At 50.0% G+C, this 59,839-nt stretch overlaps 2 protein-coding genes across 4 annotated transcripts; both read left to right on the forward strand.

Annotated features, from left to right (window-relative positions):
- Positions 1-9,338: 9,338 nt before the first annotated feature.
- U2af1 (U2 small nuclear RNA auxiliary factor 1) lies at positions 9,339-20,282 on the forward strand. Of its 3 annotated transcripts, none has more exons than XM_032888509.1 (8): positions 9,339-9,458; positions 12,332-12,419; positions 14,867-14,933; positions 18,498-18,547; positions 18,628-18,726; positions 19,085-19,218; positions 19,304-19,396; positions 20,004-20,282. In XM_032888509.1, the coding sequence occupies exons 1-8, from the start codon at positions 9,415-9,417 to the stop codon at positions 20,146-20,148; spliced, it is 720 nt and encodes a 239-aa protein (XP_032744400.1). In that variant the 5' UTR covers positions 9,339-9,414; the 3' UTR covers positions 20,149-20,282. The 3 variants fall into 3 exon arrangements, with proteins under 3 accessions (XP_032744400.1, XP_032744399.1, XP_032744401.1); XM_032888508.1 differs by lacking the exon at positions 14,867-14,933 and adding an exon at positions 15,716-15,782; XM_032888510.1 differs by lacking the exons at positions 9,339-9,458; positions 12,332-12,419 and adding an exon at positions 15,716-15,782 and having other exon boundaries at positions 14,869-14,933.
- A 10,746-nt stretch (positions 20,283-31,028) lies between these two features.
- On the forward strand, positions 31,029-57,012 carry Cbs (cystathionine beta-synthase). Its single transcript, XM_032888759.1, has 17 exons — positions 31,029-31,165; positions 35,151-35,477; positions 40,265-40,371; positions 42,351-42,485; positions 42,798-42,877; positions 43,196-43,330; positions 43,851-43,920; positions 45,875-45,966; positions 46,954-47,079; positions 47,514-47,598; positions 49,714-49,819; positions 52,009-52,083; positions 52,207-52,341; positions 53,600-53,708; positions 54,165-54,249; positions 54,893-54,934; positions 56,154-57,012. Exons 2-17 carry the CDS (start codon positions 35,209-35,211, stop codon positions 56,255-56,257), a joined length of 1,755 nt encoding a protein of 584 aa, XP_032744650.1. The 5' UTR covers positions 31,029-31,165; positions 35,151-35,208; the 3' UTR covers positions 56,258-57,012.
- The last annotated feature ends 2,827 nt before the right edge of the window (positions 57,013-59,839 follow it).

Genomic DNA, 59,839 nt, shown 5'->3' on the forward strand with positions numbered 1-59,839 from the left:
GGGGGTCTTTCAGTTTCTGACCTGGATCTTGGCATGGAGATCTTGAGGCATGGTGGCTATGAAAAGCTTAGACCCAGGAAAGGGAGTGAATGCCTTTAATCCCAGGAGACTGAGGCAAGGAGATCTCTGAGTTCAAGGTCAGCCTGGAACAAAACAAGTCCCAGATCCACGGGTGGTGGTGCACACCTTTAGTCTGGGCCACACCTTCTGCTGGAGACCTGCATAAGGACATTGGAAAAAGGAAGATTCACTCTTCCTCCCCTGGCTTGCACTTGTCAGCACATGTGGTGGAATCCACTTCTACAAAAGACCAACTGAAACACCCAGCCTTGTGGGACTGAGCAACTACTAGATCCTTGGACTTCCCATCCACAGCTGACCATTGTTGGGGAGTTGGACTACAGACTGTTAATCAATTCAATAAATTCCCTCACTATATAGAGACTATCCATGCATTCTGTGACTCTAGAGAACCCTGATTAATACAACACCCAAGCACCTGGCTCCCGAGTCTTTATTGACAACACTGAACCTGTGAGATCTTGTGAAAAGCAACACTAGACCCATGACACCTTTATCAGGACCCTGCCCCCAACATCACCATAAATAGCAGTATTCATCTGGTCACCCTCTTGGTTCACACCTTGAAAATGCCCCTCCTCTCCACTAGGTGGCACTGGGGACCAGGTTTCCCACATGAGATCTGCCTGGGCAGGCTGCGGCAGCTGGACTGACTGCTTTGGTGAGCAGTGGGCAGAACCCAGCAGAAACCCACCAGCCATGGTTTCTTTATACCCAGGCAACCCAAACAAAAGTCTTTCCCCTGATTGCCCATGGCCTCTGCCTCCAGCCCAGCCCAGCCCAGTCCAAACTCCCCGGAGTGTCTTTCCTGAGTGTCCACTAGCCTCCCACCAGGTTCCTCCTGGTTCTAAATTCTTCTGCTCCCCCAAGGAATCACCCCACCCATCTCCTCCTGCACCCTCCTCCTGCATCTTCCTCCCAGCATCCCAAGCTCCACTTCTCAAGCACCAGTATTGAGACATGGCTGACACACCATCAATTTCAGCCTCTAAGAGCAACCAGTGCCTCGTGTTTAAAGTAGCACAGAGTCGCGCGCTCCCCTCCCCACTACCAAGTTCCCGGATACTCTCAGGATTGATTCCTTTGCTTGTTTGGCTTGGTGGTGGTGGTGGTGGTTTCCGTTTGTTTCTGTTTGTTTGTTTGTTTGTTTGTTTGTTTTGTTGGGACGGGATTTTATTACGACCCCCAGGCTAATCTGAAACTAAGTAGCCCAAGACAATCCTGAACTTGTGGTAACCATCTTTCCTCGGACTCCTGAGTTCTAGTACTACAGATGTGAGCCACCACACCCAGCAAGTTCCAGGATGTATTTATCACCCCCCCCCAAAAGGAATCCCAGACGGTTGCAGAATATTCGATCACCCTGTGAACCCCCGAGATTTTGTTATTTACTGGGAAAACCTAGTTGTGGTGTGGCTCAGTCGTCACACACACCTTTAATCCAAGATCCTTCTGCCTGAATAGTGTAGAGGATTGAAGAAAGTCAACAGTAGGTCAAGAGGCGGAGCAAGCAGCCAGTTGACCGGAAGCGAACACGGGGGAAAGAAAAAAAAAACAGAGCAAGAGGAAGTCCGGAGGACATAGAGAGAAGTACACAGGAAGTCGAAGGGAGGGGCATTCAGTTTGAAACTTTTTTTGAGATGATGTAAAGAACCCCCTTTTGGGGACATAGGCTGTAAAGAAAGGTCAGCTGTGTGCTTTCTGTGCCTCTCTGAGCTAGCAGACTTTCACCCAAACATCTGGCTCCCCAGTCGTTTTTTTTTTTCCCTTCGGAGCTGAGGACCGAACCCAGGGCCTTGTGCTTGCTAGGCAAGCGCTCTACCACTGATCTAAATCCCCAACCCTTCCAAGTCGTTATTAGCAAACCTGTGAGATCTTGTGAAAAATGGCACCAGAACCTTGAGTGGTCATCCCCTGCTGTCCTCCCTAGCCCTGGGCAGCTTTAAATCTCTTGGCACAGCACACACACACACACACACACACACACACACACACACACACACACACACACACACAAACACATTTAAAACCTAAACCTAAAGAAAGCAATCAAAAAAAAAAAAAAAAAAAAAAGGTGGGGGGGGGAGGCTGGAGAGATGGCTCAGAGGTTAAGAGCACTGACTGCTGTTCGAGAGGCCCTGAGTTCAAATCCCAGCAACCACATGGTGGCTCATGACCATCTGTCATGGGATCTGATGCCCTCTTCTGGTGTGTCTAAAGATAGCAGCAGTGTAGCTATGTATAATAAATAAATAATTTTTTAAAAAAAGAAAGAACGCAATCTAGTTTAAAAACTGGCTGTGTAGGGCCTGAAGAAATGACTCAGCAGTTAAGAGCACTGGTTGCTCTTCCAGAGGTCCTGAGTTCAATTCCCAGCAATCACAAGATGGCTCACAACCATCTATAGTGGGATCTGATGTCCTCTTCTGGTGTGTCTAAAGATAGCAACAGTGTACTCAGATACATAAAATAAACAATCTTTTTTTAAAAATTGGCTGTGCGGTTGGGGATTTAGCTCAGTGGTAGAGCGCTTGCCTAGGAAGCGCAAGGCCCTGGGTTCGGTCCCCAGCTCAAAAAAAAAAAAAAAAATTGGCTGTGCAACTAATTAGAATCACAAATAGTTAAGAAATTGTTTTTAAGATTGTTTTTAGGCCTGCAGTGATGGCTCCAAGGTTGGAAGATCTTGCTGTGGACCCAAATTCTATTCCAGCACCCCTATGGTGGGTCACAAATACCCTGCAAATCTAGTTCCAAAGGACCTGTTGTTCTCCTCTGGCTTCCTTGGGCATGCGATCGGTTCCCAGGCATACATGCATACCAAACATCCATACATAAAACATTAAAATGAATTTAAAAAACAGTTTAGGGGTTGGGGATTTAGCTCAGTGGTAGAGCGCTTGCCTAGCAAGCGCAAGGCCCTGGGTTCGGTCCCCAGCTCCGAAAAAAAAAAAAAAAAAACAGTTTAAAAGAAAACAAACTCCGTGGAACACTAAACAAAGCTCAAACTAGTAAATATGGCAGAGGATTTGAAAGAAAAGAGAACAGGCAAAGGTGGGAGGGTAATATCCAGACGAGGGGTAGTATCCAGAATGCACGTACACGTATACTCAATTGCTAGTGGTTGATATCTACTACTGAAGGAAGAAATGTCTCCATGCTGGCAGTCTGCTCAGCCAATGTTAATTGTGCTGGAATTCCTGATTCTCGGCTGGCAAGAGGCTTCACTAGAACTCTGAAATAAGAGACATCTTTCCATTCTCGTAGCTGCGTAATTTTCCCTACCTTCTATCCTGCCTCAGGAAGGCTAGTTCTAGGCCAGTCTGGTTGATTTACCAACCCCCAAAATAAATAGTAAAGGCATAGATCAGATCTCAATTCTCAGTTAAACTCTTCAGTGGCGCCCCCTTCAGGATGGACTTAGAATGGCTTACCAATGTTCCTCCCCCGGCCCTTGCTCAACGGTACAGATGCCCCCTCCCACCCCGCTACATCTTTTTTCCCAACATCAACTCGAATTATCAGTGGGACTCGGAATCTCTCTCAATGGCTGTCTTTCCTTCACTGAGCATGGTTGGCCCATGAATCAAGCCCTGGTTTCCTGCCCTGGAATCTTTCGTGCCTGAAGCCCTAGGGTTTCTGGGAAAGGATCCTAAGTATACACGGAGAAACGAAAGGAGAGAGAAGCAGGAAAACCCTAGGACCTGACCAGTTCTTTATTTTTTTTTTAAGATTTATTTATTATATATGAGTACACTGCAGCTGTCTTCAGACACACCAGAAGAGGGTATCAGATCCCATTACAGATGGTTGTGAGCCACCATGTGGTTGCTGGGAATTGAACTCAGGACCTCTGGAAGAGCAGTCGGGTGCTCTTAACCGCTGAGCCATTTCTCCAGCCCCCCCCCATGTCCTTTCTTAAGGGGCTTGCTTTTCTTTCTTAAGTGGTTGACTTCTGAAAAATCCCTGCAGTTTATTATCCTGCCTTATGGGGGTGCTGTTAGTGTAATGGGTGGGCTGATGTTGCCTTGGGTCTTTTCTATGATTCTATTTTCTTTGTAATGCATATGAGTACTTTGCCTGCATGTGTGTCTGTGTACCATGTATTTGTGCAGTTCACAAGGACACCAGAAAAGGGCACTGGATTCCCCGGAACTGGAGTTACAGATGCTTGTGAGCTGCCATGTGGGGCCCAAGAATCGAACTCTGGTCTTCTAGAAAAGCAACCAGTGTTTTGGTTTTTGGTTTGTTTTTTTGTTTTGTTTTGTTTTGTTTTGTTTTGTTTTTAGATTTATTTATTTTATGTGTGTATGAGTGCACACCACAAGAGGGCATTAGATCCCTTTACAAATACAGCCAGTGCTCTGACTGACCAGGCCATGGTTCCAGCACCAGCTTTTCACCTATGCTAAACCATCAGAGCACATCATGTCTCCTTTTTCATCGGCAAGCTGGGTTTTAAAGGTGCGTACCATGACCACCCGACTTCAAATGCCAAAAGTTTAAAAGGGGGGCTGGGGAGCAGGACATGCTGATGCACACCTTTTTTTTTTTTTTTTTTTTTTTTTTTTTTTTTTAAAGATTTATTTATTTACTATATATAAGTACACTGTAGCTGTCTTCAGATACACCAGAAGAGGGCATCAGATCTCTTTACAGATGGTTGTGAGCCACCATGTGGTTGCTGGGAATTGAACTCATGACCTCTGGAAGAGCAGTCGGGTGCTCTTAACCGCTGAGCCATCTCTCCAGCCCCGCTGATGCACACCTTTAATCCCATGTTTGGGAGGCAGAGACTGGTGTCAGGGGGTGTACATGCCCTTCTCCTTAGAACAGGAGAAAGACCATACTTTGTGGAAGCCATCCCAGTCAGCAAAGATAGTACAGGATGCCAAGTCATCTGGGGGAGTGAGGTCCCACTGGGGTGACATTTCTTTTTTTTTTTTTGGAGCTGCCCTGCCACTGAACTCTCTCTAGCCTTAAGAGGATACATTTTGACACAAATAGTTACAAAGTCTCATTTGCAAGAGTCTTGGAACTAGAAAGAAATTAGGGGCAGTCTTTCAGAAAATATTGAAACAAACTATCCAGTATCAAACGAAAACTAAGAACAAATAGTATCTAGTTCATGAGGCCTAGGCTTGGATTCCAAATCAAATACATTCACATTTTTATAATTAAATTACTTATTCTCTGTGAGATAAATAGCAGAGGGCTAGTGTTATACCTGTCTTCCAGTTGACGATCCTATCACTTCTCCCTAAATAGTAACAAAGTAACTTGTTAAAGAGCAAAATAATTATACACTGTAACATTTCTTATGTTGATTTGAGGGAGGAGGAGTTGGACTTAAGTGGGCTACTTAGAAGCTAAATGCCAGTCTGTATTGATATCTTATGAGCCAGCAATCATGTGTTAATGGCCCTAAGGTTAAAGGTGGGCATCAGAGGGATTAAGTGGAAATCTCAAATTCTGAGCAGCATCAAGAAGGTATTGTTCTGCCCAAGACAGCAAATCGCCAGATTTATGACTGGGTTGGTCTTTTTTCCCCTGTTATTTGTTTGGTTGTTTTTTGGTTGTTTTGTTTGTTTTGATTTTGAGAAAGGGTCTCTATTAGTCCTGCCTGTCATGTAGCTTGCTATGTAGACCAGGCTGGCCTCAAATTAAAAGAGATTTTGGCTCTGATTTTTTTTTTTTTTTTCCGGAGCTGGGGACCGAACCCAGGGTCTTGCGCTTGCTAGGCAAGCTCTCTACCACTGAGCTAAATCCCCAACCCTTGGCTCTGATTCTTGAGGACCGGGCTTAAAGGTGTTTGCTACCAGGCAAAAGCTAGGCTGTAGCGTTTTGGTTTGATTTGATTTAGTTGTGGTGGTGATGATATCGGTGGTTTTGGTTTATTCTGGTTTGTTTACTTTTAGTTTGGTTTGGTTTGGTTTTTCGGGACAGGATTTTTCTGTGTAGCCCTGGCTGTCCTAGAACTCATCTGCAGGCTCTAACTCACAAGAGATCTGCCTTCCTCTGCCTCCCAAGTGGTGGGACTAAAGGTTTTCGCCACCGCTGCTTGGCTCTGACTTGGGTTGTTTCTAACACACTGATCCCAGGTTAGGTATGGTGGTACATGCCTATAGTACCAGCACTAGGAAGGCAGAGGCAAGTGGATCTCTGTCAGTTTGGGGCTATCCTGGTCTACATAGTGAACTCTAGGCCAGCCAAGGCTGTATAGTGAGACCCTGTCTCAAAAAATAAGACAAAGTCAGGCAGTAGTAGCCCTTCCCTTTAATCCCAGCACTCGGAAGACATAGGCAGGTGGATCTCTGAGTTCGAGGCCAGCCTCATCTACAGAGGGAGTAGACTAGGAGTACAAAGAAACCTTGTGTTGAAAAACTATTAAAATAAAAACAAAACCAGAGGGCTGGGGAGATGGCTCAGCGGTTAAGAGCACTGACTGCTCTTCCAGAGGTCCTGAGTTCAATTCCCAGCAACCACATGGTGGTTCACAACCATACGTAATTGGGATCTGATGCCCTCCTCTCATCAGATGACAGTGACACATATATTAAATAAATATTTTAGAAAAAACAAAAAACAAAACCAGAGACCATGAAAGTACGTGCTGATGGGATTAGCCAATTGTCTAAACACTTACAGTTGTGAAAGTGGTAACTATTGGTATTGACCTTGCAAAGACAGTGCCAATATCTGTCAGTGATGGGCCATCCCAATACTTCTCCAGTCATTTATCTTCCCTCTTCTTAAAGTATATAAAACTCCTTTCATAAAGGGAAGGAAAGTAAATGTCAAGAACATGACTATTCAAAAGACATTCAGGATGCATTGAGTGGTTGTGCAGAATACCAAAGGCTGGGTTTTCTTCCAGGCAAGCTTATCTGTTAGGCATTTATGGGATGTATACCAGAAAGTCAAGCAGGAAACATTTCCTGGTTTCCTTTGCATAAGAGGCAAAATGCCCATGCTCACACCTGTAGCCTTTCCAACCTGCCAAGCTTCGCGATGCCACCTGTTCCTCTGTTAGCCCACCCTGCCTCACTAGAAATGGAGCCGGCACTGCACGCTGTCTCCTCAGCCCCTGGTGCTTGTTCAAACTCTAGTTTTCATGCAGCAGATTCACAGAAAACCTGTCAGTGTGGTTTTCAGCTGCTTCCGGATCAGAAGTTTCCCTTCTAAGCCGGTTGCTTTACCCCTGGGCACTTTTGCATATTTTTGCATATTCATGCTCACCTTTAAAGATCAACTGCTCCTGCTACTTTGCAGCTTGTCACGGGCCAGCCTACTGCTCTCCCTGGCATATGGTAGCATCCTCATGCCAGCTCCATTGCTGGCAAAGATATTGTTACATATGCACTTATAAATTCCATTTATCTGCAGCTCTCCCCCCTCCAGACAGGGCTTCTCTGTGTAGCCCTGGTTGTCCCAGACTCACTCTGTAGACCAGGCTGGCCTTGAACTCACAGAAATCTGTTTGCCTCTGCTTCAAGTGTTGAGATTAAAGTCTTGTACCACCACTGCCCCACTCGTTTATCTGTATCCTTAAAAACAAAGCTGCTGGGGACTGAGCCTAGAGCCTTATGAATGCTAAACAAGCATTCGTTCCACTGAGTAACTCCACCAGCCCTCTTCCTTCCTTTTTGGAGGAGTTCACTATGTAGATCTCTCTGGTCTGTAATTCTCTATGTACACCAGGTTGGCCCTTAAACTCATATATATTCACTAGTCTCCGTCTCCCAAATATGGGATTAAAGGTGTGAATCAACAGGTCCTGCTCCCCAACCCCCCCTTTTAAACTTTTTGCATTTGAAGCCAGGTGGTGTTGGCTCACACCTTTAAAACTCTGCCTCTTGGGAGCCAGAGGCAGGTGAATCTCTGTGAGTTTCAAGTCAGCCTGGTCTACAAAGTGAGTTCCAGGATAGCCAGGACTACACAGAAAAACAAACAAACAAACAAAAAACCCTGTCTTGAAAACCAAAACCAGCCAGACAAACAAACAAGAAGTGACAAGATGCTGTATACTTAGGGCCTTGGGAGCCGTGGAGGACCACCAGCAGGAATTGATGTCTGTATTCTTTTAAACTCTGTCAGCTGGACCAGTTACTGAACTTCCTATGTGGGCATCTGTCTTCCCAGCTGTATTAGGTCCTTTCAGTTGAGGGATAGAGCCCAATGATACGACACACGAAGGAGTATGGAGTGGCTACACTTGCCTTCACGGACCTACCCAGAAGCCTCTTCTCCATAACTCAGAGAAGTCCACTTAAAGATTAAGCACCACACCAGCCACACCAGCCAAGGCTGGGGATGTAATTCAGTTGCTTTTGTAATTGAGTGCTTGCTTAACACACAGCATCATATAAACCTGTCTGGTAGCGCACACCGGTAACACTAGCACTCAGGAGGTAGAGGTTCAGAAGGATCGGAAGTCCAAGGTCATAGTAGCCATATAGCCTGATGCGTACATATGACCATCTCATGGAGAAATAAAACAAAACACGCACAATAAAGCAAGTATCATAGCAGCCTGTGATATATATGTGAGCTATATTCGTGTCACAGGGCTTGCTCTTCTGTCTCCAAATAAAAGATAAAAAGATGCGACACGAGTAGATGAATGAGACATGGATAGTTGGGTGGATTAATTAGTGAGGGGTGAATGGGCGTATAGTCGACAGAACGATGAACAAACTAATGGTCTGGTCATCGGTCCTGGTTCCAGTAACCAGGTTAATTCGTAAGAGCCTGTGTGGAGACCCCCAACTTCCCTCAACCCTCTTCCACGGTTCGTCCTCGGGTGGAAGTGGCTCTATAGCCAGAGAGAGCAAACAAAGTCATCAAACCAAGATGACCCAACAGCCTGGGATAACAAGATCAGGCTCTGCCTGGAAATTTGGTGACTTGAAGGTGAGCTGGTGACTGTGAGGATGCTGTGGGCTTAAACCCCTCCAGGAGGCCTAACAAGGCCCCTATCGACAGCCGCACCAGTGGGAGGCCTGGGACAGGAAGGCCAGCAAGGGGAGAGGGCGCGGTTCCAGCGGCAGGAGCGGGAAACAGCGGTGCTGAGCACGCGCGGAGCGGCTGCCCACAGCCTAAGCAGCGAGCAATGCGCGGGACCCGCCCGGGCAGCAGGGAGTACGCAGGCGCCGGGGATGGAGGGCGGAGCCTCCGCGCGCTCTTCGTCCCGCCCCCGCGCTGACAGCGCCTTTCCCAATTGGACAGAACTTCTACGACGGGCGGGGAGAGCGTCGTCGCGTCCGGTGACGTCACGGGGGGAACGTCGGCACAGTCGGCAGCGTCGGCTGCCGTGCCGGAGTCGTCCGCTGGAAAATGGCGGAATACTTGGCCTCCATCTTCGGCACCGAGAAAGACAAGTGAGTAGGGCCGACCTGCCGGGACTTGAGCTAGGAGGGCGACGGGCAGCGGGTGCCGGCTGAGGCAAGCGGCGCAGGCGTACAGGCGTAGCCGGTGGCTCGGGCCTGGCGGCCTCGCGCGGCAAGGCGCCCCCGCCTCGTGGGCCGGGCGGCGGGACCTGGCGGGCGGCTCGAGCTGGGCCTCGGCGCCTAGAGCTCCACGGCGGGCGCTCCACGGTTCTCGGGTTCTACACGGGACCCTGCTCCACGCCGTGCTCCCACCGCTGCCCCGGGCTTCTGTGGCGAGATAACACGTTTCTTGCAACTTTAGGCTTTGAGTGGTCGTGTCGGAAGTGCTATGGCACCATCCTCGCTAGCATTCAGTCGCTGGGGCCGACCTTTGGGAGCGGTTTCGACCGAATAAACCTCGGGCCTGCCTAAGCGTTGGCGGACCCGCTTTTCATTTTAAATTAGTGTTTGCATATCCGTAGCCAACTGTTAGGGTAAGAGGAAAAGAAATAACAATATTCCCGCCTGTATTCGTATGCCGCCGTGGCACATACTCATTTCCAGCGTGTTGGCTGAAGTTTAGGTTATGAGGAATGCCTTCAGACGCTTTGAAGGATAATTCCTACTTTGGAAACCTAAAGATTTAAGTGTCTGGCTTAATCTGCCTGCTGCCAGTAAGTAGTCACCATCTTTATGTTTCCGAGTCTTGTACAGGTTCATGCAGATGACAGTCATGGTGGTAAGCCTTTGCGATAGGTATCATTTTTGGTGCCACATTCTCACTGTTAAAATGTTCTGTTTTCCAGGATGGAGGCTGTCCGATCAGGCACCTTTATACAGTCTACAGTGTTTGAAAAGAGGGGATGTTTCTAAAAGCCTAATGCCGGAATCGGCAGTCACTCGGGAGACATTTTATTGGATGTCAGGTCTAGGCCAGTCTTGGAGAATCAGATGGGTTAAAGTCTGGGTTCTCAGGAAGTCATGGAGGAAGGCTGTGCCTTGTGTTAAGGGTGACTGAACTACATTGAAGGGCCTGGGGGGATGACTCAGTCGTTCAGAGTGTGAACTGCACTTCAAGAGACCAGTAGTTTGACTCCCTGAATCCCCTTCATTGCAATCTGATGTCTCACAGCCACCTGTAATGCCAGCTCCCCCAGGCACCTGCACTTGGGTATACACCCATACCCCTCCCCCCCCCATATATGTAATATAAAATAAGACCTTTAAAGTACTTTAAATCAACACTCAAAGCCAGGTGTGATGGATTATATTTAGTGTCAGCACTCCAGAAAGCAGAGGTAGGTAGGTAGAGCTCTTGAGTTCCAGCCTGGTCTACATAACAAGTTCCAGGACAAAGCAACTATCTCAGAAATACCTGTAAATGTGTTTGGTGCCATGGAATAGTGTCTTCTCCAAGTTCTGACGTTACAGAGAAGATGGGCTGGAACGTGGTGAAACGTGTGTGCCAGCTCTGACACAAGAGGTTTTCCCTGCATTGATGCCCGAAGGCTGGGGCTTCAAAACCAGAGGCATAGTAGTTCTGGCCCTGTGTTGGTATCTGTGTAGTGAAGGGCCTTCTCAGCAAAGTATTCAGAATTTTTCTTTTTAAATCTAGATTGCTTATTTTAGCTGAAACAGGAACGTTGGGGTGCCTATTTGGGGCTTTTTAAGTGGTGAGTCTTTACCAACGGAAAATATAGCTGTGACTTTGTTGCTAGACTCAGCTTTTCTGGCAGAAATCACCCTTTTCCTTGTACTTCTCCTGGCTGCCCCAAATCAGGGTTTCTCTGCATAGCCCTGGCTGTCCTGCAATTCTTTGTAGACCAGGCTGGTGTCAAACTCAGATTTCCCTGCTTCTGCCTCCCGAGTGCTAGGATTAAAGGTGTGTGCCACCACTGTGCCAAAGCAGAGTGTCTGCTGGGGGAGCAGGTTTGAGAGCTATTTCATGTGGAACACTTGAGTATGTTCAGAGAGAAGTTTGTCCGTTCCTAGGTATTTTTTTTAAACAGGTTTTTTGGTTTCTGTTGATCTTCCTAGAGAGATATCACCTAGTGGAGTTAGGTTGTGTAAAGTAAGGAGATTATTAGCAAACATTCTCCTTTCCAGATAAACTCAGACTTAGTGTCTGATATCAACAGAGGATAGATAACTGGTCTTCATGGTCTACCATGAGACCAACCTTCAGTCTTTACTCCAGGGCAAGGACTTAAGCATGCGGCTCTTGCTAAAAGTATCTATGGGGCAGCATTCCTGCCTCTGCATAGGGAAGCTGCAGCAGTTCAAGCCACAGATCTTGCAGACCAGCCAGCACCTGATGAGTCTGGTTGCTTGTGGCTCTGCAGAGCAAGACTTTGTGGCAGGTGAAATGATCATGTGTGGTTTGTGAGGTAGGCTAGCTCTCCACATAGCACATTTGCACTGAGGTGAAGCCAAGAGACCTGCTTGCTTCGGACCAGTTTGGAAATTTCCTCTTGGTTTGGTACATGAGTTAGAGAGAGCCTGGACTTTGTTTTCTGTTTTCCTTACATGATGACAGCACTCAGGCCTGTGAGCAAGCACACATCCTCGTCTTAGGAACAGAGCCTCCATGGCACTGTCCTCATCTATAGGTGGTACCCAGGACCCACAGAATGGGCCAATCTTGAAGGCAAAGAAAATGTTCAAAGGCCAGGGGACTTGGGTTAGAGGGAGGCAGGTTAGAATTAGAGCCCTTCTGTGGGGAGCTAGAGTAGTGATCTCTCTCATACTGGCTGCAAGGGGACACAGCCAGCAGGAGCTGCCTGACTTCTACATCGTGGAAGAGGGTAGCTAGGAAGTAGCTTCGAGTTCATGATGTTTCTGCCACATCTTCCTAGAAATAATCAGTTCTTATTTTCCCTTTACAGAGTCAACTGTTCATTTTATTTCAAAATTGGAGCGTGTCGTCATGGAGACAGATGTTCTCGGTTGCACAATAAACCGACCTTTAGCCAGGTTTGTGTGTTGTTGGGTTTTTTGTTTTTTTTTGTTTTATTTTTTTCACAAATTATCCACAGTTCTTGTGCTTTCAGGAGTGACTAATGTTCCCACAACACTCAGCAAGTCAAATCTTCCCTCTGGTTTTATTTTGCATTTGTTGCAGAGGGTGATGGACCTACCCCAATGGGATGTCTTCTTGTTCTTGACCTTAGAGGAGCTTCTTAAAATATGGTTGGGTGTTGGCTGAAGTTCTCTGCCCTTTTCTTCTCCCTTACGGAGAGACAGTGGATGCAGAGAGATCTCTGCTCACCGGTCAGTAGTGGTGCAGTCACTGGGTGAGGCATGCTGTTATGGGTGTCTTATCAGCAGACCCAGCGTACTCTCATACCCCAGCGAGGTCCATGGTTTGACACCACAAGGCATCATGGGCATAGAAACTTAAGATGGGCATAAATTGATCCTGTCAGGGTTTTTTGGATTCACTGAGAGGTGTTTGTTAGCTTAGGTTTTTAGGTCTGCCCAAGTTAAACTTAGTCCCATGTTATTTCGTTTGCTGGAGCAGTAGGGGTTGTTGGGATAAGGCATTTTGGTCCTAGCACAGACTTGCTAATAAATGAAGAGGTGGGAGATTGGAAAGTCTCACTGAGTCTGTCTAGATTGGGCTGTTGAGTTCATCATTGTCCAGTCCCGGCCTCCTTACAGCAACCCTAAAGCTACAGACGCATCTTTTTAAAGGATGCATCTTTCATGTGTTTTTCCTTCTTGCGTACTATATTTTTTTCTGTAGATTGTTAAGACATTTGCCAGTTATACAAGGAGATACAAGGAATAAAGGAACCTTGTTTTAGAATGTTAAGTCCCCAGGAAACCACAACATTGATGTCTTTAGAGGGGAGAGCGTGATAGGTTTTTCTTCCCACTCATCCTTGACTACCCCATGGTTAGTATAGGAGGTATCAGTCCTCTAATGACCCTAAAGGGCCCTTTTCTTTGTGATTTGTAAGGTTTATCAAAGCATCTGCTTTAAACTGTTATGAGTGTATTGTTTTTCTGACTATTTACAAAATCTCCCAGCTGACCCAGTGGTCTTAGGCTGCTGACTCTGCATTCCTTCAGTGTCTTTGTGCTTGGTCAACAGGCATGTGAGGTGGCGGGTAGACAGGCTGCTCTCCGTGCTCTCTGAGCCAGAGCTGCATAGTTACCTCAAGAGCACTAAGCACTGTGGCCTAGAACAAAGCAGGGAGGTGGGCCCCATATACTGTGCTGAGCTCAACACTACAGCAGTTACCTCAGTTGGATTTGGTTGACTAGTCAGAGAACTACAGCTTCCCCTTTCTACATTGCTTTCCCTATATTGAGTAGCCTTTGTCTGCCCCAGTTTTGGGGAGACCTGCAGGGGACCAGCCATCTGCTTGCTACTATGCTCCCAGTAGGAAGCCGGGTAAACTCAGCTCTGGGAAAGCCCTGAAGGTGCAGGCCCACCCCAGGGTGCTTGAGGGCTGGCTACTTTAACTCAGTGGTCCGGTGTGAGTGGTCTGATGTTCAGCCTTCCTCCCAGGTGGGTTCCAGCAGCAGACCTGCCTCCCAAACACTGTTACACACCCTACGCCCTTTGAGCACAGCTAGAAGCTGAGCTCTGGGCTGCAGAGCACTTAGAACTGCCTGCTTTCCTGCAGGTTGTTGAGAGGCAGTCTGCTGTAGGTCACGCAGTCTGTTGGCTAGCATAATCGTAGTTAATTCAGGGTGGGTTTCTTTGTAAGCTCTAGTGATGTGGACGTGAGATTGATGTACCATATTAGCTTACTAACTTAAACATGGTTTGTTTTTTCAGACAACTTGATTTTAAGAAGAACGGTACAGTGTAAGGTTTCAAGTCTGCCTGATCCAGTTAAAAGCACAAGGGTTAAAAGGATTTTTTTCCTTAAAAAGAAGGATCGCAAAAGAGCAAATGTTTTAACTATTGTATTATGTAAACAGAGACCCACCAAGAAAGTGTAAATAAGACTCAGGTATCCAAGACAACTGGCGTGGCTGCTTTGCTAAGAGACCAGAGACCTTTAGTACTGCATACAGTTGAAGTATGCATTTGGTTAAGACCGATAACTTTGTGTGGGGAATACGATTATGTGACTTTTTTAATATGTGTGCTGGCTTGAAGTACAAGAAAGTGTTAGTGTTTTCTTCTCTTGTATTGAAGCACTTTATTATCGGTAACGGGGACCACTCAAAACAACAGATACAACTCCTTCTTGGTTGCTGGCTGACTTGACCCAAGTCACTGCTCAAACTCTGTTTTCATAATATGATGGTTTTGGTATACTCTGCACAAGACACAAGTGTCTGACTTGTGAGAAAAACAACAAACAAACGTTAACCGTTTGCAAACAAACTGTCTCTTTGCAATTGTCTAATGTATGCACAGCAGCCAGTAGAATTCCCCTTTTTATTTTTTTTCCCCGCAGACCATCTTGATTCAAAACATCTATCGTAATCCCCAAAACAGTGCACAGACGGCTGACGGCTCACACTGTAAGTCCCACAGGTGGAGGAATTTTTAAACGATGGTGTTCAAGAGCCCACTCTTAATTGAGACCTAACGCTGGCTCTGAGCTGCTGACATAGAGCTGTTGCAAACAGGACACGGTGCTGGAACCTCGTGGCGCACAGCCAGAACTTGACAGGGGCCACAGCGCTCAGGAGGCTCTCTCCTAGGGAAAGTCACTGGCCGGCCTCTCCTGTTGACTTACGTTTGTCACGAGAGTGTCCGCCTACACGAAGCGGGTCCTAACCCGGGTAGCCAATTGTTGGCCTTTACTGTGACTTGAACCCTGGCCTTTCTTAAGTTCTTTCTGTAAAGTTAAAATGGTAGGAATTTTAAGGAGTCAACAAGGTAAGTTGCCCAGTACGTGTGGGTTTTATTTCACCATTATAATTTTTCCTCTAGGAAGTGGAGATTTCATGACATGAGATATTGTATTTCTCTGGTACAGCGCTTGGTTCGTCGCAGGTGCGAGCACTTTTCCTCTCAGTCTCGGTCAGCTAAGAGCCAGTGCCGTCCTTGCTCGGCTGGCACTTGGCAGTGGAGAGTCCGCTGTGGGCAGAAGTGCGATATTGACATCTCATGAGATCTCCCAGCACTGCAGTGTTAGCGTAGTTCAAGACAGCCACCAACTAAGGGGACACCTGCTCGAGGGAAATAACCTGCTCTCTTTCAGCACTGACTCAACTGAAGTGATCGATCGTCACAGGCAGCCGGTTAAGTGTGTACATTTAATTTCCATAATATAAAGTTGTTGCGTTTTGTATTTCAGACCATTGCCCTCTTGAACATTTACCGTAACCCTCAAAACTCTTCCCAGTCTGCTGACGGTTTGCGCTGTAAGTTCATACAAGTTCCTTCCCTGGTTCCCTGGGCTTGCGTGTCAGAGCTCAGTGTCCATCCACCCGGTCTGCTGTGCTAGTGTCAAGAACCGCGTCCTAGACATGGCAGGAGCTGTTGTCCCCACTGACCTGCTGGAGCGCTGAACTCCTGCCCCTTAGTCAGGATGACAGTGACTGGCACGGGCACCCTTGAAGTAGTTGGGACTCACTGCTCTTGCTCCCTCCGCAAGGACCGTCACCCTGGGATGCACTGGGACTGAGTTGGAGGTCTGCTCTTCCCTCTGAAGAGCGGCGGCATCTGATGGCTCTCTCGCTTTCTGGACCTCGAGTGGAAATTGCTTAGAAATTTTAAGATGTTGTTGCTCGTTAGCCTCATTTCCATAAGCTGCATGTCAGAGGTCATGCTCTTGTGTGAGGGCCTTGTTCTGAGTGTTTCCCAGGTGAGGGTCTGCAGCCCGCACTGACCCATGCAGGTGTGCTAACCAGAGCACTCGGCAGGAGCCATGCTCGGTGCCTAGCCACCGCTTTCCATAGACAGCATCTTGAGCTTCGGGAGGTAGAGCGTTGTTTGGTAATGAAGGGTGCTCCATGGGGCAACAGTAAGCTGTGCGCATCTCTACTGTGGCTCTACAGTGGAGCACTGGGATGCAGCTGTGTCCAAACCCAGATAGACTCCCCTTCGATGGCCACAGGCTAAGTCCACCACACCCCTCACCAAACCTTCATCTCTTGTTCTGCCCTGGGTAAATAAATGGTCCCAGGACCACCGCCTGCTGGCACTGCCCAGGCTGGGAACCTCTGGTGCACGTGTCTGTGTAGGTGGGGCTTTCCATGTGTTTTTCCTGCTGAGGTGCTGGGTGTTGGTGATGCTAACCCTGACGTGACGATAGAGCGCTCTAAACTGACTGGGACAGCCTTCACCTGGCAGTCAGTCCCTGGCTTAAATACTCGGTTTTGTTTTATTGTTAGAAATAAGGACTGTAGGAGGGGGGAAATGTTTATGTGTGGCTTTATTAAGTAACGTTTGTTCATGTCCCTGCCCTGGGGTACAAGCAAATGGAAAACAGGTGATTGCTAACAGTGGTTGTTCACTTGGGGACTCTGCTTTCCCGACAGGGTTGTGTTTGCTGTCTCTATTTGCAATTCACAGTATGTTTGGGGGTGTATTGTAAACTTAATTTTCAGCTCTTATTAAATCTTCCAGTCCTGGGGTCCCTCCTGGTTGTAGAAAGTAAATGAAACTAACTTTATTTTAGGGACAATTAGTTCCCAGCTTGACATGTGTAGAAAAATGCACTTCACATACACAAAATAAAGTTAAATGGGAGTCTCAGTTTTAAGAATAATATTCCTGTAAGAAAAGTAGTCGTTTCCTACGTTGTAGTACTTAAAATATCCCGAGCTCACTGGTGTTCTGACCAGGGTCTTGGTGTGCTGGCCTCAGCCTTTGGGTTGTTTTGACAGATGGGAACTGGAACAGAGTAGGTGTTCGTCAGTCATGAAACCACCAGCAAGTGTTCGTCAGCTCTGAGCATGGCAGTATTTTCCCTGTTCTCCTTCGACCTGAGGGCAGAAGGCTTTGACTTTAGCTGCTACAGTCCCCTATGGAGCAGCTTCTCTGACTTTGGCTGTTGCCTGTGACCTCTTCCTTCTCCGGTGGGGCCAGACACCCCTGAAGGTTTGGTCAGGTAGCACATACGGACGTGCTCCTGTCAAGAGAGCCTGGTAGCCTGGTGCATTCAATAACATTTGGATTTTCAGGCCAATTTGTTTCCTCAAAAGTCAAAATAGCTAAAACAACTCCAGATAAGTTGGAAAGGGAGCTGCAGTTACTCAAGTCAGAGCATAGGTAGCTCTCACTTTCAGTTACCAAATGAGTTTTGAGCAGACTTCAAGGTACTGCCCCACACCCAACCCAATGCCTATTGTGGGATGCACCAAAGAGGCCCGTGAGCTCTCTGCTCGCCCAGGAATGTGCCTCATAGAAGGGTTCGATTGAATTCAGACCCAGCATGGCACCAAACTCCCCACCCCGTGAGGTCCTTGTCAGCTCCTCACCCAGCTGTTTGGAGCCTGACTATTAACGCACCAGTTGTGTGGTGTCCTGGGCGGAGGTTGAGGAGTGGTCTTTGGGATAGGTTGGGCAGAAGTGCCCGCGAGCAGCGTGACTTCAGTTACTGCATGTGGCTTGTGGAGAGGAAACTTGTGCAGAGGTTGGGAACACCTTCAACAGGGTCTAACTATCTTTATAGCAAGACTTCCAAGCTGCTGGAGTCTGGCGGCTTTGGTTTCCATCCCATCAGGAAGAGTTGGCTAGCGTTCAGTGGCTGGCAGTGTTCAAAGGCACGCGAGCTCCTGATCACTCACCCGTGTTTCAGCTTCCATTTTGACCTAACAGAGGGGAAATCAGTGCACTTCCTGGCCTCCAGTCTTAAGGAATACATTTTTATTTTTAAAAGGTCTTAATCCAAGAGTCACCTTTTCCCGTGAACTTTGCGTGGTCCTTTTGGTACCAACTAAAGCTGGCTGTGGTTTTGATAGCCAGGACTGAGGCTGAGGGCATTTAAGATCTCAGCAACTCCAAGGCACAAGCAAGTCGGTGCTCCTGTAGCATGCAGCTCTGGCCTGGCGTCCTCTAGACAGTCACTGTAGCAGCTGAGCTTGAGAGCAGCCAGGCCACAGGGCTCACCAGCTGGGTGTCTTTGACTGCAGGTGCGGTGAGCGACGTGGAGATGCAGGAGCACTATGACGAGTTCTTTGAGGTGAGTGCCGGGTGCGAGGCAGGGGTGGTCCTGAGAGATGGGGCTCTGTGCAGTGTGCTTCAACTCGTGTTCTCCTTCAGGAAGTCTTCACTGAGATGGAAGAGAAGTACGGGGAGGTCGAGGAGATGAACGTCTGTGACAACCTAGGAGACCACCTGGTGGGGAATGTGTATGTCAAGGTACAGACTGGTGGGGGCTGGGGGCTGCCATCCTGGTGGCTGTGGCTTTAGTGAGGAGTAAGAGCTCTAGGGTTGAAGCTGCTCAGATTGGCATGGCTTAGCCTGATTACTTTGTTTCCTTTTCTTAAGTAACAGTGTGGGCACAGTCTCACATCTGCTCACAGTGGGTTAGACTTGAAAAGGAAGGTAATACTGGGCTGTGCTGGATGCCATTGCGCAGAGCGGGGAGTGTTGGCTAGTTCAGTTTGCCTGCAGCATCCATAAGTGTCTGCTCAGTGAGTGTGGCAGGAGTGGGGTGGAGAATCAACCCTTAGAAACAAAGCAGTGGAGTGTCAAACACTCTGTCTTGCCTCCTCAGTTCCGACGTGAGGAGGATGCGGAGAAAGCAGTGATCGACTTGAACAACCGCTGGTTTAATGGGCAGCCAATCCACGCAGAGCTGTCCCCAGTAACTGACTTCAGGGAAGCTTGCTGCCGCCAGTACGAAATGGGGTAAGGACAAGCCTATGTGACTGGTGTGGTGGGCAGAGCTCAGTCAGCGGGGGCACGGTGTAACATGTCTGGATCTGACCCACAGGGAGTGCACAAGAGGGGGCTTCTGCAACTTCATGCATCTGAAGCCGATCTCAAGAGAGCTGCGACGGGAGCTGTATGGGCGCCGGCGCAAGAAGTGAGTCCTCTGGGTGCAGGATGAAGCGGGGGTCGGGGTGGAGGTGTGAACTAGGAAGCTTCCCCAGGGCTGAAGGAAAGCCAGGCCTGAGACTGCCTCGTCCCTAGTATGTTTGCTCAGATCCTGGTGCATTGTCTCAAATATAAAATGCCTGGAAGACTCCTGCCCCTGCTGTACAGAGGGGCATTCTGATCTGGTTTTGCCTGCTGTAGGCAGTGGCACTAGGGCCATCTTGGCTATACTGCTGACAGATGGGCACTGTGCTTCTGTTTTCCTGGCCTTGTGTCACAGCGAGAGTCAGGATGAATCAAGTGACTACTCATTCTAGATGGTTCTCTCCTACCCTAGAAAAAAAAATGGCCTGATAGGCTCTACCTAGCAAGTGATGAGGTGGGCCAGGTTGGAGAAGGGCTAAGCTTAGCAAGCCAGTGGGTGTCTTCTGGGTGTGCGTCCAGAATTCATTGCTGCCAGCCTGCGTTTGCGATGTGGCTGCCCACAGCATTTGGGGTTCTGAAAGCTATATCATATTCAGCATCCACTGGCCTCTTGTCATCTCTGCAGTCGGGGCTGTCACTCTGTTTCTGATGCCATTTTCTTCTCGGTCCAGGCATAGATCCAGGTCCCGATCCAGGGAGCGGCGTTCCCGATCGAGAGACCGTGGACGCGGTGGTGGAGGTGGAGGTGGAGGCGGTGGAGGACGCGAGCGTGACAGGAGGCGGTCAAGAGACCGGGAGAGATCTGGGCGATTCTGAGCCGAGCCGTTTTTACCATGTGCTAGACAGTGTTGTAGTTGGTTGGCAAGCCAGTTCATAGTGGGATTTTTTTTTAAAAAACAACAAAAAAAAACAAAGATGGGTTTCTGAATAAAATTTGTAGTGATACAGTATTGGTGTGTCTTGTAAAGTCTTTGTCTACAATTTTTTCTAAAAGCGCTAGCCCTGTGTCCTCGAAGTAGGTTTATATCACTTGGTATAAACAAAAATTTAAATCTGGGGCATAAAATCCCAGCAGGTGAGGGAGGGTAAGGAGCTTCTCTAGTACCCTTAGTGACCAGGAGTTTCTCCTCGAGGCTTGTGGGGTCTCTGCCTTTCTCTGCTGGTCAACAGCCAATGAACCATTGTCCTGCTCTACAACCCTTTGAACACCCAGCCTCAGGCCAGGGCCTGAGGACATGCCCGAGGGTGAGATGACCTGTAGGGTCACCTGACCTGTGTGTCTTCTGAGACTGCAAGATTCATGCAGTGAACATGCCTGGTGGGACAGGATGACTGGCGTGTGTTTACATGCCCAGGATATGATCCGAGTGAAAATGTCCCATCACTCACCATTGTCTGAGGTCTTTCTGTGTGGTGTCTCTTGCCCTAAACCAGCAGTGCTGAGAGCTAGGGTGCTGCTGCCTACCTAGGTTCTGAGAGGGGTTGACATACCGCGGCCACACCACACCTCAATGCCAGGCCTGAGTGACACTTAGCTACTTCTGAGAGTTCACATGTGGCATCTGGACAACTTCACCCTGGACAGGAACCCACTCTGGGTGTCCCATGGATAACTCTGGTAAGTATCTGGTCACTGGATGTGTTCAGAGCATTGCTCTTGGGGTAAGAGGACATGGGTCTGTCCTTAGACCACACAACACATCAGGAGTTACTACCCCGACTGTCATGCTTTATGACAGGATCCAGAAAGGTTTAAAAACATGTACTGCTTTTTTCTTTTTAAAAAGTTTATTATATATGAGTACACTGTCGCTGTCTTCAGACACACCAGAAGAGGGCATCTGATCTCATTACAGATGGTTATGAGCCACCATGTGTTTACTGGGATTTGAACTCGGCGCCTCTGGAAGAGCACTCAGTGCGTTCTCAGTGCTTTTTTTTTTTTTTTTTTTTTTTTTTTTTTTTTTTTTTTTTTTGGAGCTGGGGTTCAACCCCCGGGCCTTGCATTTCCTGGGCAAGTGCTCTACCTCTGAGCTAAACCCCCAACCCCCTTTTTTTTTTTTTTTTTTTTATTTATTTTTTTTACATTTCAATTGTTTTTCCTTTTCCCGGTTTCCTGTCCATAAGCCCCCATTCCCTCCCTCTCCCCAGTCAGTGCTCTTAACCACTGAGCCATCTCTCCAGCACTCAGAAGTTCTTAATTTCTGGGTCACAACTCCTTTTGGGTATCAAATGACCCTTTCACAGCATGATTCATAACAGCAAAATTTCAGTTACATGAACTAGCAACAGGGTTGGGGTCACCACAAGGTGAAGAATTGTATGAAACTGTATTAAAAGATCACTGCATTAGGGAGGTTGAGAACCACTCAACCTAGACTAGACTTAGCTCTTCCTCTGAGTCTGCAGGATAAGCCAAAATGGCATCAGCAGTGTCTTCAAACGGTGTTAGGGAAGGGTTTATTTTGCCTCAGAACTCGAGGGGTACTGCCTATGGTGGTATGAGAGACATGGTGGGGCAGGAGTGTGAGGTAGCTGGTCCAGCATGTCCACAATGAAGAGGTAGAGAGAGATGAACGCCACTGTTCAACTCACTTCCTCAATGTCCGTCAGGGTGCAGCCCATATTTAGGGTGTGTTTCCCCACTGTAATTAATGTAATCTTCACGTATGTGCCCAGAGGTCTGTTTCTAAATCTCATTAATGTCATTGTCACAATTCCCGATTGGGACTATTTTCCCATCAAAATGATGAGAGTAAACGTTAACAACCTATTTAGCAAAACAAGCCCTCCTGGCAGAAGTAAAGAACCCGACCCTGGCCCTGACTTCCCTTCCCCTGAGAAAGGGACAGTGTTCGGTCCTGAAGATGATGTAACATCAGAAGGCTGTGACACCACCTGCTGCCGTACCTTATCAAACCTTGAGCCTTCGAGTTACCTTGGTCAGAGATCAAAGGTTCAAGAAAAGCCACGAATGCAGGTAGATAGAAAAGTGTCTTCTCCAACAGGGTCTGTCCCAAGTTCACCTTGTATCCGTGGCATGAACAAAACGTCTGGTAAATGATGGGTGTTTGGGGGGGGAGGATGGGGAGGGGAAGCCCATGTAGAAGGGGAGGGAAAGGGGTTAAGGGGATGTTGGCCCGGAAACCGGGAAGGGGAATAACAATCGAAATGTAAATAAGAAATACTCAAGTTGGGGCTGGAGAGATGGCTCAGTGGTTAGGAGCCCCGACTGCTCTTCTAGAGGTCCTGAGTTCGATTCCCAGCAACCACATGGTGGCTCACAACCATCTGTAAGGAGATCTGATGCCCTCTTCTGGTGTGTCTGAGGACAGCTGCAGTGTACTTATATATAATAAATGAATAAATCTTTTTTTTTTTTTTTTTTTTTTTTTTTTTTCGAGCTGGGGACCAAACCCAGGGCCTTGTGGTTGCTAGGCAAGCGCTCTACCACTGAGCCAAATCCCCAACCCCTAGATTTCTTTTTTTTTTTTTTTTTTTTTTTTTTTTTTTTTTTTTTTTTCAGGGCCTTGAGGGAAAACCCGGGGGGCTTTTATAAAATTCAAGTTAATAAAGATAAAAAAATGATGGGTGGGGGTTGGGGATTTAGCTCAGTGGTAGAGCGCTTGCCTAGGAAGCGCAAGGCCCTGGGTTCGGTCCCCAGCTCCGAAAAAAAAAAAAAAAAAAAAAAAAAAAAGAACCAAAAAAAAAAAAAAAAGATGGTGTTTGACACCTCTTCTGCCTCAACTTTGAGTCAGAATCTACCTCTGATCAAGCCGTTTGTCCCCTTTCTGTCACCTAGCAATGTCTACAGGTTCAAGTAAAAGGTTGTAGGGGTTTTTGTTTTGCATTCTTTGGTTTAGCAAAAGCGGCTCTCAAGTTTCTGCAAAGGAATGTGAACTGTCGAGGTCGTGACCTGGTACGAGGCTCATTCACGGTCTACGGACCCGACAACAACCTTAACAGACCAGCATTGCCCACACGCAAGAGGCCAATTAAAAATAAATAGGGAAAGGTAGAAAAGGGAAATTTATTGAACGTGGCCGGCTTGAGAAGCGAGTCAAAGAAGCTAGATGTACTGCCCCCTCCCCTAACCTCACAACCGCCCCTGCCACCGCCTCAGCTTTTTCAAGGGACTCCAGGATGGACATTTTGTTCTTTTATTACATGTGGAGGGTGCACATGTGGTGACACACATGTGGAGTTCAAGGACAACCTTCAGGATTTGGTTCTGCGTCCACCTGAGGTGTGATGGGGCGGGGCCTCATCTGGTCCCACCCTGATGGGGCGGAGTCTCCTCTAGTCCCATCCTAATGGGGGTTTAGGGTGGGTCGCGGTCTCCTTGTTTCTGTGCACTCAGTCCACGCTAGCTGGCCCATAAGCTGTAAGCCTCTTGCTATGAGTACCAAGTCTCCATAGATCTGTACCGCACAGATACATCTGGCTTTTTTTTTTAATTTTTTATTTATTGTATGTATGTGAGAACACTGTCGCTCTCTTCAGACACACCAGAATAGGGCACCGGATCCCATTACAGATGGTTGTGAGCCACCGTGTGGTTGCTGGGAATTGAACTCCGGATCTCTGGAAGTGCAGCCAATGCTCTTAACCGCTGAGCCATCTCTCCAGCCCCATATCTGGCTTTTTAAAGGCTCTGGGACTTGAGTGCCTTTCCTGGGGCATCCACATCAACAGCCTGAAGTTTAGGTTTGAATGGAGGCCAGAGGTGTGAACCGCAAAGGTGTCTCGTCAAGGTATGCTCCTGCCTGTCTTTATTCTCAGCTCCGAGGTTCTCCTGCAGGGCTTTCTCACAAGTTGTCAGAACTGAGAGAAATCTCTGTGTGTGCGTGACAAGTTGCCTTCTCGTTGGCTTTGTCACAACATTGGACTCCTGAAGGTATTTCAGACCCATGGAGTCCACTGTCTCAATCTGGGGGGCTGGAGGCTGGGGAACAGGGTTTCTCTCTGTAACCCTGGCTGTCCTGGAACTCACTCTTTAGACCAGGCTGGCCTCGAACTCACAGAGATGCACCTGTCTCTGCCTCTTGAGTCCTGGGATTAAAGGTGTCCATCACCGCCACCTGGCTCTTTGTGTCAGTTTTTGTGGCCAAATGGAGTCTCTGAAGGGTATTTTTTCTTATAGTACTGCACAGCTGTGTGGTCTCCAAACTCAGTGACTTGTAAGTCAAATTGATGAAAAGACAGGGATTCTGCTCTGACGTAGTGGAGACAGCCTCACAGGGACACTGCGTGAACAAGGGTTTTCTCCACCACTCACTCCTAACTATGTGTGCCACTGTGGCTTGTGAGTGACGACGGGCTCTCCAGACAGTAAGCAGGCACACAAGTGCTTATGACGGCTGCCCCGCGAGTACAAGAATGGAAAACAGAGATGGCTCAGTGGTTAAGAGCACTGACTGTGCTTCCAGAGGTCCTGAGTTCAAATCCCAGCAACCACATGGTGGCTCACAACCGTCTGTAATGGGATCCGATGCCCTCTTCTGGTGTGTCTGAAGACAGTGGCAGTGAACTCACATACATAACATAAATAAATAAATCCAAAACCAAAAAAAAGGAGAGACACAAAGTATGCATTTCACGAGGGGCAGGTTAAGGGCTCTCTGGCTGTGTCCCGTGATTTCTCATCCAGATCATGAACTGTCCCAAAGGGAAATGAAAATATTTGGAAGCATAAGGTCCTATTTGGTCCAGCCGAGGGCAGGGAGTGACGGTCGGTGATGTTGGGTTTCCTTTGGAGTCGACGGAGTATAAAACTTAAATGACAATGATGTCATGATTCTATGAACACTATTGTGTTTATTTTAAATTTCATTGAGATCACAGGTGGGGGGGTGTCATAAAACTCTGAGTCTGAGGCCAGCCTCAGCTACCCAGTGACGGTCTATAAAAACAAATGATTCCACGGTGCATTTTTTTTTTTTTTTCCGGAGCTGGGGACCGAACCCAGGGCCTTGCGCTTCCTAGGCAAGTGCTCTACCACTGAGCTAAATCCCCAACCCCCCATTATTTTTCAATAATAAAATTCTGCTTGGTAACAAGTGATAAATCCATTTCTTCACTGGTGGAATAAGCCAATTCGATTCCGTTTAGGTTCTATTAAATGCAGGTTTATTGGGAAGCTGCTCTCCGGTGGGTTCCCTGGCCCCAAGGACTGAGGCCAGGGAACTCACCGTGGGGAGAGAGAAGGTGGGAAGGGGGAAGAGAAAGACAAAAAGGGCGCCTGCACACCGAGAGCAGAGAGGAGGAGAGACCAAAATGTCTGGATTGTACAGTGAGGAGCCTCGTGGGGGAAGGGCAGCCCAGCCCGGGGGGAGGGGCGCCTGGAAAGTTCACGGTTAGGGGCTGGGTATGCCAGGCTTGAGGGAGGCTGGGAGACTGAAGGCTAGGTCCGCTTAGTTATGTAAAATATTCACCTCAGTCCTAGTCCTGAAATCGAACAACACGCAAACAACAACAAAAATGGATTCACAGACACACGAATGAGTAAACCACCGCAGTGGCGTATTCCTGTAATCTCAGTTCCTACCTGGTAACGCTGTGTCTAAGCTCCACCCACAGTTACCTGGCAACAGCCAGGTATGCTCCGCCCCACAGTTACCTGGCAACAGCCAGGTTTGCCTGACACTATAAAAGGCGCTGCTTGCCCCCTCCTCACCCTCTTGTTCTCTCTTGCTCCTCTCTTGCTCTTTGCCTTCCTGCCCCCACTCTCTCTCCATTTCCTTTCCCCCTCTTCACGTGCTCATGGCCGGAACCCCTCTACTTCTCTACTCCTCTCTCTCTCTCTCTCTCTCTCTCTGTCTCTCTGTCTCTCTGTCTCTCTGTCTCTCTCTGTCTCTCTCTGTCTCCCTCTGTCTCTCTCTGTCTCTGTCTCTCTCTCTCTCTCTCTCTCTCTCTCTCTCTCTCTCTCTGCCTCTACTACCCTTTAACTCCCCTCCCCATGACCTGAATAAACTCTATTCTATACTATACCATCATGTGACTGGTCCCTCAGGGGGAAGGGATGTCTCAGCACGGGCCCACTGAGGCACCCCTTCCCCCCATACCTCACCACACCTCCATAGAACATATCCCCCTTCTCTTTACCTTTTTATAAACACATCACTACTGAGGTAGCTAGGCTTCCGGAACAGCTAGATCCTGTCTCAAAACACACACTAAAAGAGCCAGGCCTGGTGACACACACCTTTAATGACATCACTCAGGAGATGGAGGTGGGAGGATCTCTGTGAGTTTGAAACCAGCCTGGTCTACATAGGGAGTTCCAGGACAGCCAGGGCTGTGGAGAGAGACTCTGTCTAAACCAAAAAGCCAAAATCAAAGTATACAATCAATGATCCACGAATGAGGGCAACTCTTACAGGTAAGGGCCAATGGTTAATGTAGAAAATGATGTGATTAAAAAAGTCAATTGTTGGGCTGAAGAGATGGCTCAGTGGTTAAGAGCACTAACTGCTCTTCCAGAGGTCCTGAGTTCAATTCCCAGCAACTGCATGGTGGCTCACACCCATCTGTAATGGGATCCGAAACAGCTGAAAACAGCTACAGTGTATTCATGTAAATAAAATAAATCTTTTTTTTTTAAAAAAGTCAATTGTTGGGGTTGGGGATTTAGCTCAGTGGTAGAGCACTTGCCTAGCAAGTGCAAGGCCCTGGGTTCGGTCCCCAGCTCGAAAAAAAAAAAAAAAAAAAAAAGTCAATTGTTAACACTGTCTCAGGGTTCAATGTTGATCTTAGAGTGTGAAAGACCAAAGTATCTCCATGGTTACAAAATCTCCTCACCAGATACTTAGTACAAAGGGTGGCAGAGGGACTTCTCAAGAAGATAGAAGGGCAGATCGCCTCAGCCGTACCCTTAGAGTTGGCCTCAGAATTGGTGATGGAGCCCAGTTGTCAGCATGCTGGCCAAGGGTGCATGATGTCAAGCGGCGGACAAACTCTCCTCCAGGAACTCAGGAGGCGAGACAAGATCTAAAATTCAAGGTTACCCCTGGCTATGCAGGGAGCGTAAGGCTGTTCTGGACTACAGGAAATCTTGTCGCAAACATGACCAAAAAGTTGGCAGCAGCAAGGAGACAAGAGAAGCCCTGATGGAAGCTGTGGGCTCAAAACTCAACATCTCTTTCACCAGCTCCCAGAAAAGTGCGTCATCCCTGTGACTGGGCAAGAGGAAGGAAAAGCACGCAAATTAAAACGAGTGGATATTCTGCAAACTGTCCCGGGCACTTGCAAAATGCTCCTGTTCTTCAAACACAGAGTAACCTTGGAACTGTTCCAGATTTTTAAAAAAGGGTGTGTGGGGCGGGGGGGGGGGAGGCACAAACCCGGGGACTTGGCAGAGGGCAATGTTGGGGATTCTGGCAAACTCTGAGTAGTGGCAGCAACTGGAGCACAGTGTGTGACCCTGTCAGGGTCCTGATTTGGCAGATGCATTGTGGGTATGGAAAGCAGTCCTGTTTTTTTTTTTTTTTTTTAACTTCTTCCCCCCCTGGGGCTGGGGACCAACCCAGGACCTTGCGCTTCCTAGGCAAGCGCTCTACCACTGAGCCAAATCCCCAACCCCAGCAGTCCTGTTTTTAGGAACTATTTGAGTATAAGGGGGAACGGTGACTGAGGGGGCTAGGTTTTGTTTGTGTTGTTTAGTCTATTTGACACAACCTAGAGTTCTCTGAGAAGGAAGAAAGAACTCCAGTCAAACTGGCCTGTAGGCAGGCCTGTGAGAAATTTTCTTAATGACAGATGTGGGAGGGCCCAGGCCACTAAGTGGTCCTGGGTGCTGTAAGGAAGCAGGCTGAGCAAGCCAGGAGTAAAGCAGTAAGCGGCACTCCTCCATGGCCTCTGCGTCCATTCCTGCATCTGGGTTTCCACCTCGACTTCTTCTCCTGACTTCCCCCAAAGACGAGCTATTAACCCGTAAGCCATAAAAACCTATGCTTCTCCAAGTCACTTTGGTCATGGCGTTTATCACAGCAAGGGAGAGCAAATTAGGACAGTGTCTTACCTGTATGCACGCGTGCATGTGTGAGTATGTGCGTGTGTATGTGTGTGTATGTGTGCGTTTGTGTGTGCGTGTGTGTTTGTGTGTGTGTGTGTGTGTGTGTGTGTGTGTGTGTGTGTGTGTGTGTGTGAGAGAGAGAGAGAGAGAGAGAGAGAGAGAGAGAGAGAGAGAGAGAGAGACACCAAAATGTCTGGTTTGTATACAGAGGAGCCTCTGGGAGAAGGACGGCTGAGAAGTTCAGGGCTTGGGACAGGGTATGCCAGGTAGGGACTGAGCAGCCTGGAAGTCAGGTCTGCTTTGGTATGTAAAATATGCACCTCAGTCCCTTGTCCTGAGTGTGAAACCAAACACTATCCATGCCACTTTTCTGACTGTCTGAAATTAGGTCAAAATTGTCAATTTTAAGCAAAACGAGACTTATCAGAAACTTGATTTAAAACTGAAATACTTGCATGGGACAGAACTGCAAACTGGGGTACGTTGAGGGGAGGCAGTATTTCAGGATGCTGGAGAATGGGGGAAGGGCTTCCTCCGTCCTCCTCCTCCTCTTTGCTGGAGGTGGCAGTCGGCCAGGGGCAAGCAGTCCTGGCTGCTTGTGCATCTACACTAACTCCAGTGTCTGCCTGCATCTTCACAGGGCTGTTTCTCCATTCAAACTCTCACCTTCTCTCTTTTTTTTTTTTCCTTCGGAGCTGAGGACCGAACCCAGGGCCTTGTGCATGCTAGCTAAGCGCTCTACCACTGAGCTAAATTCCCAACCCCTCTCACCTTCTCTTAAGGATGTCGCCCATAACCGTGGGTTTAAGTTACATCCCCTGAGACCTGGCCAAACCTTCAACGGCCAAACCCTCCAGAGAAGGGTTCCTGGGAATTCCGGTTAGCGTTCTTTTTTTTTTTTTTTTTTTTTTTTTCGGAGCTAGGGATCGAACCCAGGGCCTTGCGTTTGCTAGGCAAGCGCTCTACCACTGAGCTAAATCCCAACCCCTCTTTTTTTTTTTTTTTAAGACTTTTATTTCATGTTGCTACACTGTAGCTGTTTTGAGACACACCAGAAGAGAACATCAGATCCCATTACAGATGGTTGTGAGCCACCATGTGGTTGCTGGGAATTGAACTCAGAACCTTTGGAAGAGCAGTCAGTGCTCTAACCACTGAGCCATCTCTCCAGCCCGCGTTCTTTTTTTTTTTTCCGGAGCTGGGGACCGAACCCACCGGTTAGCGTTCTTGCCCTGACAAAATAAGATACACTGGAAGGCAAAACAGCTCGGCATAGTAACCGGCTCCCTAACAAGCAGCCTCCCTCTCAAGCTCGTTTCCAGATCCCTAGCCTCAAACTCCACCCCTCCCCCCTCTCTCCAACCCCCTTCCGGGTTGGCACGAGGTTTGTCAGACCCACCAGGCTCTTGCCCCAGGCGCTTACATTTTCCAGCCCAGAAGATTTCCTCCTGGAACAAGAGGTGGCCCTTCTAACAGAATGTCACATTCGGCTGGGCATGGTGGCTCACATCTGCAATCCCAACTCTGAGGAGGCAGGGGGATCTGGAGTCGGAGCTCAGCCTATTTCAACAAGCTAAACACAGGGCTGGAGAGACGGCTCACCAGTTAAGAACGGGTGCTGCTCTTGGAGAGAACTGGAGTTTGGTTCCCAGCACCCCCGTTGGTATTAAAGATGTATGCCACCACCGCCTGGCAATAAAATAAAAAAGCAAAACAAATTACAAAGAGCCAGGCGTGGTGGCGCACAGCTTTAATCTCACCACTCTGGTGGCAAAGGCAGGCAAATCTTTTGAGTTCCAGCCTGGTCTGCAGAGCGAGTTCCAGGACAGTTAGTGCTGCACAGGGAAACCCTGTCTCGAAAAATATAGAGAAAGAAAGAAAGGAAGGAAGAAAGAAAGGAAGGATGGAAGGAGAGAGAGAGAGAGAGAGAGAGAGAGAGAGAGAGAGAGAGAGAGAGAGAGAACACTGAGGTCACCTACTTAACCACAGGATGAGACTTGTCCAAACCAACCCATTTATATAGGTGCCCCCCCCGACTCTCCACCTTCCCCTAGCCTTCCCCCCAGGTCTCTATATAGGCCAGGTTGACCTTGAACTCAAACTTGAGATTCTCCTCCCTGGACCCCATTCCACAGGCTGGGACTGCATGCACCACCACGCCCATTTTAACGTCCTACGGATATCGCTAGTGGGGCGTCCTTGCAGTGGCACCACTGATCCAGGCCCCTCAGGCCGGTTGCTTGGGAGAGCTGTGGGAGAGTTTGTGAGCGTCAGGCTCCTGCCGTTCACAGCAGCGCATGCGTGACTCGACCACGCCAAGCCAGGAAGCCCCACGAGGCACGTCCTCGAGTGGAACGGGTCCTGGGAAACGAGGCTCCCTGACACACTTGGCCAGGCTGTGCCGCAGGGTGCAGACCTCTGGGCACAGACCTGGGGCCCTTCCAGCGCTTCACGACAAACGTGTGTTAGACGGCAGAGCCTTTCAAACTTTTCGAGCACAGCTCCCTGAATTCCCAAAGAGCAAGCAGACACTCCGTTGTGGAGGCGGGGCGTCCAGCGGGCCCCTGGGGGGGAGCCAGAGTGGGTGTGGGAAGGGGGTGTGCGGGGGCGGGGTGGGTGGGCGGCCTTTCTACGGCCGGGGATTGGCGGGTGCCGGCCTTCCGCCCCCGTCTCTGGGCCAATCACCTGAGCCTGTTGTGGGTGGCCGGGTCGGTGCTAAACGGGCTGCCTTCCCACGGGTCCCCATCTGAGCTGTGATCCTGTCCGAGCGCGCGCTCCAGCCCAGCCCAGGCCGAGCCGTTTTCCCGCGTCTGAGTCTAGGTGAGCTCGGGCTGCACTGACTCCCAGGTCGCGCACACAGCGAGATCCTCGCTGGGGTTCGGTAACCCGCGGGCACTCCCCATCCCTGGGTACGGAATTGGCTTCAGCTGCACCTAGACGCGCAGAGCAGTGCCAGCTCGCGAGCCCGGTGTCCCGGCTCGCTAAGGTCCTCGTGACCACCGGGGCGTCCTGACTTGTCCAGCCACTCCGCTGCCACCTGCATCCGTTGCCCACTTCCCGCAAGTATCCACCTCCCCGCAGCCCTATGCTGAGCACCCACGTGGCCCCAGGCCCCACGACCCAGTGTCTCTGAGCATGGAGCCGGGTTCTAGGGTGACGCGATGCCCCGGTACCGGTCATCGATTTCCCCTGTTTTGGATGGAGACCGCTGTTTCGCAAATTGTTCTTTGGGGCACTGGTGCCGGGGTGGGGGTAAATATTGAAGTAGTGTCGTGCGGGGTGGCTGAGGCGCGGGGAAGGCAGGTCCTCCACTTTGTGCGGGACCTGGTGAGGGCGGGGAAGGGCGCGAGACTTAGGGCTGTACAACTTGCAACTTGCGGAGGGTTTCCCACATCACTGCCACACACTGTCCCCAGCCCACCGCCCCTTCCGAAGGTCGAGTGGCTAGGCGGTCTGTGCCGGAACCTGATAGTCCCACGAAAAACCTACTGGAAGAGTGGCCTCTCCGTGCTAGCCGGGAGGGATTCAGGATGCCCTGGGCCACGTTCGCCAAGACAAGTTTGGGTTTGGGTTATTCCAATGACTTTCTGTTCCGTGAGGACACTTAAGGAATGGCACTGGGCGAACTGCGGGTTCTGGAGAGTTCTGCAGCCCAGGTCGCCTAGCAAGAGGATGTTTTAGAGAGGGGTCTTGGAGCTAAGGAGAGAAGCACCTGCCTAGGCCACCGCCTGGGCGCATGCGTTTTAATGTTAGTTGCCCCTCCCCCGCCAAGGGAAGGAATATGATGGGGCAGGGCTAGGTGGGGCTCCTGACTTCACATGGGAGTGCTAGGTCACATCTAGCATACTTAGAACACCCTCAAGGTGTCCATGTTAGGCAAACAAAAGTTGGGGAATATGGAGAGACGGCCCAGTGATTAAGAAAGAGCCCTTCAGGGGCTGGGATTTAGCTCAGTGGTAGAGCGCTTACCTAGGAAGCGCAAGGCCCCAGGTTCGGTCCCCAGCTCCGAAAAAAAAAAAAAAAAAAAAAAAAAAAAAAAAAAAAAAAAGAAAAGAAAGAGCCCTTCAGGGTTGGGGATTTAGCTCAGTGGTAGAGTGCTTGCCTAGCAAGCGCATGGCCCAGGGTTCGGTTCTCAACTCCGAAAAAAAAGAAAGAAGAAGAAGAAGGAGGAGGAGAAGGAGGAAGAGAATGAAGAGGAGGAGGAGGAGGAAGAGGAAGAGAAGGAGAAGAAGGAGGAGGGGGAGGAGGAGAAGAAGGAGAAGGAGAAGGAGAAGGAGAAGGAGAAGGAGAAGGAGAAGGAGAAGGAGAAGAAGAAGAAGAAGAAGAAGAAGAAGAAGAAGAAGAAGAAGAAGAAGAAGAAGAAGAAGAAGAAGAAGAAGAAGAAGAAGAGGAAGAAGAGGAAGAAGAGGAAGAAGCCCTTGCAGTTCTTGCAGAAGGCCCTAATGGCTCACGATCATACGTAACTACATTTCCAGGAGCTCTGACCTCTCTTCCGGCCTCCAAGAGCAGCAGGCACATATGCAGTGCACATACATATATGGGAGCCAAACACCCCCATACATATTAGTAAATCTTAAAAAAAAATTCATTGTTTTTGTTTGAGACAGGATCTCTGCATAGCCCTAGTTGTCTTGGAACTTACTAAGTAGACCAAGCTGGCCTTGAACTCACAAGAGTGTCACCTGCCTCCTGAATGCTGGGATTATGACACCCAGCTTAAAAAAATTTTTTTTTCGGGGGTTGGGGATTTAGCTCAGTGGTAGAGCGCTTGCCTAGCAAGCCCAAGGCCCTGGGTTCGGTCCTCAGCTCCGAAAAAAAAAAAAAAAAAATTTTTTTTTTCCAAAGCAGCTGTGATGCTGCGCTCTTCATGGAATAATGACAAGAAAATGTGTACATGTTATGTGCACACACGTTTTCCCCCTTGCCAGTTGGCTTGGCACTTGACAGCGGTCACTTCTCCTCCCACCAAGCTACACATCCAACCTCTGGATAATTTGAATCTGCAACTTAGTCTGATGTGCAGAGATGGCCGGCAGGAATCTTTCCACTTTGTCCACAAGATTGTGCAACTGCTGTCGCTGTCTATACAAGGCTTTGGCTCGTGCTAAATGTCACCTTGACACAATTTAGAGTCACCTGAGAAGGGGTCTCAACAGAGGAACTGCCTAGGGGGCCAGGTCTGTAGAAAATTGACTTGCTCGTTACTTGATGTAGAAAGAGCCGATCAGTGAGCTGCACTATCCTCCAGGCAGGGACTCCTGAACTGTATAAGGCCAGGGAAGGAGAGATGAGAGCAGGCAGCATGGGTACCTTTGTTTCTCTCCCTTTTTTTTTTTTTTTTTTTTTTTTTTTTTGGAGCTGGGGAACCCAGGGCCTTGCGCTCGCTAGGCAAGCGCTCTACCGCTGAGCTAAATCCCCAACCCCTCTCCCTTCTTGACTGTGGAAACAAACAGTGTGACTACTGCTTTCCCTGACGGTGGTCCTAGAACTGAAATCGAAATAAACCTTTTCTCCCTGCAGTTGCTTTTGGTCAGTGTGTTCTGTTTTGTTTTAATCACAGCTACAGAATGAAAAATAGGACCAGGTATTTTTTTTTCATCATCTTCAAAGACCCTGTGCATTCAACAATCTCTGTTGGCATTTTGTCTAGGCTCTGCCCCACAGTTACCTGGCAACAGCTAGGTGTGCCTGACGGTCTGTAAAAGGGGCTGCTGGCCCCCTCCTCTCTCTCACTCTTTTTTTTTTTTTTTTTTCTTTTCCGGAGCTGGGGACCGAACCCAGGGCCTTGCACATGCTAGGCAAGCGCTCTACTGCTGAGCTAAATCCCTAACCCCTCTCTCTCACTCTTGCTCTCTTCTTTTCTCTCTGTCCCCTCTCTCCTTATTCCCCTCCCCTCTCTCTCCACGTGCTATTGGCCACCCTCTTCTCTCTCTCTCTCTGTGTGTGTGTGTCTACTATCCCTTCAACTTCCCTCTCCATACCCTAAATGAACTCTATTCTATACCATCAGGGGGAAGGGATACCTCAGCATGGACTCGCAGAGGCACCCCCTTCCCCCACACCATACCGAGCCTCTACCAAACATATCCCTGGCTTCTTTTTCTTTCTTTCTTTCTTTCTTTCTTTCTTTCTTTCTTTCTTTCTTTCTTTTTTTTTTTTTTTTAATAATAAACCACGACATTCTTGCCAGCCTCTAATGCCCTCTCTGCTGTGTTCCTATCGGTTTACTTGCTCTGGGACCCTCAGATGTGAAATCACAGGACATTTGATTACTCTACTCACTCCGTGTAAACGAAACCTCCTCGGGTGTATGATTGACTCCTTTCACTGAACACTCTGCCTTGGAGCTAGTCCATCCCTTTAAAAAAAACCCAAGAAGGGGGTTGGGGATTTAGCTCAGCGGTAGAGCACTTGCCTAGCAAGCACAAGGCCCTGGGTTCGGTCCCAGCTCCGAGAAAAAAAAAAAAAACCCAAGAAGATTTACTTATTTGTGTCTATGTCTGTGTGTACATGCGTGCTGAACTCCAGTCCTCATGGTCATAAAAGCAAGCGCTTTTAACCCCTGGGCCATCTCTCCAGCCCCCATCCATTCCTCTATGTGGCTGGAGAGTACTCTGTCTCATGGACAGGACACATTTTTGTACAGCCATTCCTCAGTGACTTTGGGTGATGGTCACCTTTGGGCTGGGACGGCCATTATAAATATCTCTTTTCGTGGTTTTTGGATCTCTGCCTCAGGATCGAATTGCTGGGTCATTCAGTTTATGTTTAACTTTCTGAAAGGAACCTAACCGTTTTTCCACAGCAGCTGCACCCTGCTCCTTGTCTCCCATCCTTACAAAGCTTGTCTGAGTGGAGCCAACATGCCCAGAGGGGGACAGGAGAGTCAACTACTAAACCAACAGGTTTCTGTGCCCTCGGCAAATCCCAGCATGCCTTCAGGGACATCCCAGTGTGAAGATGGCTCTGCAGGGTGCCCCCAGGACTTGGAGGTACAGCCAGAAAAAGGGCCACTGGAGAAGGGAGCCTCAGGGGACAAGGAGAGAGTCTGGATCTCGCCTGATACCCCAAGCAGATGTACTTGGCAGCTGGGCAGGCCCATGGCGGATTCCCCACATTACCACACAGTGCCGTAAGTCTCTGTCTTTGATCCCAAGATGGTGGGTTTATTTCCTTAGGGGGTGGGGGAGGGATGTGGAGGCCATACTTGCAGATCACTGTGTGGGTGGGGGTTGGGGGGTTAGAAACAATGAAGGCTAAGCCAAGAGAGGCCGAGGCTTCTTTTGGTACTGTGTGTTTCGCTCTGGTGAGCTTCTTTTATGGTTGGGCAAAGACTGTCTTTGGCACTGATAGATAATAGAAACCATTCCAAACACAGTCAGTTAGGTCAGTAGTTGGCTTAGGAACATGGGCACCCTGTTCTAAAGCACCCAGGTTAAAGCCATGCAGGTTCCCACCCTGGTTGTAAAAAACTCTTAGGATTGTCATTTCCTTAGTCTAATGTCTTCGAATTCAAACAAGTGGGTGAAAGGATTTGTGTTTTAAATCTTGGGAGTCCTGTTCCCTGTGGGTGGCCGCCAACATTTATGGTTATATTGGTTCAGAAGTCTGAGTGAGGCCTGGCCTGGTGTGGAAGGTAGCACTTATTAAGGGACCAGAGGGGGGAGAAAATGAAAATTTGTAAACTAGAATCCGTGCCTATTGAATGGACTCCAGTTCTGGGAAGTCAGGAGACAAGTGGGAGCTGGTTAGATGAGTTCTTGCCAGGACAACACAGCAGGGGTGAGAGCCCTGCGGCTGCAGGAAGCACAAGAGAGCTGACCCCATCCTTCCACCCCTCCCAAGGGCTCCTGAGGGCCTGGGAACTGCTTGTTCAAAGACGTGTATGACTTAAGGGCAGGTTTGTCATCCGGCTGATTGGCCCTGCTTTGTTAGAAGTCATTGGGAGGCTCCCAAACTCTGTTGGGAGGCACTGGCTCCGGGCACCTGGTATGGGGGCAGATGTGGGCAGAGAGAAAGATGAGACAGGTTGATTAGGGTGAGACAAACCACCCACTTCCAGAGGTTCTTGATGCCTGTAACTGCAGAGTGAGGGATAGGTAGGCTGCAGGCAGCCCTGTTGAGGAATTGGGGTTCCTGAGGCCCCGCGGAGCTGCCCTTCTGTGCTGGCAAAGTACAGGCAGTTGGGATGGATGACAGACGGATCGAAACTATCACCTGAACAAACTTCTGATAACTTGCGGAGTGAGTACGCCTGAGCCTGTATCCTAAAGCCGGTCCCTGCCTGGCTCCCCGGGGTTCAGGTCAAGGACAACCAGGAAGAGAACACATCCAGCTCTTCTCCACGACATGACTCTACCTCTCTGGTAGACCTGGTTAGAGTCCAACCTGTTGCGCCTGTTGGCCCCCAGGCAGCTTCTCCTTCCGCCCCGGCACTCCAGCTTCTTGACTCCTCCCCCGACTCGGGGCCAAAGGTGACTGAGGCTTCTCTCTAGTTAGTTAGTTTGGCTCCAGTGTGAGAAGCCTGGGGCAGGAGGGCAGGAAGCCAGGGCCCAGTAGCCCGGCAAGCCTTGAAGCCTGAGCGAGGTTGATGAGTGTAACACAGGCAGGGAGTGCGTGGGCGTGCAGCCACCCCGGAACCTGGAGCCCGTGCATGGAGAACATGGAGAGACTGCTCTGGAAACCGTGCTGGTCACACTGTGCTACCGTCGAAATGCTGCCAGAGGCTTGACCCGTCACAGGCTTATAGCTCTGGGCCCTTTGTTTCTTGGCACCACTTCTGCCTTGCTGGCCCGGTAATGCCAGGCTTCTGGGGACTCTGAGAGCATGATACGGGAGGACCTACCCCTGCGAGGGACCTGAGCAGAAGGCAGTTGGGATGTTCTGGCGGCCGGGGGCTGAGGGATCAGAGGGTTAAAATTCTCAAGCAAGACAGAGGCTGGGTCTATGGTCTCCAAGTCAGGGCGTGTTTGTTTTTATTGAGACAGGGTCTTGTTTTAAACCCTAGATTGGCCTGGGCCTTGAACTTAGAGCAATCCTCCTGCCTCAGCCTCCCCAAGTACTAGCTAGGATTAAAGGCATATGGCACCATGCCTGGCTGTTTATAGTTTGAGACAGTCGCTTGCTGTTATAGGACACAGCAACCGGAAGACTGGTGGCGTGAGCAGTCAAAGAATTTTACCAGGGCTCAAAAGAGAGAGAATTAACTACAATGTGTTATCTATAGCAGGTGAATTCCCAGAGAGGGAGGGACCATGAGGCTGAGAAGGAGTGAGATCTGGGTACGGATGTCCCAGACAGGATCTCGATGTATCTCCAGGCTAGCTTCAAAGTCATTATGTAGCCAAGAATGACCTGGAAACCCAGATTGTCCAGCTCTGTGTCCTAAGGGTTGGAATTACAGTGTGCCATTTTGCCTGCTGAGAGCTCTCCTATAAATTAGGGAGAAGTTACATGATGTCTTAGTCAGGGTTTTACTGCTGTGAACAGGCACCATGACCAAGGCAAGTCTTATAAAGAGCAGCATTTAATTGGGGCTGGCCTACAGGTTCATCATCATCAAGGTAAGAACACGGCAGCATCCAGGCAGGCATAGTGCAGGAGGAGCTGAGAGTTCTACATCTTCATCTGAAGGCTGCAGGCAGCATACTGATTCCAGACAGCTAGGATGAGGGTCTTAAAGCCCACGCCCACGGTGACACACCTACTCCAATAAGGTCATACCTATTCCAACAAGGCCACACCTTCTAAAAGTGCCACTCTCTGAGCCAAGCATTTACAAGCCATCCTCACACATGGTCTCACCTCATGGGCTGTCTGCACTGGGTCTGAATTTAGGTCTGTGGACAGGGTGCCATTCTCTCGTTAAGTAATTTTATATAGCATGTCTTTTTTAAGGGTAGCCATTCATTCAGGTAGCACAGGTCGTTAGGAGTTAGCGGAAGATGACTTAAGCATAGGGGAAGGCCTGGCCTGGAGTCACAGGCCTTAGGTCCCTCGTATCAACGTAAGATGTCACTAAGTCACCAGGAGCCAGACTCCCAAGTAGTCACACTTGTTATTAGAACAAGCGGCGTTTTGATCTTACTTTTGGCCTTTTACATTGTCTTTTTCTGACAGATTAGCAAAGCCAAGTCATTAATGGTGGGTGGTAGCAGGGAGCAGATGTCTTCTTGAATTGTTTTAGGTTTCGATAAGGACATGGGTGTGGCTAGTCGGCCTCACTGATCAATCATAAGGTCACGAGACGGGAAGTTGAGGAAGACTGGCATTTTAGAGAGAGGAGGAGGAGATGGAGGGATCCCCAGGGGTGAGAGACAGCACAGATGTGGTTGGCAATGGTTGTCATCCCTAAGATAGTCCTGTCTGGAGCCGTAACCCTGTGAGATACCAGTTCCTTCCAGAAAGCTGAGTAGAGGCTGAAAACAAGAGGGGGACTTTGGGGTCCATTGGTATAATGAACTTGACACTGTTGACAGGAGGGCCCCCTGGGATTTTTTTTTTTTCTTTCCTTTCTTTTTCTTTCTTCCTTCCTTTCTTCTCTTCTCTCTCTCTCTCTCTCTCTCTCTCTCTCTCTCTCTCTCTCTCTCTCCCTTTTTGTCCTTTTGGCCCAGTGTAGAGTATGGTGTTTTGTGAGCCAATCTGGAAGGGAGAGCCTGTGCCTTTCTTGTAGGACCATTTGAAGGGTAATAAAAGGAATTTTGGAAGAAACTAACCAAATTGGACGTTGAAGAGGTGTGTTAATTGGGGTTTTATTGCTGTGAAGAGACACCATGACCATTTAATTGGGGCTGGCTTGCAGTCTCAGAGGTTTAGTCCGTTACTATCATGGCGGGGAGCATGTCCCTAATTTAGCTTCCCATCCATAACGTCCCTATGAGATGCAAGGGCACAGTCAGACCCAGGGAATGGAAGTTACTTGGAGGTCCAGTCCCTCAAATTGGCTTCAAATGTCATTGTCTTTGGGTGGGTGACTGTGTGTGCTATTTATGCGGGCTGTGGATCTGCCAGGCCTTCCACAGCCCAGGCCTTACCCGAGGCACTCCTTTAATTCTTGATTTCCTAAATGCACACCATGCCAGAGTATAACAATATCTTTTATTTGCCTGAAGGAATTGTCCTCTCGGAGGCTTAAGGCCTCTGTCTGGTGACCTAGGCCTAGTCCTGGAAGCTTCTAGCCTCCATACAATCTAGTCTAGTCCTAGAGTGTTTTCAGTCTCTGAGACTTACTGCTGAATCAGCTCACCCCTTCCTAGTTCTTTCTGACATCTGGCTGGCTGACGCAATCTGCCTCCTCTCTTGACCTCTGACTTTTTGCTCTGCTTGGCTTCAAATCAACTCTGGCAATCTGTTCTAATCTTCTGACTTGTTCTGTCTTCACCTGTGAAAACCTGTCTCTCCCTCGCTCCTTTTCCTTCTCTTTCCTTCTTTTCCTCTCTCCCTCCTCTCTCCCTCCCCCCCCTCTCTCTCTCTGCACTCCTTTCCCTTAAGTAGTCTCTTCTCTCTTTTTTTCCTAAGAGTTGGGCCTATCCTCTTCTGCCAAATCTTTCTCCAATTCGTCACTTTGTCTGACACTTTCAAACATGGTCGCTTCCTTCTGCAAACTAACTCTCCCTTTTTTTTTTTTTCCGGAGCTGAGGACCGAACCCAGGGCCATGCGCTTGCTAGGCAAGCACTCTACCACTGAGCTAAATCCCCAACCCTAACTCTCCCTTCATTGTTTGGAATTAAAGGTGTGTGCTAAGAGCATTTCTGTATTCCAGCCAGAGGAATAAGGCTGAGCCGCACCACAACGAGAAACTGCTTTCTTCAGTAAATGACCCACTGTCGGGGTTCACAGTGTGATCAAATATCCCGCAACAGCAAGGCTCAACTCTTACTCTGTTTTGTTTCCCGAATGGCCTCTTCTCTCTGTTTTAGGACAAAATCCCCGAAAATTTTGCCAGATATTCTGAGGAAAATTGGCAACACCCCTATGGTCAGAATCAACAGGATCTCCAAGAACGCAGGACTCAAGTGCGAGCTGTGTGAGTGTTTGGCTCTCCTGGAGCTACCTCCATCCTGGACTGGAGCCCTAGGGTGACCCTTAGCTGAGGCTCTGGGGGTGCTGGCAGTGGGAGTCCTGCTGGGATGAAGGATGTGTGTTAGTGACTGAGATGGTCCCTTTCCAACTGATGGCCAGGGAAATCTGGGGCTATGGCGGCAGTCTGGTAAAGTCCTGCAGAGAGAGGGCAAAGATAGAAGTGAAGCAATAGATAGATAGATAGATAGATAGATAGATACATACATACATACATACATACATACATACTATATACATACTACATACATAAGATAGACTGGATAGATGGTAGATGGATGGATGGACAGATGGATAGACAGATAGATAGATAGATAGATAGATAGATAGATACATATATACATACATACATACTACATACATAAGAAGACTGGATAGATGATAGATGGATGGGTGGACAGATGGATATATAGATATATGGATAGATAGACAGATAGATACATACATACATACTTACATACTACATACATAAGATAGACTGGATAGATGATAGACGGATGGATGGACAGATGGATATATAGATATATGGATAGATAGACAGAAAGATAGATAGATAGATAGATAGATAAATAGATACATACATATATACATACTACATACATAAGATAGACTGGATAGATGATAGATGGATGGATGGACAGATGGATATATAGATATATGGATAGATAGATAGATAGATAGATAGATAGATAGATAGATAGATAGATAGTTGCTGTCTTCAGCCACACCAGAAGAGGGCATCAGATTTCATTACAGATTACAGATGGTTGTGAGCCACCATGTGGTTGCTAGGATTTGAACCTCTGGAAGAGCAGTCAGTGCTCTTAACCACTGAGCCATCTCTCCAGTCCTGTTTTTTGTTTACTGAGACAGAGATTCTCTGGGTAGCCCTGTCGGTCCTGGAACTCACTCTGCAGACCAGGCTGGCCCCCAACTCAAGAGATTGACCTGCCTCTGCCACCCAAGTGCTGGCATTAAAGGCATGCACCACCAGTGCCCCACTTTGTTTTATGCTTTGAGACAAGGTTTCATTGTATAGCTCTGGCTGACCTGGAATTCACTGTGTAGCCCAGGCTGGCCTTGAGCCATAGAGATTGCCTGCCTCTCCCTTCCAAGTGCTAGAGTGGGATTAGGTCCCAGATGAATGCAGCTCATCCAGGAGTGGGAGCTGTTCCCAAGCAGGGGTGTAGGTATTCACAGCCCGCGCTATTAATTGAGGTAAGGGCTAAGTTGGCTCGGCCTAGAGGGCAGTGTCACAGATCTGAGGAGATGTATGATGTGACCTAGGGCTGGGGCCAAGTGAGCAGACGTCAGAGCCCCTCTGTGCCCACAGAATCTCCTCCAGCTCTAGGGGACAGTGTGTTCATGGTAGGATTCAGAACCAAGAACCAGCCAAGATGGCGGTCTGTGCGTGTTCTGGAGTACCTCGCGCTTCTCCAGCCCTGTGGTGGGAGGAAGGGTCCAGAATGGAAGGGGGTGATGTCCGCTGGGGGCGGGGCTGAGGGGCGTGAGGGTTGGGCTAGCTGACCAAGGATGATAGAAGTACTCCAGGATAGAGAAGTTTGGGGCAGCTGAGGCAGAGGCTTAAGGTGGTCTGACTGGGGTTGCTTGAGCTGGCTACGCTGCAGGAGTGTGGAGCCTCAAATCCAAACGCCTGCTTCGTGTACTCCTGCTGCTGGGACACGTTTTCCGACCACCCACTCACGGGCTCTTGACTGTCTTCTCACTCAGTGTTGCCCTGGGTCTGCAGGGCAGGTGGGAGACAGGCCCGCTGTAACCAGGAGTGTCCAGGTACAGAGGGGGCCAGTGGACGTGGAGTGGCAAACACCGAGGCCAGCCTTCATCCTGGGCGCGTATCAGGTAGCTGAGGATGGTAGGAATGTGCTGGGACCAGAGTCCTTTCTCTGCCTCGTGTTTGCTCCTCAGTGGCCAAGTGTGAGTTCTTCAACGCGGGTGGGAGTGTGAAGGACCGCATCAGCCTCCGGATGATTGAAGACGCGGAGCGAGCCGGAACCTTGAAGCCCGGAGACACGATCATTGAGCCCACTTCTGGCAACACAGGTGGGGGCAGGACCGCTTGGGGCAGAGCAGAGGCTTAAGGTCCCTGACCCATGCACACCCATAGAGAGATCAAAAGGCTAGCCACTGGCTGCCTCTTTCCAGATGTGCATGTTCTGTTCTGCCTAAGACCCAGAAGCGCATTGGTGTACCTGGCTGTCAGGTCGCCATCAGAGTGTGGGGTTCCTTCCCAGAACAGGGGCCCTTTGACCTTCCGTGCTTCTGGGGTTTAATCCCTGGTATCCCAGGCAGGTGGTAGGGAGGCACAAGGCTTTGGGTACAGGCCCCTCTTAACGCTCCGCATGTGACCCTCAGGGATCGGGCTGGCTCTGGCAGCTGCTGTGAAGGGATATCGCTGCATTATCGTTATGCCTGAGAAGATGAGTATGGAGAAGGTGCACCAAGGGTAGCCTAGCATGGGGCTAGGTGGAGGGCGTGGCAGGTGGGAGGTCACGGGTTGAAGGGCTATTGCTATTTCAGGTAGAGCTGTGGGAGCGGGGCAGGGCGGGGGCGTGCCTGCATGCGTGCCTGCGTGCGTGCCCGCGTGCGTGCCCGCGTCCTTGTGTGACCTCAGCTTTAATAAAAGTCTTTCTTTACCAACTAAAAGCAAAGGCGAGCTGGGGTAGGTGAAAGGGCAGGGACCCCGGAGGGTGCCACTTAGGCCGGTGCCCAGGCACAGTGATAAAGGCGTGGTTTTTCCCACCCCGGGACAGGTGGATGTGCTGCGGGCTCTGGGAGCTGAGATTGTGAGGACGCCCACCAACGCCAGATTCGATTCCCCGGAGTCCCACGTAGGAGTGGCATGGCGACTGAAGAACGAAATCCCCAATTCTCACATTCTGGACCAGGTCAGGTGTCTTCTCCACCCGCTCAATGCCCGAGGAGGCAAATCTGTGGTCAGAGATTTGTGTTCAAGTGGGACTCTTTTGGGAGACCGAGGGATTGGACTTACCCAGCAACAAACTTCTTCCTCTGGGGAGTTGCTCCAGGCCATACTCAGTGGTAGAGCCTTTGGTTTCTGCTGTCTCAGTGTCAGCGTTGGAGAGCTGTCCCATTGGACACAACCCACGGACCTTCAGATGCCCCCCCCGCCCCCCCCGCCCCCCCCCCCCCCCGGCTCTGAAGATGTAAAATGTCTAAGAACCTGCCCTCTGCTCCCCAAGGCCTCCCCCTCTGTTCATTTCTCTTCTGGATTACTTTCACACTATGGCGACCAGGTTTTAATATCTTGTATGTGAGGGCCTGAGATAAAGTTCTTTAGGCCGCTTGCTGTAGGACTTGCTGGCCAGCACGGAGCTCACCGTCCAGTGTCCATGCACGATGCCGGCGGTTTCGACCAGCTCACAGCCCCTCTGTTCTCCCGCACAGTACCGCAATGCCAGCAACCCCTTGGCGCACTACGATGACACGGCAGAGGAGATCCTGCAGCAGTGCGACGGTGCGTGCTTCCTACCCCTCTGCCCACGTTGATTGCAGCCACCTTTTTTTTTTTTTTTTTTTTTTTTTTTTTTTTTTCAGAGCTGGGGACCCGAACCCAGGGCCTTGCGCTTGCTAGGCAAGCGCTCTACCACTGAGCTAAATCCCCAACCCTGCAGCCACCTCTTAACTCAGTTTCTTTTCTGCCTCTGTTTGTCTTGCTCTGCGTGCGTGGGTGCGGCCCAGGCGCAAGCATGCGAGACAGAAAGCCACTCAGGGGAGAAAGGGTTTGTTTCAACTCAGTATTGTGGGGAAGGCAAGGAGGCAGGAACTTGAAGCTGCTGGTCACACAAGATCCACACTCCGTGAATAGACAGAAGAGCGTGCACACATACAAGCCTCAGACTCGACTCACTTTCCCCTGCCCTTATACAGCCCAAGACCTCCTTCCCTGGGTCTGTCTGAATCAATTAATAGAATCAAGACAGTCGGTTGGGGATTTAGCTCAGTGGGAAGGCCCTTGCCCAGCAAGCGCAAGGCCCTGGGTTGGGTCCCCAGCTCGAAAAAAAAAAAAAAAAGAATCAAGACAGTCCCTCAAACGCATGCCCATGGGCTAGCCTGATCTAAACAATCCTTTATTGAGGCTCTCTTCCCTCAAGTTTCTATACACACACACACACACACACACACACACACACACACACACACACACACACCCTGCTCCTTGTTAAACTCAGCCTAAACATCCCTCTCTGGGAAATGGTTTCTAGAGAAGTTTCCCCTTCCTCTGAGCCCTCTTGGCCTCTGCCTCTGCCTCACCTGTGTCTGAGACACGGGGCTCAGGCTGTATTCCACCCCTGTGTCCTCCGGGCTATAGAAACTGTTCAGCTCCTGCTGGTGCTGGCTTCCTATCAGGGGATGGAGGGACATTGAATTTGGCGTTTAGCTTTTCTCACCTTCAGAGTTTCCATGGTGATAGCTGCCATTCGCTTCCTCTCAGTATAGGCATGAGATATATCCTGACTGCCTAGCTCCTGGGACTGGTGGGACACATGTCTCTAAAAGGTCCTCAGTGAGAGAAGGTGCTGGAAAGTACCAGCCTTGGCCTCCCGTTTGGAACCTGATGTTGGCATTGTCCTGGGTGCAGACTTGTTCCATGCCCAGGAGCTGGACGGTAAAAGCCCAAGTGTTTGCTCACCCAGGTTTATGAGTGAGAATTCTCTCATTTGGCAGGCGCCGGGCACATTCCTGAGTTTGCCTGGTTCAGACTTGCCAGGTGCTGAGCATTGGCGACGTGAGAGTCTGGGTCAGATCTCAGCCTCAACGCTAGCCATTTTTCCTGTGTCTTAAAAATCTAGTTTGCTGCTCTGTGATCGCCCAAGAATCAAAGGGCCTAGGAAGGCACACCATCCACAGCTTACCTCTGCCAGACTTTGAGCTCCCCAGCTGTCCCATCCTTGTAGATTCAGCTACATGGGTAGTTCAAAGGCCAAGGTCACAGTGCAGACAGCAGCCCTGTAGTCATCCCGTCCACAGACAGAGGCAGTGACGGTCGATGTTTAAGTTTATCTCACTGACCTGATTTCGATGGAGTGGTTGTTAAGAGTGGTGGGCTGGGGGGGGGTGTTGGGGATTTAGCTCAGTGGTAGAGCGCTTGCCTAGGAAGCGCAAGGCCCTGGGTTCGGTCCCCAGCTCGAAAAAAAGAACCAAAAAAAAAAAAAAAAAAGTGGTGGGCTCGGGCTGGAGAGATGGCTCAGTGGTTAGAGCACTGACTGCTCTTCCAGAGGTCCTGAGTTCAATTCCCAGCAACCACATGGTGGCTCAGAACCATCTGTCATGGGATCCGATGCCCTCTTCTGGTGTGTCTGAAGACCGAGACAGTGTACTTACAGATAATAAATAAATAAATCTTAAAAATAACAAGAAGAGTGGTGGGCTGGCTTGGCCGTGGCCTGAGAATGTCCTCCCTCCTCCAGGGAAGGTGGACATGCTGGTGGCTTCAGCAGGCACGGGTGGCACCATCACGGGTATCGCCAGGAAGCTGAAGGAGAAGTGCCCAGGTTGTAAAGTGAGTGTGGTAGGCTGGGTGGTGCTGGCACAGACAGGGTGTCTGAGAGGGTAGGCCTGGATTCGCTCTCTTGCCTGTGACCTAATCTGTGTTCAGAGGCACATAGCTGCTGGGTGTCTCCCCTGACAGGGGACCAAGTTCCTCCCATACTCCCAGCTCATCCCATTGCTGTCTGGAAGAGTTGTATGCAGTCACCCCGTAGGAATTTGGGGAGCAAAGAAAGGGTCCTGAAGGTTCCAATGTTGAGTGGGATGAAACACTTTGGATTAGCCCAGAAGCCACCTCACACAGTCCCAGGTTGGGTTAGGGGGCGATGGTTCTCAACCTGTGGGTCACAAGCCCTTTTGGGGATTGCATATCAGATAGCCTGTATGTCAGATGTTTATATTATGATTCATAACAGCAAAATTAGAGTATTAAATAACAACAGAAATAATTTTATGATGGGTTCACCACAACTTGACGAACTGTATTAAAGGGCCTCAGCATTAAGAAGGTTAGGGACCGGGGTGGGGGATTTAGCTCAGGGGTAGAGCGCTTGCCTAGCAAAGCCAAGGCCCTGGGTTCGGTCCCCAGCCCCAAAAAAAAAAAAAAAAAGAAGGTTATGAACCACTGGGCTAGGGGTAGGCACATAGAAACAGGCATTTTCACCCCATAAGACTGCCCACCCTCCAGGAAGAGGTCAGTTTCCAGAGTCTCCAAAGGCTCTCGAAATGCCCATGAATGGGACCCTTCCTAGAGCAGCACTGGAAAGACCTTTCCAAATACCTTGTGCTGGATAATACCCCCAGTAGGGTGTGGCCTTCCTGTTTCTTGCCTGGGATTCTGGGAGACTTACCCTCCTCTGATCTGGGACTAGCATGTGCATCCTGTGAGCCAGTCATTAACAGATGGATATCAGTGGGGCAATATCCTTTCTGATGGCAGTAGCCATCAGATGGGTTGGACTTCTCCATGACCTGAGCCCTAAAGCTGCCCACCCTGCAGATCATCGGTGTAGATCCCGAGGGGTCCATCCTCGCGGAGCCCGAGGAGCTGAACCAGACAGACCAAACAGCCTATGAGGTGGAAGGGATCGGCTACGACTTCATCCCGACCGTTCTGGACAGGGCGGTAGGTTGAGCCAAAGTGCTCCGAGAGGCAGAGCCACGGGCTGCTGCCGGGTCTTTAACTTACTTCCGCATTCTGGCACTCCAGCTGCCCCAGATATTGAGGGACGGAAGAGGGAGGTGCTGGTACAGGAGCCGAGACAGGTTGAAACGCAATACCTTGTTCAAGTTTGCGTCTGACGCAGCTCTGAGATGCAAAGGGAAGGACAGACAGAGGCGAAGGACAGACAGACAAAGGCGGTGTTAGCAGAGGCCACCAGACCAAAAAAGATGTTGATGGTCTGAGTTACTCCGCAAAGCATAATGGGTCTCGGAAGGGCAGAGAAGTCTAGGCTTGCAGATCAGGGGTGGGATGGGGTGGGGGCGTGTCTTCTGTGAGGTTGCCCCGCCCCCCAGATCCTTGGTCCTGACCTCAGGCCTTGACCCCGGTTGCCACAGGTGGTGGATAGGTGGTTCAAGAGCAATGATGACGATTCCTTCGCCTTCGCCCGCATGCTCATCTCCCAGGAGGGACTGCTGTGCGGTGAGTGGCTGAGCAAGCCCCGTGGGCGACGGGGTAGAAGACCATCCAGGATGTGTGTGCTGCCTTCTAGGAAAAAGTGCATGAAATCCATGGTCATTCTGAGGCTGGGTGACAGCTGGGGCTGTTTGTCTGTCCAGGTTCTTCTTACCTTCTTTTTTTTTTTTTTTTTTTTTTTTTTTTTTTTTTTTTTTTTTTTTTCCGGGGCTGGGGACCGAACCCAGGACCTTGCGCTTCCTAGGCAAGCGCTCTACCACTGAGCCAAATCCCCAACCCCTCTTCTTACCTTCTTTAGCTCAGTTTGCTTGTCCTCTGCAGCTCCCTGGAGTCACCTGTAGAGACCAGGGCAGGATGCATAGGCATGGGCCTTCCAGGTTTTTAATTTGTTTTTAAGACTTACTTATCGGCTGGAGAGATGGCTCAGTGGTTAGAGCCCTGACTACTCTCCCAGAGGTCCTGAGTTCAAATCCCAGCAACCACATGATGGCTTACAACCATCTGTAATGAGATCTGATGCCCTTTTCTGATGTGTCTGAAGATAGTTACAATGTGCTTATATATAATAAATAAATCCTTTTTTAAAAAAAATCTATTTATTTTATGCGAGTACACTGTAGATGTTTTCAGATGCACTAGAAGAGGGCATCAGATCCCATTACAGATGATTGTAAGCCATCATGTGGTTGCTGGGAATTGAACTCAGGACCTCTGGAAGAGCAGTCGGTGCTCTTAACCACTGAGCCATCTCTCCAGTAGTTGCCTTCCCTCCCTCTAGTCTCCCCACACTTCTAGTTTTTTTGTTTGTTTTTTTGTTGTTGTGTTTGAGACAGGGTTTTACTGTGCAGCCGTGACTGTCCTGGAACTCGCTCTGTAGAGCAGGCTGGTCTTGAACTCGTAGAGATCTGCCTCCTTTTGCCTTCCAAGTGCTGGCATTGAAGGTGTGAGCCGCTACCACCTTCCAGCCTTTTGGGGCAAGCTCTTCTGGCTTTTTTCCTATCCCTGGAATGAGGGAGCGGGGCTCAGTCCATAGCAGCTCCAGGTTAGGACATGCTGGGACCTGGTCCCTTGAAGGAGTTGAGGAGAGAGCCCAGAGGGAACTGGGGTAGCACCTTTTGCCTTCCTAGTTTTCTGTGCAGCTGAGGTAATTCTAAAAGTGACCTCTCCAGCTTTCCTCCCACCCTGAGATCCTTGGTCACTCTCTTTAGGGTGGACAGGTCACCACTGCCTGACTGCAGGGCAGCAGAAACCCCAGTGGCTTGCGTTAAACCTGACATGTGGCGAACACCAAGTGTGCCTGGACTTGCTCTATAAATATGGCCCCATGTTTTAGCCGTGTTGGAGCGGGGAAGGGGAAGGCAGTCAGCCCCAGCATGGCCAAGCGCTCAGAAGAAAGGGAATAAGCCCTCTCTCCTGACTGAAAATAACAGTGAGCGTGACCACTAGGAGGGAGACTTGGGGTACTTGAGCCCTTGGTGTAAGTGGTATAACCCTGGGCCTCCAGATGAACCACGGTCTTCTGTGAGAGACACCAGGATGACCTCTCTAAACCCTGATGAGCCCCGATTGGAGAGCTTTTGGCTCTCTCTGGAGGTCCCAGGTCTAGGCCTCTATATGGTCAGTGTCGCAGTGAGCTTGGGGCTCTTACGATGGTCCCTAATGTCACCTATGTGCCTTGCGTGGCGGTTATGGGTAGTCAGTGAGACACACGTCCTTGGTTGGCTCTTCGCTTAGGTCAAGGCGTTGGCTCGGAGGATCCTGCCATCGGCCCCTGTTCTGGCTGAGCATGAAGGCTCACTTGCCCCAGGGTCTCCCCAATCAATGCCTTAGTGAGGGTTTAATTAGGAGATGGGCACAAGCTTCATCGACTGCGAGGAGGAAGGTGATCCAGAGTGATGGTGTCCTTTCGGTCTTTGGCCAGAGATTCCTACAGATCCTTCCCGAGCGTTTCCGAATCATTCCAGAGCATGTATGGACATGCGCGATACGCACAGGGATGGGGGTATTCGTATCTATGTGTGAATGACTCCCACACGTATTTCTACAGTGTCAGCATAGATATGTGTGCAAACACACGTGCATGTGCAAACAGATGGGCAGGTCTCACGGTCCTCTCCACAGGTGGAAGTTCAGGCAGCGCTATGGCCGTGGCTGTGAAGGCTGCCCAGGAGCTAAAGGAAGGACAGCGCTGTGTGGTCATCCTGCCCGACTCTGTGCGCAACTACATGTAAGGCACACCCCTGGTCCCCATCGCCCTCCTGGCTGCTGTCCCCTAAGCGCTGTCTGTGGGATGCAGAGAAAGGGGTAGACGGCAGCTGGGCCTCGTAAGCCTGCGAGTCCCAGGATCCTCCATGTCTTCGGAGCCAGTGTTCACTTTGCACCGCGCCATCCTGAGCCTGTGTGTGCGCACATGCGCTCTACGTGTGTCTATGGTGACGGCTTAAGTGGACAACTGTTCCCCTTATGTACCCCTTCTGTCCTGTTTTCTTCCGTTTGGCTTCGTTAACCCTTGGGGGTTTCTGGGTGCCTTGGGCCAAGCTGTACTGACATGGGACGATTCTCCGCCCCTTCACCAGCTCTGCCACCTCATTGGCTGTCCTAAACTGGACCTGGGAGGGTGAGTGTTCCCTGGCTGGGTTCTCATAGGACTTTTCGGGATGCGCTCGCTCAGTAAGTAGCCGGTGAAGCTTGTTGGTACCAATAGATAACAGCACTTGCAGGTCAGTCCCCAGCCTGGCCACCTGTGTCCAGCAGGTTTGAAGTCCTGCCAGATGCCTGGGGTTCCTGGCTGAGCTAGGGGGAGCCACTCTGCAACAGGGCTCACAAGCAACGGGAGTGGTTGAGATGGGAAACTCACACTTTCCTCACCTTGGGCTTTACCCACAGACTGTGTGAGCTATCTAGAGTAATGTCTGTGTAGAGCTTCTCAGCCTGGCAGGACCAGGCATGGTCCATGGGCATCCTGCTGGCTTCCAGGTAGGGGGACAAACAAACTAGAAGCCATCTGTCTCTCCCAACGTATGGCGGGCCTGTTGTGCATGGTTCTAATGGTGAGAGCATGTGTGTGTTCAAGGGACCCAAAGCACTTGGGCATTTTCTTCTTCTTTTTTTTTTTTTTTCTTTTTTCTTTATTTTGGACTGGGGACCGAACCCAGGGCCTTGCGGTTGGTAGGCAAGCGCTCTACCACTGAGCTAAATCCCCAACCCCTTCTTTTTTCTTTTTTCCTCTTTTTCTTTTCTATTTTTCGGAGCTGGGGACCGAACCCAGGACCTTCGCTTACTAGGCAAGCGCTCTACCACTGAGCTAAATCCCCAACCCCCCTTGGGCATTTTCTATGAGAGTGCATGAGTGTGTGCTGGGGTAGTGGCCATCTCTGTCCTGTACTGCCATTTCTCAGCAGCCTCTGGGCAGACCTAGGGGTCCAAGGAGGAGCCTGCCCAGGAACCTGCAAGAGAGGTTCTGATCACAGAGGCTTCTGGAAGCAACCTCCTTGGTTGCATTTTTAAAAATAAAGATTTATTTATCATCTATAAGTACACTGAAGGGGTTTGCAACCCCATAAGAACAACAACAATATCAACTAATGAGACACCCCCCCCCCAGACCTCCCAGGGACTAAACCACCAATCCCAAGAGAACACAGGGATAGACCTATGGGTCCATCTGCATATGTAGCAGAGGATGGTCTTGTTGGACATCAATGGGAAGCGAGACCCATGGTACTGCCAAGGCTCGATGCCCCAGTGTAGGGGAATGTCATGGCAGGGAGGTGGGAGGGGGGTGGGTAGGTGGGTGAGGGAGATCCCTCATAGAAGCAGGGTGGGGGATAGGATAGCATGTTTCTGGAGGGGGAATGGGATAACATTTAAATTGTAAGTTTAAGGGGCTGGGGATTTAGCTCAGTGGTAGAGCGCTTACCTAGGAAGCGCAAGGCCCTGGGTTCGGTCCCCAGCTCCGAAAAAAAGAACCAAAAAAAAAAAAAATTGTAAATTTAAAAAAAATAATAAAAGAAAAAAAATTAAAGCGGTCTTCAGACATACCAGAAGAGGCTATCAGATCACATTATAGATCAGATGCCCATTAGAGATGGTTGTGAGCCACCCTGTGGTTGCTGGGATTTGAACTCGGGACCTTCGATCCAGATACCCAGTAACCCTGAGTTCTCTGTCTCCCTGGAGCTCTGGCATCCTTTCGATATACGCAGAAATAGTAAGACCCAAGACAGGGGTTGGGGATTTGGCTCAGTGGTAGAGCGCCACCTAGAAGCGCAAGGTCCTGGGTTCAGTCCCCAGCCCCGGAAATTAAAAAAAAAAAAAAAAAAAAAAAAAAAAAGACCTGAAGACAGAACCTCACCCCTGACCATGGTTGTACCTCCCACTGGGGTCAGAGGCCTCGGTGACACATTGACCCTGCAGGTCCAAGTTCTTGAGTGACAAATGGATGCTGCAGAAGGGCTTCATGAAGGAGGAGCTCTCCGTGAAGAGGCCCTGGTAAGAATGCCCTGCCCCATCCCTGGGTGAGCAGGAAAGGAAGCCTTCCGGTATCCCATCGTGGTAGTTCTCTCCTGGCCTTATCTCCTGCTCCACGCTGCCCTGTCCCGCCCCTTCCTTCAGGTGGTGGCATCTGCGTGTCCAAGAGCTGAGCCTATCAGCACCGCTGACCGTGCTGCCCACTGTCACCTGTGAGCACACCATCGCCATCCTCCGGGAGAAGGGTTTCGACCAGGCGCCTGTGGTCAACGAGTCTGGGTCAGTCTCTCTCCCTCACTGCAGTCCAGGGCTCTGACCTTAGACTGTGCCAGGATCCTAGATCTCTGGATTCTAGATCCCAGGTCTCTGCCTCCGTGTCACTAAATGGGATGGACAGCGACAGGCTGAGCGTGGTCAGTTCGCGTATGCTGTCCAGAGCCACGGACAGCCTGCTGACCACCTTGTCCCTGAGCAGCTGACACTGGGCTATAGTAGCTCTCAGGTCTCAGTGTTTCTGTCCCCCTACCCTCCAGTTCGTTGGAAATATGCAGGCCCTCAGACTGCCCTAGGGAGAAGGGGACAGGCACCCTGGGGGTGGCACCCGGAGAATGCATCGTAAGGAGGTCTGGTTGACCAGCATCCTCAAAAGTCTGATGGCTGGTCACCCTGGACCCCTGGGGAGACATCATAGGACTTTTTAAGCTTTATGTCCTTCTGTGGGTTCCTCTGTTCTACCTCCCCAATTACCTTTTTATGCGTACAAGTGTTTTGCCTGTGTGTGTGTGTGTGTGTGTGTGTGTGTGTGTGTGTGTGTGTGTGTGTGTGTGTGTGTAGTGCCTAAGCTTTTATAAATAATAATAAATCTTGGGGGTTGGGGATTTAGCTCAGTGGTGGTAGAGCTTGCCTAGCAAGCGCAAGGCCCTGGGTTCGGGTCCCCAGCTCCAAAAAAAAAAAGAAAAAAAAATAAATCTTGGTTTCATTATTTGGGATCTGGGAAATCTAAGACAGTCCAAAGATATTTGCCATCCAACGAAGAGGCACATAATCCAAGCACAGGGCCTGAGAAAAGTTCCAGACACCGAAGCCTGATGAGGTTTCCTAGCAACAGAGCCAGGTGGGAGGCTTGGCCCCTTTAAGAGTGAGTGGTGTGGGCTGGAGAGATGGCTCAGTGGTTAGAGTTCAATTCCCAGCAACCACATGGTGGCTCACAACCATCTATAAATATAAAATCTTAAAAAAAAAAAAAAAAGAGTGAGTGGGGTGTGTGTGTGTGTGTGTGTGTGTGTGTGTGTGTGTGTGTGTGTACACCACCTGTCTGCTTAGTGCTTGTGGCCGTTACAGATGGTTGTGAACTGCCATGTAGGTGCTGGGAACTGAACCCAGGTCTTCTCTCTGAAAGAGCAGTCAGTGTTCTTGGTCACTGAGCCATTTCTCCAGCTCCTGGGTCAGGTCCTTAAGAGGAACTCCATGTTAGCCAGAGACCCCTTCTTTCACCCTTGTCTCTTTCCCCCTCCGCTAAATCCTGTGCTCTCTCCAGGGCCATCCTAGGGATGGTGACTCTCGGGAACATGTTGTCCTCCCTGCTTGCTGGGAAGGTGCGGCCATCAGACGAAGTCTGCAAAGTCCTCTACAAGCAGTTCAAGCCGGTACGATTTTCCAGAGGGGCGGTAGGTGTGTGAGAGGAAGTTGGGCCTTCAAAGCAGGGGGATAGCATGTCCTGACCTTCACCATCCCTAGGAAACCAGACAGCTTGCTTACGGGATTCAAGGTCCCTTCAGCTGAAGGGCACCACTATCACATAAACCTTGGGTGCAGTCCAGTAAAAAGTCTAGACTCTTGGTTCATCTTTTATAGACCTCACAACCACTGGCCTGCCCGCTAGTTTGGCCTCCAAACGGAAGCCATGGGGTTGGAGTCAAATCTCAAGGCAGCATTCAGGCAGGGTGCCAGAACACAGAACGTGATACGGCTCTGTGTGCTCGTGGCCTTTTGTTTACTTGAATCTCACCTGAGCAGCTATGCAGAGTGTCGTGCTGTCTTGCCTTCCAATCTATGGGGGCTGATGGCTCTGAGGGCCAGCATGGACACAGCTTCTCTTGCAGATCCACCTGACCGACACACTGGGCATGCTCTCCCACATCCTGGAGATGGACCACTTCGCCCTGGTGGTCCATGAGCAGATCCAATGTGAGTGGGGCCCCACTTTTGGTGCTGGGTTCTTTTTGGGTGGGGCGGGGGCAGGATGTCAAGCCCTGGACATTGGCCATGCCTGGCCCAGGCTCTCGTGGTACGCATGCGTGCTATGTGCAGTAGGCAGACATGCTCCCTAGTGGGTGATGGGGAGTCCGTGGTCCTCGTCTTCCCATCATAGCTTCTGACATCCTGAGTCTCTCCCCGTGTGCCTGTTAAGTCTAGTCACGTGCCCAAAGGGCACCTCCTCCTCCAGTGAGTCCCCATGTCACTTGTTTAAATAGAATAGAATCATCCTAGGCCCATAGGCTAAGACAGCAGGCAGCCTGAAGGATGCTGGGGGACCAGTCTGACAGGAACTGGGGACAGCTGACATTCTTGACCCTTGATGACATCCCCAGGAGATACTGATCTTGTGAGCCACAGGCTGTGCGTATGGAATAGTCAGTCTGTCCTTCCTGCTCTCAGCTCCTTTCCAATGTCAACATCCGTAGGAGGGGATGACACCCTTAAGTCTCAGTGGGGTGAGGGGTGCTTTCATTCTTCCATTTTGGGAGGGCCTTATATCCGGCCCTAAGGCTGGCCTGCATGTGGGCGGGTGGCCCCTTGTCTAACCCCTCTCCCGTCCTTGGCTCTACAGCACGAGACCAGGCCTGGTCAGGAGTGGTGGGGGGGCCCACAGGTATGTACAACTCGCCCATCCCAGCCCTTAGGAAGCGGCCCTCAGGGTCAGAGTCACAGCTTCTCAAGGGCGTCTAGGGACCTGGACCTCTATTAAAGTTGGGTTAAGGGGGGTGGGGAGACTCCTAATTTTTGAACATCTCAAACAAACAGGACAACAGCAGCAGCAGCAGCAGCAACAATGAAAAACTGAGTTCTAGCTTCAGGGGCAGCTGGGGTAAAAGACAGAGCCGAGTGTTATCACAACTCCCTAACCCTGTGTGGGGAACTAGCCTGCCTAACTGGAGCTTGCTGTGGCTTGCTCTGTGGGGGTCCCAGAACCAAACAAATGGTCCCTTGGCTTCAGTGTTTCCCATGCAACAGCTGATTTCTTCAGGGTTTCTCTGTCCTTTGCTGGGGTTCCAGATAGACCAGTGAGATGCCTGTCCATGATGGGTCTCCCCCAAGGGGGCCTCTGTCTTAATTCATTTGTGTGGACTGTTGAGCCTCCCGAGGAGTCATGCCAGCATGGGCTCTCCTGAGGACAGACCTGACAGGACATGTTTCTGCAGAGAGGGGGATCTGGCACCAAGGGCCCAGCCCACCATTATGGTGATGGGTACATGCCAAGGACTGTAGGCCGAGTTGGCAGCCTAGCGCCCCTTAGAACTGGTGAACCAGGCCAAGTCCTAGGCCCTGCTCATGGGAAGCCCCTATGTTCCTCTCAGGCCCTCACATGCCTGGATGACTGTGTGGACTGAAGCCTGGGCTCCCTGCATCCTCCCGAATTGATATAAAACTGTTAACCTGGCCCTCTCTGTAGGCCGTGGGGTATAGGGCCAGGCCCAATCTGATTATGAAACTCCGGTCTCCTCAGATGGAGTGAACTAAAAAGGCCCTGGTTGCCAGGCAGGGTTCTGGGCCAGAAAGAGAGCCTGAGGCTTGTCCTGGTAGTGTGGTACTGCACATGGCCTGTGGACACAGGCCGAGAAGAGGCACCTGCCAGGCCATCCATTCTGGGAAGCCTGGGTTGGTTTCCGGTTCTCTGTCCCAGACAGCATTCAGCATTCTGCCGGTGAGAGGAGTTGCTCTCTGGCTTCATCCACGTGGCTCAGCTCGAACAAGGGTAGCTGGTACTTTGCTCCAGCTTGGAGTCTGGGGAATGGTCTCTTGGTGGCCTCAGAACAGCTCTGTGTTCCCGCCTTGTCACCTTTAATCCAGCAGCTGTTTCTCTTCCCTAGACCGCAACAATGGCGTGTCCAGCAAGCAGCTGATGGTGTTTGGTGTTGTCACCGCCATTGACCTGCTAAACTTCGTGGCAGCCCGAGAGCAGACCCGGAAATAGAGTTCCGGAAGTCAGGACTGGCTTCTGTCCTCCCCGCTGGGGCTTCTTGGCTTTCAGAGACACCGACTAGTTTCCACACCCAAGTCCAGCAGGTGGCTGCTGAGGCCAGCACCCTCCCCTCCTAACGCTCAGCTCCCTAAAGGAATCCTCTATGTCCGAGTAGCTTAAGTGGGCTTTCGTCTGGTGTCCCAGAACCGAGGAATGGCAGCCAGGAAAGATAGGCACAGACTACACTCGCCACAGGACTCAGGGTGCCCAGGAAAGTGTCCTCTCCAGAGAGGGCTCCAGCCTGAGAAAGGGCAAACCCTGGAGTGACTGTGCTCATCCTCAGGGGGCAGTGCTGGCCCCAGCAAGGGAGCATGTGGGTTTTAAATGAAGGTGCGTTCCAGTGACCTGAGACCCACGGCTGTGAAGTAAACGTCGTGCCTGTACGGAGTGTCACTACCTGGGTCATGACCCTGCTTAGCAGTTCCTCCTCACATCTCCCTCCTTTCCCGACAAGCACCTACTTTCTGTCTCAATGGATCTCCCTGTTCTGGACTCTTCCTATAAATGAATCACATACCTGTGGTCGTGTCTACCTAATCTTCCTGGAGTGAGTGCCTCGTGTTTTCCTGTTATGGCCTGTGTCAGAGTTTCGTTCCTTTCCATGGCTGAGGGAGCCCATTGTGTGGATGGGTGGTCCTTACTTTCTGGGCATCGGTATGCTTGAATACATTCCCCCACTGGGGTGTAGCCCGGTTGGGCTCACTGCAGTCCTGTGTTCATTTGCTGCACTGTTTCACAAGTGTGTCCCTGGGTACCGCTCTCAGTCCTCCCCAGCCTTGGGTCTCTCTTACTCTTTCCTGTGGTCCTGTCCTGCCCCAAGGTTTGGATTTGTTGCCTAGCAACTGTACATCCCTCCACCACCATCCCCCAGTGCTCCGCCCATGTTTAAGTTGGGTCTTTGTTTCTGTACTTACAGGAGGGACTTTGCTTTGGGGCGGGGCCTCAGGGTCTCACTGTGTAGCCCGGGATGGCCTCAACCTCACTTAGTTTTGCTGAGGTCAAACCTTTTTGTCCTCTTCTGGTGTCATCCCCATCACCACATCTAAGGTGTGGTCAGCCATTTTTGCTAGGAGTTGTGCCCACTGCTGCATTTTAAGAGGAGAGATTGGCTATCCACAGTGACGTAGGATCCCAAGACTCAGGAGGCTGAGGCAGGGCTGCCACAAGTCTTGAAGCTAACTAGAGCTGCGTGGCGAGACTTGTTTCGAATCTGTGTGAACATTTTAAAGAGTACCCGGGCCGGCATGGTGGCTGAGCAGGGAAAGACTTGCAGTTGCTAAGCTTGGTGAACTGAACTTCACTCCTGGATCCCAAATGGTCGAAGAGAACGGACTCCCAACGTTCTCCTCGGACTGCCCCAGGAGCGGGTGGGGTTTGATAAAGGTCCACGCTCTGTGGAAGGTAAGCAGTGCCAGAGTTGGGAGTTGGTAGGGAGTACGCAGACAGGGATATGAAAGATGGGGTGTGAAAGGATAAACTGGGAAACAGCTATTCGGCTGTGCAGGCAACGCGTGCATAGAAATGCATGCCAAACCCATGGTATTGAGGCCAGCGGGAGATTGGAAGGATGTGCCACAGAGGACAACTGGCACACCACCAGATGTGGGCACTGAGCTGTTGCATCCAACCGGCAACTTCGGGAACAGGAGTCCATGTGGGCTTCACACAGGTCCCAGCCATATGTGACTAGTTCTAATGGCCTACGGGGGGAACTGGGTCTCTCTCAGGACTTGGGTGGCCAGCTCCATTTCATACGTCCCTATTCCAGTTCTACCAAAGGCGAGGAGGTAACTAAGAGCCGCTGCTGTCATTTAAGTTGTCGTTTAAGGGGCCGGAGAGATGGGTTAGCAGCTAGGAGCGCTGGCTGCTCTTCCAGAGGGCCACTCCTAGCAGCCACATGGTGGTTCACGACCATCTGCAACACCAGCTCCAGAGAATCTGAGGCCTCCATGGGCATTAGGCCATCCATGCGGGCAAAACACCCATACAAGTACAATTATTAAAAACTGGGCTGGCTTGGCAGTTAAGAGCACTGGCTGCTCTTCCAGAGGTCCTGAGTTCAATTCCCAGCAACCGCATGGAGGCTCATGATCATTTATAATGGGAGTTGATGCTCTCTTCTGTCTGAAGTCCCCTTCTGTCATGCAGGCAAACATGCAAACAGAGCACTCAGATACATAAGACATAAGCAGATACATCTTCAAAAAGCAATCAAAACCTGTCCAGGTATGATTACCATTGCTATTTTTACATGGCCAAGCGGAGATCAAACAATGGGACTCAGAATGGCAACCCTGGTATAGATTATGCCACTAACTGCTGTCTGCCTATCAAATACTTACCAGACCGTTCCTTGAGCTCGGGTCACGCCGGCCCTCCAGACCATCAAGAGGCCAGACAGGAGAAGACTGGGAGGGAAGAGTCTAACAGGGTCCCAGACCTTAGCACAACTGACTCCATGATAGAAGTACCATCCAGGCCATGAATGTCAGCATGTAGACAGCACCATCCACCAAGGTGAAAATAGAGACCTGATCCATCACAGTCCTGGCAAAGTTTCCAAATGTACTAAACATTGCTTTTATGGCTTCTGTAGTTCCATGTGCTGTCGCCAAGGCTGTCCTCGGAACTGCAATCCCCCTGCCTCAGCATCCTAAATACTGGGATTATCGGCATGAGACACTGTACCGGCAACATTTAGGTCTGAAAAAGGGAAGAGGCTCAAAATAGGACCCAGCAAAGGTTAGAGATCCGACAGCACAAGGGACACATAACTGTGATGCAAAGGCTTCCTCTGAGTCTACAGAAAGGCTTGCAGGCTAAGCACTGTATAAGTCAACAAAATGCGAAACCCTAAGCTCTAATCCGAACGTGTCACGTGTCGCCTACCTGCTAGGCCACCATTCACCTGCTTGTGTCTGTCTAAATAGCTAGGTTGGATCTTGTTAGCCACGGACGTCACTTTAACGCTCGATGACGACTAGACACCAGATTCTCCCTTCTCACCAAGGAAACCCTTGAGAGCCTGGTATTGGTGGCCCAAGGTCTCATCTACTCACCTCGGACAGCAGACAACAACGGCAGGCCTCCTCCTTCTGAAAGTCAAATACTTCCTTCCTGCCACTGGCCACCCAGAGTCCTAATCTCAGATGTCCTTCTGTCTGAGAAGGTCTCTCCTGTCTCAGATTTAGGATGCAGACAGGTTTGAGCGTGGCCTTCTGCTTTCCTGACCCTCTAACTGCCAGGACTGTGGGGGTATGCCGCATTTATGGGTGCTGGCCACTGAACCCAGGGTTCTGTATATGCCAGGCAAGTGAGAGCTTCACCCCCAGCCCTCAGACACACTTCTGAAGGAAAGAGGCCCCTTGGTCCACTGCTCTCAGCACGAGCTGGGGACCTGCAGCCCCTGGACCATATCCTGTCCACCTGGATGTGCCCATGATACACCTTGAAAGGGGCTTTACAGTGTGGGACCAGCAAAGGTTACAGATCTGCACCCATGAATCATTCTCCTGTTACGTCAAAACAGTTTGG

The sequence above is a fragment of the Rattus rattus genome, chromosome 18 (genome assembly GCF_011064425.1).
Source record: "Rattus rattus isolate New Zealand chromosome 18, Rrattus_CSIRO_v1, whole genome shotgun sequence".
NCBI lineage: Eukaryota > Metazoa > Chordata > Mammalia > Rodentia > Muridae > Rattus > Rattus rattus.

Excerpts from the sequence above, each read along its gene's own strand:
- U2af1 (XM_032888509.1), top strand. The coding sequence starts at position 9,415 with ATGGCGGAATACTTGGCCTCCATCTTCGGCACCGAGAAAGACAA. Across the intron at positions 9,459-12,331 it reads TTCGGCACCGAGAAAGACAA|AGTCAACTGTTCATTTTATT; the intron begins GTGAGTAGGGCC and ends TTCCCTTTACAG. Across the intron at positions 18,727-19,084 it reads TGGGGAATGTGTATGTCAAG|TTCCGACGTGAGGAGGATGC; the intron begins GTACAGACTGGT and ends TTGCCTCCTCAG.
- Cbs (XM_032888759.1), top strand. The coding sequence starts at position 35,209 with ATGCCCAGAGGGGGACAGGAGAGTCAACTACTAAACCAACAGGTTTCT. Across the intron at positions 47,080-47,513 it reads CGACCGTTCTGGACAGGGCG|GTGGTGGATAGGTGGTTCAA; the intron begins GTAGGTTGAGCC and ends CGGTTGCCACAG. Across the intron at positions 52,342-53,599 it reads CCTGTGGTCAACGAGTCTGG|GGCCATCCTAGGGATGGTGA; the intron begins GTCAGTCTCTCT and ends TGCTCTCTCCAG.